The following is a 69859-nucleotide window of genomic DNA, read 5'->3' as shown; positions in this document are numbered from 1 at the left end:
CACATGCACACAAATCTATATACCCAAATTAGATAGACAACTACTATGTGCCACCTACAATGTTATTATTTGATTACCTACTATGTGCCACCAAGTATTATACCATGTGCTTCCCATATAGTCATGTCTTTTCATCCTTATAACCACACTACAAAGCAGTTACAACTATCCCACTGTCGAGTAAAGAAAACAAAGCTCAGAGCAGTTAGGGGAGTGGTCTGAGCTCGCAAAGTTGGAATGGAAGTATGGGCCTTGAAATGTCAGCCCAGGTCTGCCTGACCGTGAAGCCCAAGTTCTTTCTGCTCTGCTGGGTGACCCAGAAAGGGCCAGGTAATGGAGTCTGGACCGAGCACCAGGCCAAGACTCTTAGCCACCAGCTGTCCAACTGGATTTATTCAACAAATACATATGAAGTTCCTGCTCTGGGCCACACACTCGCCTAAATAGCTAGAAACAGAACAGAGTCCTCTGGAGGTTTTTGAGCAGATGAGAGAGAATCAAAGGAGAAATTTTAGAAAGTTAATCCAGAGCTTGTCAACCTAAAATAATCAAAAGGCTCAGGATCCAGTTAAAAGAGTTTTTTCAAGCATGGCATGTGAGAGCGGTCTGCTGCAGACACGTGAACACGGAAGAATGGCAATCAGTACTCCCAGTGCAGGGAAGCAGGGGAACGAAGATCATTTATATAGGCAAAAATAGAGGTGCTGAACAGAATTACAACGTTTTCCGTGCTGAACAGGATTACAACGTTTTCCATACAAAGGCTAATATACAGGTACAAGATTTGATTGGCTGCTATTGATTACACTCTCAGGGGGTTGCTTAACATTCTAATGTAAAGCGGGAGCCCTCACAAGGGCCTCCTTCTCCAATGTCATTTACTCTAGGTTTGAATATAGACCAGGGAGTCTGATTACTATGTAATATGTCAACACACAAGCCAGGAAGCAACAGTCCTTGCAGGAGAGAAGAAAAACAGCTATATGGCATGACCCAGTTTCCAAGGCTTAACTTTTCACTGTGGCATAATAAATTTGGAAAGCCCTGACATTTCATTTTCTTTTTTTTTTTTTTTACATGGAGTCTTGCTCTGTGACCCAGGCTAGAGTGTAGTGGAGCGATCTCGGTTCACTGCAACCTCCGCCTCCTGGTTCAAGTGATTCTCCTGCCTCAGCCTCCAGAGTAGCTGGGATTACAGGCATGTGCCACCACAGTTGGCTAATTTTGTATTTTTAGTAGAGACGGGATTTCACCACGTTGGTCAGGCTGGTCTCAAATTCCTGACCTCAGGCGATCCACCCGCCTCAGCCTCCCAAAATGCTGGGATTACAGGTGTAAGCCATGGCGCCAGCCTTGTTTTCTTTTTACATGACCAGTGTGCACCCTGGAGTCGGGACACCCAATCTCTATTTCGTATGCTCTCTAGCACATAATACAGTGTCTGGTACATAATATTTACTCAATCAATAGAACATGAAAGAGTGAAGGGCTGGTGGTGTGTGCGGAACGAACTTGGCACAGAAGAGACAGGGCAGGAGGAGGCTCTTACAAGAATCCAGGCAGCAGGTGATGGAAGCCAAAACCAGCCACCAGCAGTGCTGATGTAAAAGAAGGCAAAGAGGACAGAGATGCTGTGGAAGGACTCTACAAGACAGGGCGACTTACTGTATATGGAGTCAAAGGAGGAAGAGAAACCAGAAGTGGCCCCGAGGTCACCCCCAAGTTCCTAGGACAATCATGTGCTTCCAGGGAGCCGGGAAGTCAGAGGAAAGAGATGGCTGGAGCGGGAGAAGCTGCATTCAGGTTTGGAGAGGGCGAGTGTGAAATGTAGCTACCTGGGACTGGCCACTGGGGGGTCAGAGACAAAGGCCTGGGGCCAGGACGGAGCAGCCTGGGTCACAGAGAAACCCTCCTCCTCAGATGCTAAACCTGGCAGTCAAGTAAAGCAAGTAGTCTTAGCCCAGGGCTCATGCCTGAATAGGAATAGTGATTCTAACTGGGAGTCTGTGTATCCCCCTCAACCCCCAGCGGGGAGGTGATGTTTGGAATCTCCAAAACAGGTGGCAGCTATTTTGGTTAGAGGAACTGTTATTTGAAAACAAGCATAACCTGTATTCGAAAGGAGCTATCTTTCAGTCATGATGCTAGTTTGGTATGTACATTTTTGAAAATCGAAACAACGTTCAGTGAGAAGGCAAAGTATCTTTATATTCATTAAGTGGGAAGGTATGGTTCTGAAACACTGAATTAGGTAGAAAAAAGATAAATTAAAAATGGTTCACCGAGCTGAGCTCATGAAGACTGTAAGTGGCCATGAGAACAGATGAAATTGATTTTGTTCTTGATCAGGAAGACGAAGAGAAGATGCTGGGAGGAAGGAGAGGACGGGGAGCACACACCATCAGCCTTGCACAAATCATAGTCTACAAAACTATCCAAATAAAAAATACTCCTGGTCAGGAAAGTCCAGAAATTCACTTTGATCTTGGCTTCCCAGTGTAGACCGTGGTGGGAGCACTGAGGGCCCAGAGCACACTCAGTGACTGCCGTGTCCACCCCAGCGGCCTGCATCTGTTCACCCTTTCTCCTTTCCACTTTGCTGGGATTTGTGAGAAATGGCATTTGGCATCAACAATACATAAGTGCAGGGGCCTCATGAGGCCCAACTGGTGTTACCACACAAAGGCTGGGAAGAAATATCATACATCAGCCTGCAGGCAATGCAGAATTGGTGAACTGAAGACAGATGGGCTCAGCACTAGGTGGCTCAGAACCAGATGCGGCCCCCAGCCAAGAGAGCAAAAGCCTCGGGGGAAGGAAAATAAGAGACACCTGGTTGCAATTATTGCGGCCAAAGCAAAGCCTACTGTGCGGTATTCAGGGCCATATCGTTTCAGTCGGCGAGAGTGTGTGAGGCAGAGAGGCCAGAGAGGCACAGAATGTACAGACGGGAGAATCGCTTGCAAGAAGAGATGTCTGGGATTTGGTACCAGAGGGAGCCCGGCTCTCAGGCTGGGATAACTGAGATGAGTAAAACCCCAGGGTCCAGGGTCCTGACCGGGCGAGTTACCCACCTGCCAGCCTCCAGTCTTCATTTTCTGTGCACCTGAGTGGGACCTCCTGCCACACCTAGCCATGGGAACTCACAGGTAGAGCTTGTTAAGGGTGTGACATGGCCAAGAGAGGTGGGGACAGGCCAGATCTCCACAACCCCATCACATGGAGGGTCAGGGAGGGTCATGGCCACTTCTTAAGACATGACTCTTGTGGGTTTCCTGTTAGAAGAGCCCACAAGAGCCCACCAAACAGTCTTGTCCTCTGACGACCCAAAGAATGCTTTCTTGGGTTCAGTTAGGTTATTTGGAATGAGAAACAGGACTAATGACAGCAGAAAGTGGCTTTTATTTTTTTAATATATGTATGTAGTTTATTGCGGTTTCGGTTCTGGGGTACATGTGAAGAACATTCAGCATTGTTGCATAGGTACATACATGGCAATGTGGTTTGCTGCCTTCCTCCCCATCACCTATATCTGGCATTTCTCCCCATGTTATCCCTCTCCAACTCCCCACCTCCTGCTGTCCATCCCCTAGTTCCCCCTGCCACAGACCCCAGTGTGTGATGCTCCCCTCCCTGTGTCATGTGTTCTCATTGTTCAACACCCGCCTCAGTGAGAACATGCGGTGTTTGATTTTCTGTTCTTGTGTCAGTTGAGAATGATGGTTTCCAGATTCATCCATGTCCCTACAAAGGACCCAAACTCATTTTTTTTGGCTGCATAGTATACCATGGTATGTATGTGCCACATTTTCCCTGTCCAGTCTATCTATCATCGATGGGCATTTGGGTTGGTTCCAAGTCTTTGCTGTTGTAAACAGTGCTGCAATGAACATTCGTGTACATGTGTCCTTATAGTAGAATGATTTATACTCCTTTGGAAGGTGGCTTTTATTACTGCGTATACATGAACAAGGAGTATGGCCAAACTTCCCAGCCACCAACGTAGAAATCTAGGGTCCCGGTGCCATGTGGGTTCTTCTACTACCTCTTCAGCTCCTTTTTCTCTCTGGGAGGAAGAGGCTGTACCTGCTGGTTCCCAGGGAGCCCCAATAAACCAACATCCACTGAGTACCTTCTAGATGCCAGGAGCATCAGTGGTTGCATCTCTCAACCACAGTGAGAGGGAAATATAACTATCCTATTTCCACAAACAAGGACTAGGTCTCGAGAGAGTGCAGCGACCTGGCCAAACTCTCTCAGCGAGGTGGGTTCAAAGGCCACTTCAGAGTCGCCAGGGTGGGATTTGAACCCAAGTTTGCCTGACCCTAGAGAAGATCCACCTCCACCACACTATACTACCATGAAGAAGGACCAGTTGTGTGTTGCTCTTGGCACCAGGGCACATGGACGAGTGGAGACCCAAGGGTTTCATTCTTCTGGACACCCTTGGTGCGTGCCATAAACTGACCAGCATGGCATGGGAGGCAGAAGCCTCTCCGGGCTGCTCCTCCACCTGCTCAGAACTGCCTCTGGCTGTGAACTACCTTGGCCTGTGCCAGAGTCACATCCTAGAGGCAGGCAGGGACTTGGAGTGCTCTGATGGCCGCGGCAGCCCTCGCCGCCAGCACCTCCGAGGCAGCAGCAGAGTAGACAGCAGACACATCAGTGGCAGCGTCTCTCTAGAGAAAACTACAGCCTGGAAGTGAACCAGGACCAAGACCCCTGATCTCCAGTGCCAAATATGGGCCTCTACATTTGGGAGAGTGGGTGGGAATTCCATGCCTCCATGAAAGGAGCCAACTTGAGTGAGAGGAAAAATTTGGCAACTTGGCGCAGGCAATTCTCAACACGACCTCCCTTCGACGAGATTAGAATGCTAAGTGATGTGATTTTGCTCTTGGACAAAATACCAAGAGGCTGAAGATGCCAAAAGCATGGTAGGGGCATGTTAGCGCTGAGCTGTTCTGAAAGAATGCAAACTTGGCAACTGGCATCACTTCCTTCCACCAGTCTACAGGGATCCCTGGGCGAGGTGAGTACACATGCAATGTTAGGAAAGGGCCTTTATCCAGAGGCCCCAGAGCACCCCAGGAAGCTCCTGGAAGCGAGATGTCAGGGCCAGTGAGGACACAGGACCAGACGACCAGGACTCTCTGACACCTCACATACAGCCAACACCAGGGGGATAGCACTTGATACAGGAAGGAGGTTTATTGACCATTTAATGCAGGGAGCCCAGTTACATTTTAGGAGATTCTGAAACACTGGAATAGAGCCAAAAGAAGACACTGGGAAAAATAATCGCTTTCATGGAAGATAATTACAACATTTCAGCAACAACAAGAAATACAGCTTAGAGGCACAGACAGGGAGCCACTGCTTGGAAGTGCCTGCTACCTGTTGATGTAGGGAAAATGCCTCAGTGAGTCCAGTCTTTCTGGAAGGAAGACTGAGCAAGGTGAAGGCACTCCTGACCCCAGTGCAACCAGCCTCAACCTGCACAGGAACTCAGGCCTTCAGAGACATCTCCCCGTGCTGGCTCCATGGCCAGAGGGAGGTACACAGGTGACGGGGCCACAGCTTGGACAAGAAGTACAGGAGACAGGCGTGGAGCAGGGATTGCAGGGTAATCTGCAGGGAGAGAGAGAAGAAGAGTTACATGAAAAAGACACCTCAGTGATTGACAGAAAAGGGTAAGACCAGGGTGAAGGCCGGGCCTGCCACCAACAAGTCACACCGATCAGAGAATTTATACCAACAGATCTCTCATCTGTGTCTTTCCACATCCAGGAGACCTGGGGGAAGCCTTGGCTTAGGGACCTGGCTGTTCTTTAGGAAACATTTTCTCAAGAATTCAGTCTGCACAGACCAGGAGAGGTTAATGAGTCACTGAGCAAGAAAGCACAGGAAGGCTTGTTTGTTAAGATCGTATCTCCTGCAAGCACTTCCATTATTTCCGAGGAATCGCCTGACCGTCAGGCTTAGGAATTGCCCAGATCACACCTACTTGCAGTCCTCGCTCTCCAGAAGGTTCCGGTACGTGGCAATCTCGCTCTCCAGCCGGGCCTTCACGTCCAACAGCACCTGGTACTCCTGGTTCTGCCGCTCCAGGTCAGCCCGGATCTCGGACAGCTGCTCCTCCACGTTGCTGATCAGGCTCTGCATCTGGGCCAGCTCCGTGCCGTAGCGGTCCTCGGCTTCACACAGGGAGTTCTGCAGACAGTCCTTCTGTAGTGGGAAATTATGGGGTAAGAGATCCTGGTGCCCCAAAACTCAGCAGTGAAAAGTATGTCCAAACTCACCAGACATGGGGCAAATTCCAACATGTCACAGGACATTCTCAGAGCTCTGGAGAGATCACTGTCAATGGGACCATGACTTCTCACACACACAAATACACACACACACACGCAAATCTACCTTCAGGAACTGTCATGTTCATCCCTGTGTCCCCAGTGCTTGACAAAAAGCAGCCACCTAGTGAAATCTTGTGGCACGAGTGCCTGAACTTCTGCACTGTGTTGTAAAGCAGGTGGACTTGACTTTTTGAAAAAAACATTTCCCTGGGTCACACTGAACTTGACAGAAAGATGTCTCCATCGGGTATAGAGGAACCCAGATCTTGACTTAACGTTGAAGGAACTGATTTGTGAGACTTTAAGAGATGCTACCACCAGGACGTGGCATTTGCAGTGCAGTGAGGGTGAAGGACACATACCAAGGTGTGCTGGGCTTGGCGCTCCACCTCCAGGGCATTCACCGTGCATCTCAGCTCCAGGATCTCCGACTGGCAGCACTGCAGCTCCTCGGAGCAGGACATGGCCTGCAGGCTGATGCCTTCAGACTGAAGCACAGGGAGGCACAGTCACCTCCCTGCCCAGATGGAGGCCAGATGCCCCGCAGCTCTGTACCCCCTGCTCACCTGGGCTTGGAACCACTGCTCCGCGTCCTGGCGGTTGGTCTCCACCATGGCCTCGTACTGAGCCCGCATCTCCCCCAGCACCCTGCTCAGGTCAATGGTGGGCTCAATGTCCAGCTCGATCCGGATCTTGTCCCCCAGCTGACTCCTCAGAGTCTTTACTTCCTGCAGAAGGGAGGAAGGGACAGACAGCCTGCGTGAGGAGAGGGCCTTTCATGGAGCAGACAGCACCAGGACCCCACCCCTGGCAAGCAGTAGGAGGGGAGCCCCACACACAAGCAAATGGGAAAGTCTTGCCCAGAGTGCAGTCGGGAGAGCCCACCTGGACACCTTCCTTGTGCCCAAGGCACGTCTGCACCTTCCACAGAGGCCCTCTGGACCCTCAGACCCACCTCAGCCCTGCATGCCGATGCCAGCTGAGCCCAGGCTTTGCTCTGAGAGCCCCAGGGCCAGGAAGCTCCCCATCTGCCCAGCACTGCCCCCCACCGGGAGTCTGAGCGGCCAGGGCCACACCTGCTCATGGTTGCTCTTGAGAGAGAGCTGCTCCTCCTTCAGGGACTCTTGCTGGGCCTCCAGGTCGGCCTTGGCCAGGGTTGCATCATCCAGGAGCTTCTGCATCCCACACATATCCGCCTCCACCAGCTGACGCAGGGAGCGCTCACTCTCCAGCCTTCCATCACAGGAGGTGCAGGGTCAACAAGAATTCCCCCAAGAGCCCCTCTCGGCTGCCCCGGGTTCCCACCTCCCACACAACCTTGGATCCTCATTTGTTCACGTGGGCAACATACACTATGCTCAACCCTGTAGCTACAGAGTTTGCAGTCAGGACATTATGCACATTGAGCAGATGGAAGACTGAGGCTCAGAAACAATATGTGGATTGTTCAGAATTCTATGCCCAGTTAATACTAAATGCATGGACTCATCCTAAGTGTTCTGACTTCAAATGCAGCATTCATTCGGCCATAAAAGGAGTCACTTGGCCAGGAAAAAAAAAATGATTGAAAATAAGCCTCTGGATCTTTAGTTTACTGCTTTACCTCTTGGGTTCATTATTTCCCTTTGCATTTATTCAAGCACAACTCTTGCTACCAAGGAGCATCAGTGACAATTCTTCCAACTGACGGATTTGGCCAAGAGTCAGTGAGTCTAGCAATAACCTATGCATTGACAGTTTATTTTTGTGATGACTCCATTTGACTTCTGGTTGAAAAGCCAAATCCTCTTATCTTCTAGATATGAGGGGAAATGACATAGGTTCTAACCAGTCTAGACTATGCCCCTCTTTTCCTTTTAATGCTTGCATTCTCCTTCCTCCTACGTAATGACCATTTCTAGCAATAGGCTAATTTAAGGTTTGGAGAGAAAGGAAGTGGACATTTATTCATTCCTTTGTTCATTTAGTCAAAAACTGTTTTTGAACACCTACAATATACGCTGGGTATTGGGACAGGCCCTTGGAAATACAGCGGAAGAGAGAAGTCACTCTGGCTTCCTTGGCCTGACTTACTTGATCCTAAAGTCATCGGCAGCCAGCTTGGCATTGTCAATTTGTACAATCAGCCTGGTGTTCTCAGCCTTGCTGCACAGGATCTGAGGAAAACAGGAAGATGGTTCACACACAAAGCATCATACTCTAAGCCCCCACTCCATGTGTGGTGTCTATGCTCATGTCCAGGAGAAGCCAAGAACCCAAAGCTCCCTGAGCCTGACATGGATTCCTCCTGCCACACCGTCTGGCTTCTCAGACCCAGCACATCCAGGCAATCCCACACCTCACCTTCTGCTGGAGCTCCTCGATGGTGCGGAAGTAGGACTGGTAGTCGGGGCACACAGTGGACTCGTGGCACTTGCTCCTCTCACGGAGTTGGCTCTCCAGCTCCGCGTTCTCCCGCTCCAGCTGGCGCACCTTCTCCAGGTAGTTGGCCAGGCGGTCGTTCAGGAACTGCATGGTCTCCTTCTCATGGCCATTCAGGGTGTTTTCACCGTAGGCCCCACAGATTCCGATGTTGCCGGGAATGTGGCAGGTCCCTGGCAAGGGACAAGCAGTGTGACAGGTGGGGGGCAGACAGAGGCTAGGGCGGCCCAGGGGGGTCGACCCCACACGGACTCGGTTGGCGTGTGCCACGTTGGCCAAGAGGCACATGGAGGCAGCCTTGGCCTCTGCCCCGGGCTGGCACCCAATGTCGATGGGACAGACGGAGGCATTTCTTGCTCCAGGAGCCATGGTGCAGCCCAGAAGGCAGGAGGAGCTGCTGTAGGAGGAGGTCATGGTGTTGGGCTGAGGTTGCACAGGAGCTTCAGATCCACTGGGAAGGCCAAGCCACTGAGTCTGAAACCTCCTCTCCTCCTGGCCCTTTTATACCCCATCCCGGGTGGGTGTTGGCTCCAATGCTTTGACCTCCTGCCTTGATTATCTACCTGTTGTGGTGCCATCATCCTGTTACTCAGCTGCTGAGTTTACCATGAAAAGTTTCTCAGCTCATTAAAGGAATGTTGACGAATCTGAGATGCCTCTTGGCTCTTTGATATCAGGTTGGCTGTTGGTAGGAGGTCAGAGATTCATTGTTTCTGCTCAGCAAACACCAACAGGTGATTCAGGCCCCGAACGCTTCTCCAGACTATGGTCTCTGTGGTGGTGGCCACAGTGAAGGCTCAAATCTTTCAGTTAGTGGTGTGTGTAGCAGGAGAGACAGAGAACCAATGGGACCCAGTGGCTCTTTCGCCTGTGCAAGACTCAACCAGTCTTTCCTTTGAAGAGAAAATATCAGTTTATAAAACCAATGGATCTACTGATAATTGATGATTGAGAGGTGCCTTTTTTTCTTTCTTCTTTCACATTGCATACTCACCTGAGAAGCAATAAAGCATCCAGAAGCATTGGTGCTAATTAAGTCTTGGTTGACTAGTCAGAATCAGCTATTCATTCATTCATTCATTGGTTCAGCATATTTCCTGAATATCCCCATAACGCAGGCCGGGTAGTGGTTCCTGGACACACAGTGCTCCCTGTTCTTCAGGAGAAAACAATGTCACTGAAATCTCTGGGTGTTCTACACAAACTTGAATGAGAACCATAGATCATTGAGAGTTAGTGAAAGACAGGGGATCGATGGTTCTGGCCAAGGGAATTTTTCTTTACTAACAATTTTTTCTTTACTAACAAAGAAAAACCTTATTTGATCCAAGAAAGGGAGATTGGCATAGAGCTCAAGCAGGATTCAAACGGAAGGTCCAGAACTAACACTGATTGAGTATGTAGGTGTGCTGGGCACTCTATCGTGTTCCTTCCTATCTAACCCTTACCACCCATTAGGTGGTTACTCATTGCCTCAATGTGCAGATGAGAAAACTAGAGTGAAGTACATTTTCTGGTTGACAGAGTTAGTGAACTGGCAAAGGCTCGATTCAGCCTCACGTCTGCTGGGCCCATTCTCTCTTCACTTCACCATGGCCCGCAGTGAGAACAACTGTGTTATCACCCCGTCCATGCTGGGTCGAAGGGGAGGGCAAGAAGAGGCTTAGTTATTGGACAAGAAATTGAGGTGAAAAGAAAATTACTGAAGGTCTTTGTGTTCCAGCAAAGGAAAAGATTTACATGCTTTGGCAGTGAGGACAAGAGAATGCACGAAACACATGCATCACATAAGACGGGTGCGTTATGAGAAATGCGTCATTAGGAGATTTCTTCATTGTGGAAACATTGTTGAGTGAACTCACACAAGCCTAGATGGTAGAGTCTGCTACACACCTAGGCTGTATGGTACAGCCTATTGCTCCTGGCTACAAACTGGTACGGTACATTGCTGTACTGAGTGTCATAAGCAACAGTAACACAATAGTAAATATCTGTGTATCTAAACATGGAAAAGATAATGCATTGCACTACAACGTTGTAACCGCTTCAACATCACCAGGCAATAGGAATTTTCAGCTCCATTATAATCTCGAGGGACCACCGCCCCATATGTGGTCTGTTGTTGACCAAAATATTGTGACTGTATATCTCAAATCCCAGAGATTTTCAGTGGAGCTGGAGAACAAGTCAACCAGTAGCCGTGTGCTGAGGACTCATCCCTTCCACGTGGTAGAGGGAAACCTGAAGGACACGGGACAAGCTCTAAAAGAGTATAAATAACCTCTTTAAAAAAAAAAATCCCAATTAGTGAGAAAGTAAATGGCTAGTACTAGCAGCAAAACCTTAAGTCTTTGAGACTGACATACTGAAAATGAGCCATTATTAAGATTTTAAACAAAAATAATAGAATTTAGACACACAGTAGGAAGCAAAATGCAACAGAAATAGTGTGGCCAAATAGGCATGGAATATGCACTCCCTTCAGCTACACTTTTTTTCCCCTGAAATACAAGTTTTAAAAAGTCTTAGAAGAGGGGTGGGTATATGTCTTAATGCTGGGAAGCAGCAACTTTGGGGTTGAATTTGCTTGAATGGATTATAAATTGCATTGTTACACAGCTAAAAAAACGTTATTTATGAAAAATGATAATAGTCTTACACTGAGTGCAAATAATACTTAAAAGCATGTGAAGATGTGATCATTTGTGATGTTACTTGTAAAAAAAGTTTAGGTTTTTTCCATAAGTTATTGAGGTACAGGTGGTATGTGAGTACCTGAGTAAGTTCTTCAGTGGTGATTTGTGAGATTTCGGTGCACCCAGCACCCGAGCAGTATACACTACACTATTCGTAGCCTTTTATCCCTCGCTCCCCTCCCTTCCCCCCAAGTCCCCAAAGTCCATTGTATTATTCTTATGCCTTTGCACCCTCATCGCTTAGCTCCCATATATCGGTGAGAACATATGTTGTTTGGTTGGTTGGTTTTCCATTCCTGAGTTACTTCATTTAGAATAATAGTCTCCAGTCTCATCCAGGTCGCTGCAAATCCCGTTAATTCATCCTTTTTATGGCTGAGTAGTATTTCATTGTATACATGTACCAGTTTCTTTTTTTTTTCTCTTTTTTTTTTTTTTAGACAGAGTTTCACTCTTGTAGTCCAGGTGCAGTGGTGCCATCTCGGCTTACTGCAACCTCCACCTCCTGGGTTCAAGTGATTCTCCTGCCTCAGTCTCCCAAGTAGCAGAGATTGCAGGTGCCACCACCATGCCTGGTTAATTTTTGTATTTTCGGTAGAGACAGGGTTTCACCATATCGGCCAGGCTGGTCTTGAACTCCTGACCTCAGGTGATCCACCCATCTCAGCCTCTCAAAGTGCTGGGATTATAGGCATGAGCCACCATGCCCGGCCCACAGTTTCTTTATCCACTCATTGATTGATGGTCTTTTGGGTTGGCTCCACAATTTTGCAATTGCGAATTGTGCTGCCATAAACATGCGTGTGCAAGCATCTTTTTCGTATAATGACTTCTTTTCCTCTGTGTAGATACCCAGTAGTGGGATTGCTGGCTCAAATGGTAGTTCTACTTTTAGTTCTTTAAGGAATCTCCACACTGTTTTCCATAGCGGCTGTACTAGTCTGCATTCTCACCAGCAGCGTAGAAGTGTTCCCTGATCACCACATCCCACCAACATCTACTGTTTTTTTATTTTTTATTATAGCCATTCTTGCAGGCGCAAGGTGGTATCACATTGTGATTTTGATTTGCATTTCCCTGATCATTAGTGATGTTGAGCTTTTTTTTTTAAAGTTTATATACATATCTTTTGAAGTACTGAAAGGAAATTAGTAATTTGTGTTCTTTATCATATCATGTTTTGGAATTGTTGACTACATTCCTGTTTATTTTCCTATGTCCTATTGTGTAGCCTTAAGAAAAGTTTCAAAAAAAAAAGATCTGAATGTATAAAATAAGAGTGGATGCCCTACTAGGTGTGATGCCGAATTATATATAAAACTGTATGCATATATTTTTTTAAAGAGTATAAATACATCTTTGCTCTGAGAAAAGGTTGAACAAGCAGCCCCATGAAAACCAAATGGGAGTCAGGGGATGTGAGTGTTGATGAATCCTGGGCTTTGGAATTCTCTCCAGAAGAAATAAGGGGTCTGGAATTCTTCCCAAGAGGAAGATACACTCTGGGTCAGCTGTGGCTCCAGCAGCCCTGAGGTCAGCCATGACTCGTTCTTTACTGGGGCAATCCTTAGAGTGTGTCTCCCTGCCAGGCCATCCCTCAGAGGCCTCTGGGTGCAATCTGCATTTTCCATCTTCAAAGACCCCTTTGTTCCTATCTTCTGCCTCATCACATAGCATCACCATAATCCAGAGAATTGGACCATTAAAATTTTTCCCTTTGATTTGCTAAATAGGAGCCATCTCTTGATCCTATCCTCTGGCAGGATTTTATCCCATTGGCTAAAATCAGGGTTCCTTCTGTCTCAAAACACATGACACTTGTTACTTCTTAAGCATCACAGCTGAAGCTTTGCATCCTTTGCGTCCCTACTCCCCTCTCCAAAGCTTGATTTGTGTCTCTAGCTTGGGCTCTGCATGGTCAGTTTTGCATAATGACATAGAAACTACCTAGTCCTTTGTAAAGCAGAGGGCTCTGCTGATTTTCTTTAATCTCAAAGGAATTGGCAGTAGGTGGAAGGCATGAGGCAGGTATCTGGGATACACTCAGCTGTGTAGGTGGGAAGGAGCCTATCCTTAACATTGAAGATGATTGGATGAGCCTCCTCTTGCTCCTCTTTAAAAAGAGTCCCCAGCGGACTCCAGGTGTGATGCTCCCCTCTCTGTGTCCACATGTTCTCATTGTTCAACACCTGCCTATGAGTGAGAACATGTGGTGTTTGGTTTTCTGTTCTTGTGTCAGTTTGCTGAGAATGATGGTTTCCAGGTTCATCCATGTCCCTACAAAGAACACGAACTCATTGGTTTTTATAGCTGCATAGTATTCCATGGTATATATGTGCCACATTTTCTTTGTCCAGTCTATCATTGACGGGCATTTGGGTTGGTTCCAGGTCTTTGCTGTTGTAAACAGTGCCATGATGAACATACATGTGTGTGTGTCTTTATAACAGAAAAATTTATAAGCCACCTTGCCATGAATAGACATATGTAACAATCTTGCATGATCTGCATATGTACCCCAGAACCTAAAGTACAATTACAATTTTAAAAAATGATTTTAAAAAAAAGAGTTCCTGGCCCCTGAAAACAAACATGCACCAAGTTGCATGAAGGGAAGTATTACAGATGAAGAGAGAAGAGAGAGGTAGTCCTGCAGCCCTCCTTCCTTCACAGGGGCCACCTCTTCTCTCTTCAGGAGTAAAGTTTTTGAGCTGTAGTCTCTCTTCAGGCAGAGGGGAGACACTGGATGCAGAACAGCATGACTTTGTGCCATGGTGCAGAACTCAGAGACCGTTCTGACACATCTCTGAGTGAGAGAGAAGCAGAGCCACTGGACGGCCCACAGGGTGTGAGTCTAATCCATAGCCACCTGCTCCAGCTGCAGGAGGGAAATTCTGAAGACACCTAAGGAAACAGGGGCTGCCCACACACCACATCCTGATGTGAATTACACCAGAAAAACATCTGCAAACCACTACAAGCTGTCTGTCCTGGTGCCACTGTGCCTGCAAGGCTCTCAGACATGCTGGGTGAGGAGAACGGAGTCAGAGGAAGGATACCCCGAAACACTTTTGTGATCTCAAAAGTCCACCTCAGCAGGCTTTGGGGAAAAAAAAGTCACCATTTTCTTTTCTATTAAATAGGATTTTAAAATCTAGTTACTTGGGAAACTTTGGTTTGATTTTAAGTATTTTTTAAATTATTATTCTGCCTTTTTTTTTTTCTGACAGAATTTTGCTCTTATTGCCCAGGCTGGAAAGCAGGGGAGTGATCTTGACTCACTACAACCTCCGCCTCCTGGGTTCAAGGGATTCTCCTGTCTAGGCCCCCTGAGTAGCTGGGATTACAGGCATACGCCACCACACCTGGCTAATTTCTTGTGTTTTTAGTAGAGATGGAGTTTCACCATGTTAGCCAGGCTGGTTTCAAATTCCTGACTTCAGGTGATCCACCCACCTTGGCCTCCCAAAGTGCTGGGATTACAGGTGTGACCCACCAAGCCCAGCCTATTTTGTTTTATTCTTATCCCAGGTCTTAAGGTCATCAGAGACTAAATCATGAAAACATTGTCATCATTTCCCATCCCCTTTGTTTCTTGATCCTAGAGTTTCTTCAGCTACATGCTAGAGCAAGACATTTCCCCTTATTTACCTCATACCAAGACCCATTACAAAATGCTTTAATACAGTATAGTAGAGGGTTAAGACAATGAACTTGGGAGCCAGCCTGCCCGGGTTCCGATTTTGGTTCTATCATTTATTAGCTGTGTGAACTTGGACTGGTGACTTGACCTCTCTGTGCCTCAATTTCTGCCTATGCACAATGGAGTGGCAATAGCACCTAGCTAGTGGATTTAAGTCTTAAAGAAATTGATACCTGTAAATTGTGTAAAATTGTGTCTAGCACAGAGTACATGGTAAGCACTAAATAAGTGTTGTGTTTTTTAATGGCTTTTTCTAGTGTGTTTAGATGCGTACACCATTTATAATTCAAAAAATGCTTATTAAATCACTATTTTTTCACTTATTTAACTTAGCAAAGATCAAAAAGTTAATCTTACTAAAAAGCTGTTGCACAGCAAAAGAAACAACAGAGCAAAAATACAACCCACTGAATGGGAGAAAAAATTGTAAATCAAATATCTGATAAAGCGTTAGCCTCCAAAATATATAAGGAAGTCCTACAACTCAACTGTAAAAAATAAAAATTTAAAGAAAAAGCATTTGAAAATGGGCTAAGGACTTCTATAGACATTTCTCTAAAGCAGACATACAAATGCTCATCAGGCACATGAAAAAATGCTCAAAGTCACTAGCCATAAGGGAAATGCAAATCAAAACCACGAGATGTCACTTCACACCACTCAAGATGGCTACTATCCAAAAAAAAAAAAGACAAGTATTGGTGAGGATATGGAGGAGTTGGAACCGTTCCGTTGGGAAAATGCAAAATGGTGCAGCCACTATGGAAAACAATATGGAGAATCCTCAAAGAATTAAAAATAGAATTACCATATGATCCAACAACCTCACTTCTGGGTATTATCCAAAAGAACTAAAATCGGGATCTCCAAGAGATGTTGACACTCCCGTGGCCATTGCAGCAGTAGTCACAATAGCCAGAATGGGGAAGCAACCGAAATGTCAGTTGACAGATAAATAGAAAAAGAAATTGGTACATGCAAACACCGAAATGCTATTCAGCCTTTAAAAAAGAGGAAATTCTGCAATATGCAACATGAATAAACCTTGAAGACGTTATGTTAAATGAAATAAGCCAATCACAGAAAGACAAATACGGCATAATTCCGCTTACATGAGATATCTAAAATAGTCAAATTCAACCCTGACGACATCATGCTAAATGAAATAAGCCAGTCACAGAAAGACTGCATAATTCTGCTTATACACAATATTTAAAATAGGCAAGTTCATAGAATCAAAGAGTGGAATGGTGGTTTCCAGAGACTGGTGGAAAAGGGGAAATAGAGAGTTACTAATCAATGAACATACAGTTTCAGTCAAGCAAGATGAATAAGACCCAGAGACCTCCTGGACTGCATTGTACCTAGAGTTCATAGTAATTTATTGTACAGTTTTTTTAAGAGGGTACCTCTCACGTTAGGTATTCTTACCATGATAAAGTAAAATAAAACAAAATATATTAATGTCATGATCACAGCAAAATGTAGAAAAACAGGACTCATACACTGAGGGGGAGAATAAGTGTACAACCTCTTTACAAAACAGTTCAGCAGTATCTATTGGAATTACAAATGCACCTATTGACCAGTAATTTTCACCTCTAGGAATTTATCCTATAGACGTGCTTACATAGAGGGAAGTATAGGGGCACCCTGTAGAAACCCTTGGGGCATTAGGCCAGGAACCATCTCCACTGTTCTGTGCCCACTTCAGCCTATGGATCTACCCTCAATATGATCAGTCCATTCCTCTGTGCCTTTCAGGGGACCATTTCCTATGGGTATTAAGCTAATAAAATTCTCACTGACCTGGCTGTAGATGGTCATGGGGCAAAGGTGCAGTAAGTAGAAAGGAGAAAAGCACAATCATGGGAACCTAAAGAGTGAATAATTTAGGAATTAGAGAAAATATTAAATTCTGGATGAATCATTGTAGAACTATTTATTTGGCCCACTTCATGAATTATGCACAGTAAACTAGAGAAATACTGACAAGACTGTTTCATTTTCCTTATTGAAAATACAGCAGTATTGTGGCCGGAAACGGTGACTCACACCTGTAATCCCAGCAATTTGGGAGGCTGAGGTGGGTGGATCACCTGTCAGGAGTTCGAGACCAGCCTGGCCAGCATGTAGCAGTAGTAGTAGCAGTGAAACCCCAGCCCTGCTAAAATACAATAATTAGCCGGGGGTGGTGGCACATGCCTGTAGTCCCAGCTACTCTGGAGGTTGAGGCAGGAGAATTGCTGGAACTCGAGAGGTGGAGGTTACAGTGAGCCAAGATCGCGTTGCTGCACTCCAGCCTGGATGACAGAGAAAGACTCCATTTCAGAAAAAAAAAAAAAAAAAAATCCAATAGTATTGAATACTGTGATTTTGAAAGGTTCTGAAAGTCAAGTCTATTCCTGAGAGTTTGTACTTCTCAGCTCAAGAGATGCCTTCAAGGGGAAGCTTTCTCCAGCTCCGCAGAGCATTCAATCAGTTCCTTTTCTCCACTTACATTGACTGTTAGCTTACCTTGAATGTAACCCACTTCATTCTGTTGTTAGTATTCTTGGAAGCCCCTTAGAAGCAGAAATTTTGTCTTACTGCTTTTGTCTGGTTCATCTCTGTAATTCCCAGTACAGCACCTAACATAACAAAGCATTCAGTTGATAAAAACAGAAGTGACTAAATGAGCTCAGCTCTGGAGCAAATCATACTCAGCATTATCCTTCTGGCGCACGGTAATACCCGGTAACGATGTGCTGAAGGAATGCCTGCATGCTGCGTGCACAGACAAAGCATAAAGCCAAACCAGAGCATGCTGCACCAACGATACAAAATCCTTGACTTCTAAACTCTGTGCTGCCAAGACAAGTCAGAATTAAGGCAAGACTTGTTTTCATTTAAAAATATATTTATTTATTATTGTACTTTAGGTTCTGGGGTACATGTGCAGATCATGCAGGATTGTTGCATAGGTACCTACATGGCAAGGTGGTTTGCTGCCTCCATCTGCCCATCACCTATATCTGGTGTTTCTCCCCACTTTATCCCTCCCCACCCTCCCCACTCCCCACCTCCTGCTGTCCCTCCCCTAGCCCCCCCAACTGACCCCAGTGTGTGATGCTCCCCTCCCTGTGTCCACATGTTCTCATTGTTCAACACCCGCCTATGAGTGAGAACATGCAGTGTTTGATTTTCTGTTCTTGTGTCAGTTTGCTGAGAATGATGGTTTCCAGGTTCATCCATGTCCCTGCGAAGGACACGAACTCATCCTTTTTTATGGCTGCATAGTATTCCATGTGTACATGTGCCAAATGTTCTTTATGCAGTCTATCGTTGATGGGCATTTGGGTTGATTCCAAGTCTTTGCTATTGTAAACAGTGCCGCAATGAACATACGTGTGCATGTGTCTTTATAATAAAATGATTTATAATCCTTTGGGTATATAGCCAGTAATGAGATTGCTTGAAAAGTCCTACAGAACATTCAGAGGTAGATCACATTTAACTTTGCATTTAACCCATGTCCTTTTATGAAAAGAAGAGAATTATATAAATTGGCTGTCTGGTCGCCTTAAAGCCCACAACTGCTTCATTCCACCACTCGCACAGGCAATCTCTGGCAAGAGAAGAGCCAGCTCATTTGGTTTTACATCACTGGGAAGGGCTCTTCTCTGGTAATGACATACTCTGCCTTCAAGAATTGATATTTAACCTTTCTCAGACACTGATAGTAACGCTTTAAATGGTCAACCCAGACAAAGCACTTCGCAACAGTTTGGATAGCAATGAGCTCAGGGTAGAGTAGCTGGTTCCAGGAACTGACTTTTATAACTGTCCTTCTGTAAGGCTTGTGCTAAATAAACCCACATCTGTATCCTTTCCAAATCACACTGTGTTGGTGACCCTGCATGTGAGAGAGAGGGGCATCCAAGGCTTACATTGCAGGATCTCCCTTTAAAAGGCAGCTCAGAGCCACTCGAAGGAACACAGATGAAACACTCAGGTGATGTGACACAGTAAGAGTTGATCTGCAGCCAAAGCAATCTAGGTCCAAGTCCTGGCTCAAATACTTGCTAAATGCGTATCTTCAGTCAAGTGATTTAACCTCTGTGAGCTTCATCTTTTAGAAGCAGTTATGATGTCTGCCCTGCAAGAGCTGGAGTGCGGCTCTCTGTTCTCAGAGGGAAGAGACTGCCTTTAACACCAGGCAGGAGAAACCACTGTTGTATAAACTCCATTTGAAAACTATAAGTTACTTTCAAATGTTTATTTTAACAATCAAAGAAAAGGAAAGCAAAAGCAGGCTCCAGGTGATGTATATGCTGCTGTTGGTAGAAAGGCAGGAAATCTACCAGGTACCGTCAGGAGACCAGGCTGGCCTGAAGCAGGAGACTCTTTCCTAAAAAGCAGCATCTCCAAGGGGTTACATCAACACAACAGGTCCTGTGTTCATTTCCTTCTCTTCTCAGAAAAAGTCACCTGTGTAGAGGGAACCTTCTAGCTCAGATCATGAAGAAGAAAAAAAAAAAAGCAAGCCAGTTTCCTGAAAGATTTCTGTTCTTGCCTCATAACATAGCCTAACCTGGTCAATCAGCTTCAGAGAAAATGGCTTGGTAGCCTGAGAGGGTCTTCCAGAAGGACACGCCTTTACCACCAGGCCCACATTTAGCATTTAGCACCACAAGCTGGAGCCCCCACATGCAACCAGACAGTTCCTTCTCTAGGAAAAGGAGGCTGGCTTGAACCATGCCTTTACCCTCACATCAAGGGTCCATGTCACATCCATTTCTCCTTGTTGCATTTTCTCCAATGAAGCTACAAGACATGATGAGGAGTGAGACTAAACTCAGAGCTTTTTCCAGTGAAAAATAGCTGGTAATCGCATTCAGAAATCAGGAGCACAAACGGGCCTAGTCTGCATTTCCCCGAGTCTCCAAATTGAAGTTCTGCAGAGATCATAATGGCCCTTGGAATGACCGAGTGCCTCACAAGACTGAGGTGTGTTCTCCCATCACTTTATCCCTGGTGAAACCAAAGGGAAAAAATGGAAACAAGACCCCCCCATGAAAGTGGGCCCCCTCTTCTTGGATGGACTCAATAGAAAGAAGTTGCTTAGAAGGTTCTGCCCCTTCAAGCAAAGTTTTCTCTTTCTTTGGCCTAATGCAAACACTCAAATACAGTTTGCCCTGGAAAGTAAGTTATTACGTGCACCATTTTGTTTCTGATTGAATTTAGGTGCTAGAGGCAATTTATTTACCTGCCTATAAGAAGAAGCCTGGAGTCATGGGTGGCCCTTAAATCTGGCCATGTGGGTCAGCCCCTGCACTCCTTAAACATTATACAATCAATATTGGCTCTGGGTGAGGATTTTTGGTGTGCTCTCTCCTTTTCAGGGTATTTTTATTTCTGTTATCTTAGAATTCATCACAGACCTGGGATAGAAGTATGAACAATTACATTATCTCCATTTCATAGCAGAAAAAAAATGCTGAGGCTTAGATGTGAAGCTTAGATATTTATTAAGCATCCATTATGTACCAAGCAGTGGGCTAGGCTCTGGAGATGCAGCAGTGAACAATTGCTAATCTTGGGTAAGCATTTTGATTGGGAAAACAATAGATACAGAGGCAAGTTCAGCTGTTGGAGGTGCTAAATGAGGAGGACAGTGTCGGGGGTTGTGAGTCCTTTACACTGATAGTCAAGCAGGAGCTCTCAGAGGAAGGAAACTTGCAACTGACCTGAACATTTATAGGGAGGGGGAAGAGCACCCCAGAGAGAAGAAGAGCAGTGACAGGTCTCCAGCCATGTCCAAGGAACAGAAAGGCGAGCGCGGCTGAATCATGGTAAGGAAGGTAGAGAGTAGGAAGAGAAGAGGCAGAAGCACATCATACCTAGCGGTTCTCCACCCGTGAAATCAACAGGTTTCAGTACTTCAGGAGGAAATACTGGGGAAAAAATGAAGTCATTGCTTAGATTTTAAACTAGGAGAATTAGATAGGGACAGGGGTTATAGCCAGACAAGTCTTGAGAGTCGGAATTTATAGAGAAAAAAAGAGACATTTCTTATGAACGTTCCTTTCACATAGCAAGAAGCTACGTAAGCCATATGTAAGAGGCTGTGTTGCCACAGAAAAGGGAAGTCTGGTCCTTTGTCAAAGCTAGAAACCCTGATGTAGAGAGAACTCAGGATTTGATACCAGGAAATGTTCTACTTAATCAGCGTCCAAGGTAGGGAGGCAGGAGGATAGGCGAAGGGAATTAGAAAAGAAAGGGTCAGGTACAATTCTGGTTCTATTTCCCTCTCCCTGATGCCATAATCCAGGCTGGCAATGTTAAAAACAACCCAAGAAACATGGGGAATCTCAGACAGGGAAGCCTGTTCTTCACTTCCTTTGTCACAAACTGTAAAAATTTCAAGTTAAAGTTGGTGTCCTTGAAGTGCAAGTGCAATTTTAAATCATGCTGTACTCCCACTCCAGAACGCTTTTTCAACATTACGTCTCTCCAATCCAGATATTCTGAGCCACCATGGGTGATTGGAATCCATCCACTGAGTGCATAGAACCCATCTGGGAAAACCAGAGCTGGAAAGGAGGGATCTTGCATCAAGATTCCACTGTCCCTGGTGTCTCATAGCCTTTGGACAGGCCTATACATACAGAAAGTTAGAAGCCAGATTTTCTAAAGGTATAACAAGCATCTCTCTCTAGATATCCTTCGCCTTAGCCAGCCCCTGAGGGTCCACAGGAATTCAGAGTCGGCTTCCGATGCTGGCTCCACAGGTGGTGATGGGGCCACAGCTTGGGCGAGCAGTACAGGAAGGAGGCGTGGAGCACGGATTACAGGGGAGTCTGCAGAGAGACAAGGTGAGTGAAGTGAGAGGCAAGGCATAAATGGGGCCTCAGTGCCATGTGGGGGCATGAGGAAGGGGTCCCCGCTGCAAAACAACAGGACATGGACCCTGCTGAAGCCTGTGACCATTAGCACTGAGTGAGCACCTCCAGGGTTAGACTACATAGGTGGTTTCTAAAAGGCCTTACATGATTAAAGTGATTCTATAGAATAAAAATTCCTAGGAAGAATTTAAGAAGAGAAAAGCAAGTCCAAAAACATGCTGGATCAGTAGTCACGTCTCCTGTTTGAGCAGCGACCCCGTGTCTACTCATCAGATCATGGCTACCTCAAGCAACCCCCATGGAGACCTGGTCAGTGTCCTCTAAGCGGATGGTCACTCCCTTCACTCTGTCAACCACATGGAGGGTGCAGGACCAGGCAACGACTCATGGAAAAGGAACGCACAGAGAGCGTCGTTCTATGGAGAGACAGCCCCTCTGCTGCCCTGAGGACCTCACAAGAACTGGGTCAATGATTTGGCTAGGAATTGCCCAGATCACACGTACTTGCAGTCCTCGCTCTCCAGAAGGTTCCGGTACGTGGCAATCTCGTTCTCCAGCCGGGCCTTCACGTCCAGCAGCACCTGGTACTCCTGGTTCTGACGCTCCAGGTCAGCTCGGATCTCAGACAGCTGTTCCTCCACGTTGCTGATCAGGCTCTGCATCTGGGCCAGCTCCGTGCCGTAGCGGTCCTCGGCTTCACACAGGGAGTTCTGCAGACAGTCCTTCTGTAGTGGGAAATAAGGGGATAAAATACCCAAGGCCCCCAGAGAAACTGCTACATGCCCCAGATTTTGATGATGATAAAAGTGGCTGAAAATGCTGCAGTGCCAAAACTCACCTAGCACAGGGCGAATTCCAGGAACTCATACCCCAGAGCCCTTGATAAATCAAGCTGACAGTGAACAAGTCTTTTCCCAAACCAGCACTGCCTCCAAAATTTAACTGGCTGCGTGTTATTCATCTCTGTATTTCCAATACCCCCAAAAAAATTAGAACTCAGTAAATTTTGGTGCATTAAATGCCTATTCTTAAATATGTTTTAAAAGACAGATTGTTTTGTTAAGCTGTGTTTCTGGATTTGACCTGATCGTTACAGTAAAGGCAAAAAAGAAATTCACAATCAATGAGTTTGCAGATGGGAGAAACCTGGATAGTGAGACCTCCAAAATAAAATGCTACTAGGCTGTGGCACGTGGCATTTGCAGAGCAGTGAGGGTGAAGGACACGTACCAAGGTGTGCTGGGCTTGGCGCTCCACCTCCAGGGCATTCACCGTGCATCTCAGCTCCAGGATCTCCGACTGGCAGCACTGCAGCTCCTCGGAGCAGGACATGGCCTGCAGGCTGATGCCTTCAGACTGAAGCACAGGGAGGCACAGTCACCTCCCTGCCCAGATGGAGGCCAGATGCCCCGCAGCTCTGTACCCCCTGCTCACCTGGGCTTGGAACCACTGCTCCGCGTCCTGGCGGTTGGTCTCCACCATGGCCTCGTACTGAGCCCGCATCTCCCCCAGCACCCTGCTCAGGTCAATGGTGGGCTCAATGTCCAGCTCGATCCGGATCTTGTCCCCCAGCTGACTCCTCAGAGTCTTTACTTCCTGCAGAAGGGAGGAAGGGACAGACAGCCTGCGTGAGGAGAGGGCCTTTCATGGAGCAGACAGCACCAGGACCCCACCCCTGGCAAGCAGTAGGAGGGGAGCCCCACACACAAGCAAATGGGAAAGTCTTGCCCAGAGTGCAGTCGGGAGAGCCCACCTGGACACCTTCCTTGTGCCCAAGGCACGTCTGCACCTTCCACAGAGGCCCTCTGGACCCTCAGACCCACCTCAGCCCTGCATGCCGATGCCAGCTGAGCCCAGGCTTTGCTCTGAGAGCCCCAGGGCCAGGGAGCTCCCCTATCTGCCCAGCACTGCCCCCCACCAGGAGTCTGAGCGGCCAGGGCCACACCTGCTCATGGTTGCTCTTGAGGGAGAGCTGCTCCTCCTTCAGGGATTCCTGCTGGGCCTCCAGGTCGGCCTTGGCCAGGGTCGCATCATCCAGGAGCTTCTGTGTCCCACACATGTCCGCCTCCACCAGCTGACGCAGGGAGCGCTCACTCTCCAGCCTTCATCACAGGAGGTGCAGGGTCAACAAGAACTCCCCCAAGAGCCCCTCTCAGCTGCCCCAGGTTCCCACCTCCCACACAACCTTGGATCCTCATTTGTTCACTCTGTTTAGCTCTCTGGCCTCAAAGGTGAATTAGACACAGCCCCTCTTCTCAAAGAGCTCATGGTCTGATGAAGCAATCACAACACTACATTGCACAATATACATTTTTGCCATTGTATTCTGCGGCAACTGCGGTTCACGAAGATCAACTGACTTGCCTAAGATCGTGTGTCTTGGGACGCAGTCCAATGCTCACACCGTTGCAGCGGCCGTCAGTTACCGAAGGTAAGCAATAGCCAGGTGCCCGATTGTGATCCGCAGCTCCTTATCCCTTGCTTTCAGCTGTCTTCCCCTCTGGTTTTTGCCTAAGTACCTCATACCTGGTACTTTAGGGCTCCATAGTTAAATCTGGACAAAGACTCATCTATGACTCCTCTGACTTATGTATGAAAACGAATGGCTGTCTTGCTCAGTTTATCCTTGAAATCACCTCATTTTGCTCCTGGCTAATGAATTGAGGCTTCCTTATCCTCCATTTTAGGGAAATAAATGAAGGAGGACAAACATACATGCTTGGATTAATGAGGGGTTTTCCCTTCCACCTTCTACCAGTTTTGATCGTAATGAAAATTTTACTGGGGAGAATCTAGCAAGGAAGAAAGGACAGTGATTCACTCACTTAACGAGTATTTGGGTATTGGGATGGAGGATGGGGAAGGAGTCATCCTGGCCCTCCTCCGCCGGACTTACTTGATCCTAAAGTCATCGGCAGCCAGCTTGGCATTGTCAATTTGTACAATCAGCCTGGCATTCTCAGCCTTGCTGCACAGGATCTGAGGAAAACAGGAAGATGGTTCACACACAAAGCATCATACCTTAGGCTCCTGCTCCACGTGTGGTGTCTATGCTCATGTCCAGGAGAAGCCAAGCACCCAAAGCTCCCTGAGCCTGACATGGATTCCTCCTGCCATGCCGTCTGGCTTCTCAGACCCAGCACGCCCAGACGATCCCACACCTCACCTTCTGCTGGAGCTCCTCAATGGTGCGGAAGTAGGACTGGTAGTCGGGGCACACGGTGGACTCGTGGCACTTGCTCCTCTCACGGAGTTGGCTCTCCAGCTCCGCGTTCTCCCTCTCCAGCTGGCGCACCTTCTCCAGGTAGTTGGCCAGGCGGTCGTTCAGGAACTGCATGGTCTCCTTCTCATGGCCATTCAGGGTGTTTTCGCCGTAGGCCCCGCAGATTCCGATGCTGCCGGGAATGTGGCAGGTCCCTGGCAAGGGACAAGCAGTGTGACAGGTGGGGGGCAGACAGAGGCTGGGGCGGCCCAGGGGGGTCGACCCCACACGGACTCGGTTGGCGTGTGCCACGTTGGCCAAGAGGCACATGGAGGCAGCCTTGGCCTCTGCCCCGGGCTGGCACCCAATGTCGATGGGACAGACGGAGGCATTTCTTGCTCCAGGAGCCATGGTGCAGCCCAGAAGGCAGGAGGAGCTGCTGTAGGAGGAGGTCATAGTGTTGGGCTGAGGTTGCGCAGGAGCTTCAGATCCACTGGGAATGCCAAGCCACTGAGTCTGAAACCTCCTCTCCTCCCGGCCCTTTTATACCCCATCCCGGGTGGGTGTTGGCTCCAATGCTTTGACCTCCTGCCTTGATTATCTACCAGTTGTGGTGCCATCATCCTGTTACTCAGCTGCTGAGTTTACCATGAAAAGTTTCTCAGCTCATTAAAGGAATGTTGACGAATCTGAGATGCCTCTTGGCTCTTTGATATCAGGTTGGCTGCTGGTAGGAGGTCAGAAGCTTTTTATTATTTTTTAAAGAAGCCAAGTTATTTTAGCCATCAGATGCTTAGACTTCGACAGGGTTTGGCCTCTTTATGGATGTGTCCACTCCGGAGGCACAAACTTTCCTGTTGGTCAGTGGTGTAGCAGGACTAACCCCTGTGATGACAGTGGTGCTCACTTGGGTTAAGACTCAACCAGCCTTCCCTCACCAGGGAAGAAACTGAGTCTTGGTATTGGTGAATGTTACGGCATTGGGTTATCAAGACGTCCTATATTTCTTCTTTCTTTAGTTGGTTGCCCTTCAGACTGACTTTGAGGAGCAACAAGACTTAGACAAATCCGTTCACAACACACATCCCCGGGTTACGTCCTGAATGCCAGGCACTGGGCTGACACTTGACATATAGTTGGTTAAGCACAGAACTGTTCCTGCCATTGGGAAACAGCAGTAACTTGGGTAGACATGATGTCTCAAACAAGGCATCTGAGAAGCTCATGAGAATGAGGATGACTCCGAAAACTGTCGCTTATCTCGACCAAGCAGGGCAAGCTCAAGAAGCCAGAAACAAACAAAAAGAAATGAGCGATAATCTTACTGAACCTCAAATAAGGACTTGGCCATGAAAGTCAAAGGACGTTGCGTGATCAGGACGTTGAGTGGGCCCTCTTCATGCCTTGCCTCCTTGATTGTAAAGTTAGTTATGAACCTTCACCTTATGTGGTAGGGGATTGAGCAATGATACCTTTTCATCTTTACTTCCAACCTGGGAGGTGGGTACTCTTAATTTTACAACATAAATAAATAAGCCATTGAGGACCAGAGATATGAAGTCTTTTTCTAAGATCAACCTCACTATAAAGTATAAAGCCCTGGGGTGCATGTGCAGATCGTGCAGGTTTGTTACGTAGGTATACACGTGCCGTGGTGGTGATTTGCTGCATCTATCACCCTGTCATCTCCTAATGCTATCCCTCCTCAATCCCCCCACCCTCTGCTATTCCTCCCGCAGCCCCCACCCCTCAGACCCCAGTGTGTGATGCTCCCCTCCCCCGTGTCCATGTGTTCTCGTTGTTCAACACCCACTTGTGAGTGAGAACATGTGGTGTTTGGTTTTCTGTTCCTATGTCAGTTTGCTGAGAATGAACTTGAAGTATAATAAATAAATTTTTTAAAAAATACAAGAGATAATAAAAAAGAAAAGAGAGAATAACCAAATAGATGCAATAAAAAATGACAAAGGGGATATCACCACAGATGCCACAGAAATTCAAACCACCATCAGAGATTATTACAAACAACTCTATGCACATAAACTAGAAAACCTGGAGGAAATGGATAAATTCCTGGACAGCTGCCTCCTCCCAAGCCTAAACCAGGAAGAAGTCGAAACCCTGAATAGACCAATAACAAGGTCTGAAGTCGAGGCAGCAATTAAGAGCCTACCACCCAAAAAAAGCCCAGGTCCAGATGGGTTCACAGCAGAATTCTACCAGACATACAAAGAGGAACTGATACCATTCCTACTGAAACTATTCCAAATAATTCAAAAAGAGGGAATCCTTCCCAAATCATTTTATGAGACCAACATCATCCTAATACCAAAACCTGGCAGAGACTCAACAAGAAAAGAAAACTACAGGCCAATATCCATGATGAACATAGATGCAAAAATCTTCAATAAAATACGGGCAAGCCGATTACAACAACACATCAAAAAGCTTATCCACCATGATCAAGTAGGATTCATCCCGGGGATGCAAGGCTGGTTCAATATACGCAAGTCTATAAATGTAATTCACCACATAAACGGAACCAAAGACAAAAACCACATGATTATCTCAATCGATGCAGAGAAGGCCTTCGACAAAATTCAACAGCCCTTTATGCTAAAAATTCTCAATAAACTAGGTATCGACGGAACGTATCTCAAAATAATAAAAGCTATTTACGACAGACCGACAGCCAATATCATACTGAACGGGCAAAAACTGGAAGCATTACCTTTGAAATCTGGCACTAGACAAGGATGCCCTCTCTCACCACTCCTATTCAATATAGTACTGGAAGTTCTAGCCAGAGCAATCAGGCAAGAAAACGAAATAAAGGGTATTCAATTAGGAAAGGAGGAAGTCAAATTGTCTCTATTTGCAGACGACATGATTGTATATCTAGAAGACCCCATCATCTCAGCCCAAAATCTCCTGAAACTGATAAGCAACTTCAGCAAAGTCTCAGGATACAAAATCAACGTGCAAAAATCACAAGCATTCCTATACACCAATAACAGACTTAAAGAGAGCCAAATCAAGAACAAACTGCCATTCACAATTGCTACAAAGAGAATAAAATACCTAGGAATACAACTAACAAGGAATGTAAAGGACCTCTTCAAGGAGAACTACAAACCACTACTCAACGAAATAAGAGAGGACACAAACAGATGGAGAAACATTCCATGTTCATGGTTAGGAAGAATTAATATCGTGAAAATGGCCATACTGCCCAAAGTAATATACAGATTCAATGCTATCCCCATCAAGCTACCAATGACCTTCTTCACAGAACTGGAAAAAACCACCTTAAACTTCATATGGAACCAGAAGAGAGCCTGCATAGCCAAGTCAATTCTAAGCAAAAAGAACAAAGCGGGAGGCATCACACTACCAGACATCAAACTCTACTACAAGGCTACAGTAATCAAAACAGCATGGTACTGGTACCAAAACAGAGATATAGACCAATGGAACAGAACAGAGGCGTCGGAGGCAACACAACATATCTACAACCACCCAATCTTTGACAAACCTGATAAAAACAAGCAATGGGGAAAGGATTCCCTGTTCAATAAGTGGTGTTGGGAAAACTGGCTAGCCATATGCAGAAAGCAGAAACTCGACCCCTTCCTGACACCTTACACTAAAATTGACTCCAGATGGATTAAAGACTTAAACATAAGACCTAACACCATAAAATCACTAGAAGGAAACCTAGGCAAAACCATTCAGGACATAGGCGTAGGCAAGGACTTCATGACCAAAACACCAAAAGCATTGGCAACAAAAGCCAAAATAGACAAATGGGACCTAATCAAACTCCACAGCTTCTGCACAGCAAAAGAAACAGTCACTAGAGTGAATCGGCAACCAACAGAATGGGAAAAAATTTTTGCAGCCTACCCATCTGACAAAGGGCTGATATCCAGAATTTACAACGAGCTAAAAAAGATTTACAAGAAAAAAACAAACAAGCCCATTCAAAAGTGGGCGAAGGATATGAACAGATACTTTACAAAAGAAGACATACATGAGGCCAACAAGCATATGAAAAAATGCTCATCATCACTGGCCATTAGAGAAATGCAAATCAAAACTACATTGAGATACCATCTCACGCCAGTTAGAATGGCGATCATTAAAAAATCTGGAGACAACAGATGCTGGAGAGGATGTGGGGAAATAGGAACACTTTTACATTGTTGGTGGGAGTGTAAATTAGTTCAACCATTGTGGAAAACAGTGTGGCGATTCCTCAAGGACCTAGAAATAGAAATTCCATTTGACCCAGCAATCCCATTACTGGGCATATATCCAAAGGATTATAAATCGTTCTACTATAAGGACACATGCACACGAATGTTCATTGCAGCACAGTTTACAATAGCAAAGGCCTGGAACCAACCCAAATGCCCATCGATGATAGACTGGACAGGAAAAATGTGGCACATATACACCATGGAATATTATGCAGCCATTAAAAACGAGGAGTTCGCATCCTTTGTAGGGACATGGATGAATCTGGAAACCATCATTCTCAGCAAATTGACACAAGAACACAAAATCAAACACCACATGTTCTCACTCATAGGCGGGTGTTGAACAAGGAGAACACATGGACACAGTGAGGGGAGCACTATACACGGGGGTCTGTTGTGGGGGAGTGGGGGGACAGCGGGGGGGTGGGGAGTTGGGGAGGGATAGCATGGGGAGAAATGCCAGATATGGGTGAAGGGGAGGAAGGCAGCAAATCACACTGCCATGTATGCACCTATGCAACAACCTTGCATGTTTTTCACATGTACCCCAAAACCTAAAATGCAATAAAAAAAAAAAATACAAGAGATAGTAATACAGGAAATGAGGCACAAAAAAACTACAAGGCATATTGAAAATAAACAGCAAAATGACAGAAAAAATAATTAAACATAAAATAAAAACAAACTACATTTTAATAAAAAGGGTTCACCTAAAAAAAAAAAAAGTATAAAGCCTATTCTCCACATCAGCTTCTTTCAACTCCAGAAACTTTCTTCACCTTGACCACCACAAAGTCCTCCACCCCCAAGGAGAACTACTGTGTCATTGGCAGAACTAAGAAGGATTAAAAGGTCTAGAAACTGGGCAAGAAGATGAAATTAAGATGTAAAACAAAAATCTGACCTTGTGTATGTTTCCCTTTGTATCTCAGAAAATACAGATGTGGGGTGTTAGTACAATAAGACAGCTCCTCTGAGGGCTAAATTGGGAGATGCCAGGGACCCTGTCTCTACAATGGTCATGTTACACATTCTACATTCAGATAGTTCTTGATACTAGGGATCCAAGACACATGACTGCTGAGAACCCAAAAGTTTTCTCCCAAAATTTGTGACAATAGATACATAGACCCCTGAGACTGAGAAAAACCTAATGTGGAATGAAACTTCCAAAGTGATTATAACTAGATGTTTGGGAAAATGAGATTTTTTACCAGTCCCCTGAGCATTGAACAAAAACTGAACATATACCTCTATAGGGATTGGATATGCATATGTGAAACACAGACTATTGGAGTTCTATCAAGGAGAAATACAAAATTTGAGCATTCAGTCCAGATTGGGTTTCTTAGGAAAGTAAGTAATGGTTAGCTCTTACCTAAGGGTTAGTCAGAGCTCACCAATGAATAACCCTTTACAGACACCACTGTTAGGAGACATTGCCAGGGCAGGTTGTCCCATGCTCCAGAGGCCCCTGGGTGCAATCTGCATATCTTACATCTTCAAACACCCTTTTGTTACTCTCCTCCACCTCATCACATACCAATAAGCTTCTCTATAAATCAGAGAACCAGACTTTTAAAGTCGTTTCCTTTGATTTGCTAAGTAGCACCCATCTTTTGACTTTATCCTCTGTCCAGATTCATTCCATGGGCTAAAAGCCATGATTTCGTTCATTCACAATACATGACACTTGTTAGTTACTTTATAACATCACTGCTGAAGCCTTCTGTGTTCAGATGACACCCCTCTCTGCTAACTGGCTTGAGTCCTGGCTTGGGCTTCAATTGAGTGTGCTGCTTTGCATAATGACACTGATGTTGTATGACTCTTTGTAAAGTCGCTTGGTTCCGCCGATTTGTATTTTTCTCAAAGGAGGTGAAGGAGTGGGTGGGGATCCTAAGACTTCCTTCCCAACCCTTTAAAAAGAGTCCCTGTGGTCCCTGGCGTCCGAATATGAGGCCAGGTTCAGTAACAAGAAGTGATGAACATGGAGTGTGAGAGATGGGAGCCTGTCACCCTCCTTCATTCACCTGCGTGCACAACGTTCTCTGCGTGGATTCTGACTTTAGACATACCAATCTCTAGAGGCATGAAGTCTACTGCAAAGGGAGGTGAGGAGCTGTGGTCTTCAAATGCCATTTTCACTAATTTTGATACATATGGGGGTATCTCAACCAGTGGGAGAGAAAGGTGTGGAGCTGCAGACTAGCACCTGGAGATTGTGCCTAACTCACAGCTTATCTTTCCTGTGACACGGTTCCTACTGCTAGAAGATGCAGGGAAGCATCTAGCGAATTGTGCCCTGTGTGGGAACGTCACCCATCACACATAGCAGTGAATGCAAAGATTTTATGACAAGTGCTGTGTGTAGAGCCAGTGCTGACACATCTCCAGGGTGTTAGGTCATGGTGTCCCAAACAATCGTAGATCAGGAAACCATGAAGACTCTTGAGAGAAGAGGCTGAGCACATACATTTATTATTCTAGGGATCCAGCTCCTGGGGCTTTGATGAATGGAAAAGGCACACTTCTGTTCAAATTAAATATGATTTTATCTATACATGAATGTATGCTCATTTGTGATTAAGAAATACAAACTAAAGAGATATTGTTTTCTTATCAGGTTTTGATAAGTTGGATAATAGCACAGAGTGTTGGCATGAGCATGGGAAACAAGTCCTATCCTATCCTGTGGATGAGGATGTAAACTAGCACAATCATAAGCTTCCATCTCTGCACACAGGCACAGAAACAGGGACCCATGCATTGGGACCTGTGAGCCTCAGACTTGCCTCTGATGGTGTCTTTTGCTGGTCTGGGCTTCTCTGCAATTGACCCACTGGGAGAGTATCTCAGGAGGCTCACCCTACTCTGGCAAGCAATAGTGAGGGGAAAAGACTCCAGAAGATGAATGGGGAAAGTTGGAAAATCTTCGAGAATCAGGACTCTAAGAAGGGAAGAAAACAGACAATTCTGTTTCAGCCAGAGTAAAAACAGATCTTTGGCATAGATCAAAGATCCTCGTAATGGAAAATGTTGAAAACACTGCTTTCTGATGCTCATTACAAACCCATGACTATGAAATATCCTGAGACTGAGACAGCTCAGTGGCCATGCTCTGTCACAGACAGATTGAGCTGTGTGGGCTCAGTCATGCTCTCTTGTTAGATCAGACTTCTTGTTCCTAGGTACTGCAAGGAAAAATTAGCATTCAGACAAAAAGTTCTCTCAGCAAGACAATTTTACTTTTTGCAGAAAGGGTACTGTTCATCAGTCATCTTGCCACAAGAGTACACTGAACAAAGGAAAGGCAGGCATATTTATTCCTTATGCTGTGTCCAGTCTCTGTTGTTTGGAGCCAGACCTCACAATCTAAACTGAACCTGACTGGCTAACAACTTAAAACTTTTCTAAATAGGTGAAGGCAATGGAGAACAAAGGAAAAGGGGAAATCTAAATAATGGAGAGGAAGTTGCTTGTGAAATGACTTAGAAAAGTAATAACATAAATATCTTGGTTAAAGTACAAGGACATAGAATGTACTTATTCTCTTACATCTAACAGCTACATAGGATAGGGTTTAACAAAGAGTTACTAGCAAAAAGCAAGAAGGCTTTGAAGAAAGTTAGTCTTTAAAAGAAACTTATTTTTAACATTTATTATTATTATTCTTTAACAAGAAGGGAAACTTTGAAGAAGAACTTTTTACTTTCTTTTTTCTCTTTTTTTTTTTTTTGAGACGGAGTCTTGCTCTGTCACCAGGCTGGAGTGCAATGGCGCAATCTCGGCTCACTGCAACCTCCGCCTCCTGGGTTCAAGCGATTCTTCCACCTCAGCCTCCTGAGTAGCTGGGACCACAGGCACATGCCACCACACCCAGCTAATTTCTTTGTATTTTTAGTGGAGACAGGGTTTCACCATGTTGGCCAGGATGGTCTCGATCTCTTGACCTCGTGGTCTGCCTGCCTCAGCCTCCCAAAGTGCTGGGATTACAGGCGTGAGCCACCATGCCCGGCCAAACTTTTTACTTTCTACATCTCTGCAAAGCCTTCTCAGCTTCCCAGGTAGGCAGCTCTCCCTCTGCTGACACACTCCTCCCACCCTGGGAAACTGTGACTGTATTAGTGGTGGTGGCTCCCTACCATGAACTTGAGATCTCCTTGACGTCAGGAAGTTTGTCTTGTTGTTTTTTCCTCTTCTGTCTTCATATCCCCAGAGCCCAGCACAGAGCCTGGCTGCAGAGCAGGTTCTGAATCCAAGTGTTTAATTACATAAGCAGGTAATGAGAAACATAGTATGACCAATCAAAGATATTTGTATGCTGATCCAGTGAAGTAAAATCATAGATTCTTAAGCAATGTGGATAAATACGCAATGTGGATAAATACAGAGATACACTGGCAAATTAGCTCTCTGGGGGAAAACCCCTCCGATTTGTAGTGTGTGCCAATTTCTGTGGTGTAAATACTCCCACAATAGCCAGCTTCAAGCTACCAGTATGATGTCACTGAATGTGAATTTGGAAAGAGATGGGAAAAATCGGCTCTCGTGAGTTATTAAGAGTTAGCTCCAGCATACCACTTGATCCCACTTTCTAAAGCCAAAATCGTGACAGTACATTTCTTACACAGTAATTTATTTTATAAATCCTACAGAGAAACCAAAGGTAGATCACAGTTGATGACACAGGCAAGAGACCTACCCCTGGGAAAGAGGAGGGCAGTATGGCCATGGTGCCCCCCACAGCTGCATCATCATCTCACCAGTCACTGAGATGCTCTGGTTCCCCCCAGAGCCCCACAGTCCCAGCTGAAAACCCAGGAAGCCACTGGAAAGGGCAGAACCAACTAGTTTGATTGCACATCCCTGGGAACAACCCTTCTCTGCTGATGCAGGATGCTCCTCTCGAGTCACCCTCAACCCTTTCTCAGATAGTGACGCTGACCCAGGAAAGGTATAAGCACAAGTGAGGCACTTCGCAAGCATTAAGCAGGGATGAGCCAGCACAGAGGAGATGACGTTTGATGAAGAAAACTGTATAGGTTTATGGTGGTTTTTATGTTGTGTTGAGAAAAATCAGTCTGGACATTTTCCTAAGCTGGTCGTGTCAGCCTGTGAGGCAGTGGTTCTCAAAGTTTGGTTCCTTAGCCAACAGCATCAGCATTCCCCCCAGGAACTTGTTAGAAACACATTCTAAGATCCCCACTCCAGACCTACTGAATTCAGAAAATCTGGGTGCAGCAGAGGGTGGGGGGAGCAATCTGTGTTTTTCTTTTGTGTGTGTGTGTGTTTTGTTTTTGCTTTTTTGAAACAGAGTCTCAGTCCATCACCCAGGCTGGAGTGCAGTGGCACAATCTCAGCTCACAGGAGCCTCGACCTCCCAGGCTCAAGCAATCCTCTCACCTCAGCCTCCCCAGCAGCTGGGACTACAGGCACATGCCACCACGCCCAGCTAATTTTTGTATTTTTTGTAAAGACAGGGTTTTGCCATGTTGCCCAAGCTGGTTGTGAATGCCTGGGCTCCAGTGATCTCCCCACTTCAACCTCCCAGAATGCTGGGATTACAGGTGCTGGGATTACAGTGCTGGGATTACAATCTGTGTTTTAACAAGCCTTCCAGGTGATTCTAAGTAATGCTCAAACCTGATAACCACTGCACTAAGGAAAGGGAACGGTCCCAAACATAGTGATTAGAAACTTCTGGGACAAATATGCTTCCTCTCACCTCACATCCCCTTGGAAACCCATTAAAAAGCTTCTAACTTTGACTACACATCAGAATCCCCTGGGCGCTGTCTCATCCTTACAAGGAGCCCACCCTGAATCCTCTCTCAAGGTGCACTGTCTATTCTGTTATTAAAAAAAAAAAAAAAAGGCAAGGCATGGTGGCTCATGCCCATAATCCCAGCAGTTTGAGAGGCCGAGGCGGGTGGATCACCTGAGGTCAGGAATTCAAGACCAGCTGGTCAACATGGCAAAACTCCATCTCTACTAAAACATACAAAAAAAAATTAGCTGAGCATGGTGGCACATAACTGTAATCCTAGTTACTCCAGAGGCTGAGGCAGAAGAATCGCTTGAACTCGGGAGGTGGCGATTGCAATGAGCCAAGATTGTGCCACTGCACTCCAGCCTGGGCGACAGAGCCAGACTCCAACTCAAAAAAAAAAAAAAAAAAATCCCCTGGGGAGCTTTTAGAAATTCTGATGCCTGTGCCACACCCAGACTGATGGCCACAGAATCCCTGGAGGTGGAGCCCAACATCACTGTTTTGTAAAGCTCTCCAGATGGTTCCAAAGAGTAGCCATGGCCGAGAAGCAATAACTTAGAAGAACAAGAAAAGCAAGAATAGGAAAGTTGGTATAGTCAAAAGCCGTGCTTTGGGGTCGAGCTGTACTATGTTCTTTTAAGCCATGGAGCTTTTATTTTCCCTTGATGGAAATAAGGATTATAAACCCACCCTGGATGAACCTGGAAACCATCATTCTCAGCAAACTGACACAAGAACACAAAATCAAACACCACATGTTCTCACTCATAGGCGGGTGTTGAACAAGGAGAACACATGGACACAGGGAGGGGAGCACTATACACGGGGGTCTGTTGGGGGGGAGTGGGGGGGACAGCGGGGGGGTGGGGAGTTGGGGAGGGATAGCATGGGGAGAAATGCCAGATATAGGTGAAGGGGAGGGAGGCAGCAAATCACACTGCCACGTATGCACCTATGCAACAACCTTGCATGTTTTTCACATGTACCCCAAAACCTAAAATGCAATAAGAAAAAAAAATAAAAAATATATTAAAAAAAAAAAAACCCACCCTGGGAATTATTTGGGAGAATTTTACGTTCCAGAAAGCAGTCATCAGTTCCTAATAAAACTACTTTTAATAAAGCAATACAAGTTTCCAAGACCTTATCTATAATTTTGAAATCCAAAATATTCTGAACACCAAATGTTCTCATGATTCATTGGTCTTTGCATAGTGTTTATCTCTCTCATGCTTATCAAAACCCACTAAAATGACTTCATAGACCAGTCATAAGTCATAGCCATAGTTTTAAATACACTACACAAGTCAAAAGATACAAAGTAGCAGATATGTAGGCTGAACATGTTTAAAGATCTAATGTACAAGAGGACTGTAGTTAATAATAGAGTATTATATTCCTGATTTTTGCTAAATGAGTATATTACAACTGCTTTTGCTATGGGGGCGGAGGAAGGGCAGGAAATGGATCCAGCTATGTGAGACGATGAAAATGTTAATTTGTTTCACTATAATAACCATTTTGTTATATGTATGCATCCTGTAACATCATGCTGTATACTTTATTTTTTATTTTTATTTTTATTTTTTTTGGAGACAGAGTCTCACTCTAGACCCCAGGCTGGAGTGCAGTGGTGCAATCTTGGCTCACTACAACCTCCACCACTCGAATTCAAGTGATTCTTCTGCCTCAGCCTCCCTAGTAACTGGGATTACAGCCATGTGCCACCACGCCCAGCTAATTTTTGTATTTTTAGTAGAGACGGGGGTTTCACCATGTTGGCCAGGCTGGTCTCGAACTCCTGACCTCAGATGATCTGCCCACCTCAGCCTCCCAAAGTGCTGAGATTATAGGCACCCAGCCTCATGCTGTCTACTCCAAATATACACAATAAAATTAATTTTTTTTAAGCGTCAAACGGGATATTCACCAAAGACCACTGAAATAACAACAGTATATACATTCTCAATATGCAATTTCATTTAATTCATTGCCCAGGAACCAGAAGATGCAGTTGCCCAAGCATTAAAGAAAGAAAGTGGCCCCACTGAGCAAACTCCTCGGAAAGCAAAACATATGTCGAAGTTGTGAGAAGCTGCAGAGCCGCAAGGTGCTTGCCTCTTCTCGGAGATAAGCAATTTACAACGTGGGCCTCAGCTGCAGGTGAGTCTCTTTCCCCTGCCTCCCTCTAAGACATTGCCAGGTCCAGAGAGCAATCTAACTCCCTTTAGCTGTCTTCAGCCAGAAGAACCAACGCTGTGTTACTCCTCTTCACAGTAGACCTTTAAGATCAGAGCCTCCTCACCTGAGTTAATGTTGATTCACTCACCATCCATATCTACAAGAAAGTGCCTCCAGGTCGGGTGCGGTGGCTCACGCCTGTCATGCCAGCACTTTGGGAGGCTGAGGCGGGCAGATCACAAGGTCAAGAGATGTAGACCATCCTGACCAACATGGTGAAACCCTATCTCTACTGAAAATACAAAAATTAGCCAGGCATGGTGGCAGGCACCTGTAGTCCCAGCTACTCGGGAATTTGAGGCAGGAGAATCGCTTGAACCCAGAAGGCAGAGATTGCAGAGAGCTGAAATTTTGCCACTGCACTCCAGCCTGGGCAACAGAGTGAGATTCCGTTTCAAAAAAAGAGAAACTGCCTTCAAAGGAGATGAAACCAAGGTTTAAACTGAGTCCCCGGTTGGTATTTAAGTGAGGCCTGTACTGACCCCCAGGGAACTGCTCGTGGGCAGTGGGAGCCAAGCTGGGTCTCCCACGTGTGCAGAGGGACACACCAATGTGTGCTGAGCCTGATGCTCCACCTCCAGGGCATTCACGGAATGTCTCAGCTCCAGGATCTCCAACTAACAGCACTGCAGCTCCTGGCACAGGACATGGCCTGCAGGCTAATGCCTTCAGACTGGACTACAGAGAGACACAATCGCCTTCCTGCCCAGATGGAAGCCAGGTCCTCCCTACTTTGCAGCCTCCCTTCATCTGGGCTTGGAACCACTGCTCCACATCCTGGCAGTTAGTCTCTGGCATGGCCTCATACTGGCCCCTTATCTCCCCTGACATGCTCAGTTCCACTGTGGGCACAGTGCCCAGCTCAGACCAGAGCTTGCACCCTGAACTCCTCAGAGTGCAGGCTTCCTATGGACACAGAAAGAGTGGACTCTGCATTCATTCGGCCCTCCACCAAATTTCCTGCCCACCTGGAGCACAAGCATGGTGAGTGCTCAGGCACTGCATCCCAGGGGAGCAGCGGAACCACCCCAGGGGAGCAGCGGAACCACCCCAGCGGCCCCCTTGTCAGCTTCTCTCTCCATGTCTGAAATGATCTAATAATTATCTCTATTTTTACTTTATCACAAACAGTGATACTCATACAGAGTTACCTCTGTTCTAATCATTATCTGAAAAAAAAAAAAAAAAAAAAAAAACTTTTTTGAGATACCGCAGCATGAAAGAAAGAAAAGAGCATTGGCCAGGCACGGTGGCTGACTCCTGTAATCCCAGCACTTTGGGAGGCTGAGACGGGTGGATCACCTGAGATCAGGAGTTCAAGACCAGCCTGGCCAACATGGTGAAATCCCATCTGTACTAAAAGTACAAAAATATTAGCCGGGCGTGGTGGTGGGTGCCTGTAATCCCAGCTACTTCAGGAGGCTGAGGCAGGAGAATCGCTTGAACCTGGGAGGTGGAGGTTGCAGTGAGCCAAGATGGCCCCATTGCACTCAAACCTGGGTGACAATAGTGAAACTCTGTCTCAAAAAAGAAAGAGCATCAAAGAGACACGAGTTCTAATCCTGGCTCTGCCAATTAGTGGTGTGGCTTGTGGCAGTCACTTCCTTTCTCTGAACTTCCACGTCCTCATCTGTAAAATGCCCCCTTCGTGAGTCTAAAAGTCCCTGATGTCTAATCGCTCTCTGAGTCCTCAATCTGTCATCTGAATCATTTCCCACAGGTAGCAAGAGACAGGGCTCTAGAATAGTTTCTCCACATCTTTTTTGTATCTATTGCAGTTTCTTCTCTCAGGGCTCAGTTTCCTCGTCCCTAAAATGAGAGAGTTGGACTGCAGATCCCTGTGTGGTCTTCACCAGTCCTGCTTTTCCAAGATTCTGGGACCATGGATCTTTCATTCAGGGAAGGGGCAAGGTCAGCCAAAGGGAGAAGACTGTGCCTGGTGGGGACAGTGCCCAAGTGCAAACCCAGGGAATGGATCTGTAGCTTTTCCTGGTCACCCCCTGAAACTGACCTCGGCCATTTCTTAGTTGCTTATACCTGCTCACAGTTCTTTTTCAAACACAGAAACTCCCTGCTGAGGGACTCGTGCTGCACCTCCAGCTCACCCTGGCACAGACCCACGTCACCCAGGAGCCTGTGCAGGTTGTGTATGTTGGTCCCCACTCATCGACCAAGCCCAGCCCACTCTGACACCTGTCTAAACAGTGGCAGATGAGCATCCAAGCCAGTGGCCTGCCTCCCAGCGTGCTTCTCCATTTGTTCTTCTCTGGCCAGAGGCACTTGTACATCAGCTTTGATTGGGGGGATCTTTCTATACTAAATAAAATAAGAAAATACTTACTGATCTTTCACTATCCACCAGATACTTTAGTGCACAATGAAAGACAGCAATTTGACAGAGCAGGAGCATCACCATCTTGGACAAACATCAGCCTTTTAAGTTTCCATTGATTGGAAAAAAAAAAGCCTAAATCCAGCCGCTAACATCAGCATAACCAGAAGCGTTCCAACCCTAAGATGAACACCCCTCCGACCAGAAACATTCCAACCCCAAGATAGCCTCCCCTCTAACCAAAGACATTCCAACCCTGCAATAAATTTTCCCTCATATAGAAATATTCCAAACCTATGATAAGCTCCCTACTCCCTAAACCCTTAAATATCCTTGGTCTGTAAGAGAGAACGCTCCAGACTAAAATCAGCCAGAAGGCCCTCTGAGGTTTATTCTCCAAAAAAACCTCTTTGACTATTGAGCCACTTTTCATGTTTCTTTCCTTATTCTTTAACCCTCACACAGTACCACATGCTTAGGTAGAATGTGGTTTGGGTCTCAATGCCATCATATGCCAGGTGTACCTTTGAGCAAGTTTCTTTCTCTGAGCCTCAACATCCTCATCTCTAAAATAAGGGTAACAATTCTTAGCTCATGAGGTTGTTGTGAGGATAGAATCAACTACATTCAGCACTTCGGTGGAATCTGAAACATTGTGAACACTCACAAATGCCACTGTGATTGTTGAGACCCAACCTTAATTAAGAGCTGACTTAATTCTTGATTAGAACTTGATCTTAACCCAACACATTTTTTTTTTAGAGAGAGAGAGATGAGGTTTCACCATGTTGGCCAGGCTGCTCTCTAACTCCTGACCTCAGGTGATCCTCCCACCTCAGCCTCCCAAAGTGCTGGGATTACAGGTGTGAGCCACCATGCCCAGCCAACCCAACACATCTTAAATTACCCCTAAAACTCTGGGACTGAATCTTTTTATTAATATTTCTTCAGTCTGTGGAAACATTTCCTTGGAGGTATTCTTTCCAAAGGCTGCCCCTCCTTTGCTTCCTCCACAGAGACTGTAAGGCCAGTTGCCTCGCAGGGAGCTCGGATGCACACCGCCCCCCAACCCTTTGTCCGAAAGCTCGGACATGCTCGGGCATGTTCCCTTCTCCCTTTCTCACACAGCCTGGCCTTCCCTTAAAGAACCCAGTATGCAAGTGGAATCTTGTGATTCTAGCCAATAGCAGCCAAGTCTTTCTAGCCAATAGTAGCCAAGTAATTATAACCAATAGTAGCCAAGTCCTGTATGCAAATAAAGGCTTGTAACCTTACCCAATAGTAGTCCTGCTCTCCCACAACCAATCGAGCTCCTTCACTCCCTATAAAACCCCACGTCTGAAAGGAGTCCGTGCAACTTCTCCGGCCCCTCCTGTTGCACCGCAGAACCTCGCCTGGCAGCCTGAATAAATTCCTTCATATTGGATCTTCTTGTGTTGGCCTCAGTTTCTTCTTTTTAAACTCAGCAAGAACCTAAGAACAAACCTCACAGAGACCTGTACCTGACACCAAAGAGATGGACAAAGAGAGTGCCAAGGAGCAATAATTCCCAGCTCCTGTCGGACTCTCTCAGTCCTAAAGTTGTCACAGCTATTTTCACGTTGTCCACCTGGACAGTCAACCAAGCATCCTCTCCCCTCCTGGGTAAGATCTGGGAATGAAAGACAATATGCTTCACAAGGATGCTCTCCGTGGAATTCTCCCCAAGCCCTAGAATAAATGAAAAAAAAAAAAGTGATCTGAGCCACATGAGAACGTTTCCATCCTTCCTTATGGTGGATTTTTAAGCATGAAGTATCCAAGGGTTTGCTCCTATCTGTAATAAAACATGCTGAGCTCTGGGACACAGATGGGGTTTCACTTCTTGCTCCACTGTAGACCCCTTGGAGAGAGGAGTTATGGGACTCCATTGGTCAGATCTGGGCAGCAGTGAGGGGGTTGAGGGGACAGCCCCTTGGACTGGAACCCAGATCTGCATAGCCAAGACCTGCCTCTGGTTCACTCACCCTCCCTTTTCCTCCTCATCCACCTCGGCAAAGGCACTGACATAGTGGTTAAGGGGACCTGTGTCACAGCTTGAGAGTTCACCAACTCTGAGACTTTAGGTACAGCTTCTAACCCCTTGAAGCTTAAAATCTTCCCATCTGTAAAATGGAAAACGTGATTCTATCTGCTTCATCACATCCTTATAAGGATTAAATGCAACCAGCATGTGTGCTTGTCAAAGCTTCCGACATCTAGTGAACCCTTAAAATAGAAGTAATAATATCCACCTTAGAGGATTGTTGAAATGGTTCAAAATTTTAAAAATGTAGGTGAAAATTCCCAGTTCAGGTTTGACATCTAGTAGAATCCAGGGTGATTTCAGGAATATTATAACCACTGTTGGCAGCAATTCAAAAGGAGTTGTGAAAACAGCCACAGAGACAGACTGACGCATCCCAGCTGAATATCAGCACTTAATGGAAAACACTAAATAAATGTGATTATTATTTCTTTAAATGAAGTTAGTATTTCATCCTCTCCATCACCTTGTGTGGAATAAAAACTCTAAAACAAATAGAAAGATGAGAATGCCATAAGAGATGTTCAAACATGGGGCTGTGGGTTATTCAATGAAAGCCAAAACTCTTCGCAGGGGGATTAGCCTCTAAAAACGGTTTCCAGGAGGTGGGGAATATCACCTGGGTTTTGAAGCCCAGCTAGAATTTGGCCATGCAAAGATGAGAAAGAGAGCATTACACACGTGAACAAACATTTTGTGAGTGACAGAGCAGTTTGACAGGAGCACGGGATGTTTGCAGAAGATTAGAGGGAGGCAAGCTACAAAAAGAAGTGAGACTGAGAACATTCCAGCCTTGAATGCCAGGCTAAAGAACTGAGGCTTCATCCTGTAGGCAGTGTCTGCTCCATAGCACCCAGCAGAGCCATCGCTCATCACTGGTGCTCAGTAACTAGGGAGTGAATGGTGGCATGTGCTTAAATAAGACAGGATCTGGATTGTGAAGAGATAAATCGATAACCCAATCACAGACCTCTCATCGCAGTCATCAGCAGTGATGCTTGTTGAATGGAATTGGATGTAGACCAAGTGGTTGGGCCCTTGACACCACAGTTCATTTCTGGCACCTTCAATCCATCATCATGAACATTCATGGAATGGCATCCCCCCGGGAAACTCCTCCAATTCTCCCATCACCGGTACTCAGCCTTCTATTTCCATGCCACTGATGCCAGAGCTCAAGGTCTCATCTTACTTTTCATTGAAACTCCTTGATGGTCTCGAAATGTGAGCAGTAATTAGAGCATATGTTGGGGCACTGCGGTTTGCTCCACTGCTGGCTCTCAACACTCCCCACTTCTCATTGTCCTGCTCCAGCTGCTGCACCTTCTGAAGGCAGTTGGCCAGGTGCTCACTTGGGAACTGCATGATCCCCTTCTCACTGCTGCTGAGGATGTCTTCATTGAACCAGCCACAGGTGCCCATGCTGGCAGGGATGTTCCTGGTCCCTGGCAGAGAACACGCAGAGTGACAGCTGGCAGGACCAGGCTGGACTGACCATGAGCCACAGTTCTAAGGACATGGCTACTAGGTTGGTGACTGTCTTACAGGTGGGCCCCAGTCCTAGTGCTGGGATCTGCACAGATCTTGGGTACAGAGTTTCCAGAGTGGCTGCTTGCCACAGCCTGCCCGGAGCAAGGAGCCTTCCAATGGCTCTTCCCAAAGCTTGAGGAGCAGGGATTTCTGCATTTGGGGGGGGGGGGCTGTTAATTAGCTGTGATGGTTAATTGAGTTGCAGATTGCTGATAAGGACCAAGTGCTCAGGTGTGAGTGTTTCCTTGCCTGGAGCTTTTAATCACCTGCCATAGGAACAGATGTGATATACAAGCTTTCCTCCATGAATCCTCATTTTTTCTGCCATCAGAACAACACATCAGCAGTTATTCAGTTCCTCAGAAGTGGCTCCCCACTTTATGAAAACAGAGGGCTGACTTTGGACTTCTTGTTACTGCGTTCTTTTGTGAAAAGAAACGTTCCATGTTATCTCTTTAAAGATGTCCCATTGAAAAGGTAGGCTTTGTTCCCTGAATGACTATCCGGCATTTCTCTAGGAGTGGCATTGGCTCTAAGATGAAGCATCCTCTCCACTGAACCTCAGTACACAAAAAGGTACAATTCTCTGATGAGAGCCTCAGGAATCCCTGAAGAGCAACAGAGCGAAGACTGCTAAGATATTAGAACTAAAGAAAACTTCAAGTACTAATTCAACCTTTCATGCTTCAGGGACCAGAGAAGGACTGTGAGCTCCCCAGGGATGCCACGCAAGTCAGAGACGGAGCCAGGACTGGTCCCGGGGCTCCCAGCGCATTCCAAGATGGACAAGCTTTTTCTGTTTAAAAGACAGATGGTAAATATTTTAGGCTTTGCAGGTCGTATACTCTCTTCGCACTACAGCTACTTAGCTCTGCTGTTGTAGCACAAAGCAGTCATAGACAACGGGAAAATGAATGGGTGTGGCTATGCTCCAATAAAACTTGATTTACCGCGGTGGGGAATGGCTCACACCTGTAATCCCAGCACTTTGGGAGGCCAAGGTGGGCGGATCATCTGAGGTCAGGAGTTCGAGACCAGCCTGACCAACATGGTGAAACCCCATCTCTACTAAAAATACAAAATTAGCCAGGCGTGGTGGCACATGCCTGTAATCTCAACTACTCAGGAAGCTGAGGCAGAAGAATCACTTGAAGCCGGGAGGCAGAGGTTTCAGTGAGCTGAGATGGTGCCATTGCACTCCAGTCTGGGCAACAAGAGCGAAACTCCAACTCAAAAAAAACCTTGATTTACCAAAACAGGTAGCAGCTGGGTTTGACCTGTGAGCTGTAGTTGCCATCCCTGCTCCACCCAGCACAATGAATGAGGTTTAAAATTTGGATCTCTTGAGCCCATGGGAGACCTTCAGCCTGCTCTGGAGCCAGAGGGCTGGGCAGAGGGAGGGCACCTGGGAATGGATAACGGACTCCAGAACTGGACACTGAAGCTCAGACACCAGGGCCTCCACGCTACCAGGGCATTTACACCAAGACTGGAAATTCATCCAGTGCTCTTAGAGCAGAGCAAAGCTACCGTGTGCTGCTGCTGCTGCTGAAACTTGGGCTTCAGAATGGCTCCAAAATATGACTCAGCTGTCATTGCAACTGGGAAAAATTGGAAGAGAAGGGAAATTCGTTGCCAAAGCGTATTTTCTTTACCCGACCTTCATCATATGCCAGGCATCATGACAGGCATTTTTATATGCGTTATATTCTAACAACTCTTCCCAACTTTTCCGCAAAAAAGGTAGAATTACTCCCATTTCTAAAGGGGAGAAGACTGAGATGCATAGAGATTAAGAGTTCTGCCAAAACCACACAGCATGTTAGGAGCATAACTGGGAGTCTAGCCCAGTTTTTCTGAAGCCAAAGGCACTGATCTCCATTATGCCTAGATGCTCATTTGTGACTTTGTTTACATATTAGGATGAAGGGACACTGCTATTTATAAATTTGTCTTGACCAATTGGGAAAAGCAATAGACATCAAATGATCTTAGGAACTTTCCCATTAGCTGAATTGATATCTTTGCATTTAAGTGTTAAATTTTATGAAATACAGGCTGGGTGTGGTGGCTCACACCTGTAATCCCAGCACTTTAGGGGGCCAAGGCAGGTGGATCACCTGAGGTTAGGAGTTAGAGACTTGCCTGGCCAACATGGTGAAACCCCATTTCTACTAAAAATACAAAAATTAGCCAGGGGAGGTGGCATGTGCCTGTGGTCCTAACTACTCAGGAGGAGTAGGCACGAGAATCGCTTGAACCCGGGAGGCAGAGGTTGCAGTGAGTTGAGATCATGCCACTGCACTCCAGCTGGAGCTACAGGGCAAGAGTCCGTCTCCGAAAAAAAAATATGAAATAAAAAAAGAGTATTGTTTTATTATTAATGATTTTCCTGGTTATAGCCTGGAAGAGGCATATTCTTTTTCTGATCACACTCTAAAAGCCTTCCTAATATAATGGGGAGGGAAAAATTCATTTAGTGCAATTCAGAGTCCACACACGGCCCCATCTCCCAGATGCCAAATCCGACTCCTGAATATTTCAAGAAGCTGTTGCCCTCTGGACAGTCTTCCCTGAATGGCAGTTCTGCCCCATTGGCCCTCAGAGCCACCCCCAGAAGAGGATGCTTTGCACTAGGGTGGTGAGCAGCAGGGGTAAGTCCCAGACTCTTTAATAACCTCGGAGAAAGTGTGTCTTTAAAAAGCACACCCTGGCCAGGCGCAGTGGCTCACGCCTGTAATCCTAGCACTCTGGGAGGCCGAGGTGGGCGGATCACAAGGTCAGGAGATCAAGACCATCCTGGCAAACATAGTGAAACCCCCCTCCACTAAAATACAAAAAAAAATTAGCTGGACGTGGTGGCACGCACCTATAGTCCCAGCTACTCAGGAGGCTGAGGCAGGGGAATTGCTTGAATTTGGGAGATGGAGGTTAGAGTGAGCCAAGATCATGCACCTCACTCCAGCCTGGCAACAGAGCAAGACTCCATCTCAAAAAAAAAAAATAAATAAGTAAATAAAAAGCACACCTTTTTTTTTCAGGTCCCACTCAGAGAGGCTCCACCTACGAGGCTTGGCGTCAAAACCCTTGGCTTCAATTCCTGCCTGTTGGTTGTGTCTGTAAGTACATCCTTCCACCTCCCTGGGTCTGAGATGCCTCTTCTGTAAAATTGGGAAAGCTGAGCCAGATCATCTGGAAGGTTCCTTCTAGTTCTGACAGTCTAAGACAGCTCTGTCCAATTGAACTTTCTGTAGTGTTGGAAACACTCCATTTCTGTATTGTCCTATTTACTACCACTTAGCCACGTGTGACGAGTGCAACTCAGGGAACGTCTCAGTATACAGCCATAAGTCATTACGGGCTACCACATTGGACAGAACAGGTCTAGTATTACAGAACCAAAGATTTGGTCTGTTCAGTGTGTTGCTTATCAGGCTGAGCACATTCCAGAAAAGTTGTGCACTGGGGTTGAAATTAAGGATTGCTGCTTTGCACACAGTTATGAGAAAATCCAATTAGCCAGAAGCCCCTCTCCCTTGGCATTTCAGCTCCTTGAAACTTTACCCACCCATCGACCAGGAACCACAGCTCGCTGAGTAGTATGTTCATGTTTCCGCTGTCAGGCTAATGACCTTGTCTGCCAGAAATGCCTGCAGGATCATGTCTGGAGACCCTGCAGGCAGCTTCAGGATCCAATTCATTTTTCATCATTTCTTGGCAAGGCCAGAGGGAGGATACTAAATAGAAACATCATCTCAGCTCATTAAAAAAGAACTCTGTGTTTGGAGGGTGAGGTTCAGAAAGGTGTTCAAGATTCCTGTCCCCAGCTCTCTCCTCTTTACCTGCCATGGCCAGTCCATTGCCAAGTCAGATCCATCACAGTGTCTGTTACATTGATTCTTCATTTTTCCATGACTCCTGGCATTAGCTGAGACCCTGTTAGCTTCTTCCACAGCCTAGCCCCTCCTCTCAGCCATCCTGTCTGTGTTCCTTGGTGAAACTTTCTAAGATTCCACTCCAGTCATGTTATTTTGGGCTGAAATCCTGCAGCAGCCCTCCCTCTGCCTTCAGGATAGAGTCCAGAGTCCAGGCTCTTTGTGGGGTACCCAAGATCCCCCCTCCCACTATCTGATGCCTTTCTACCATTTGAACTTCATCCCCATCAGCCTCTCACAGGAACCCACTGCTCCATCCAGCAAGGCTCCCCAAGGCCTCCCAAGCATGACCCCTGCTCTCCTGAAGACCCCCACAACACACTTACTTACCTATCTGGTGCCCCACAGACCCCCTATTCAACCTCCAATACCCATTTCAAATGCCACCAGCTACAAGACTCATTTCAGATCCTCTTGGGCTAAGACTCTCTCCCAATTTTGACTAGTCTTTACTCTTTCCAGGTAGGAACTTGGCAGTTAGAATGGTTAAAATCACACTGCTGTGCTGCTAGACTTGGGCTCAAGTCTTCGTCCTTGCATGTAACCTTGAACGACTGCCTTGACCACACTCTGCCTCCATGTCCACGTCTAAAATGGACACTATGCATACCTTACAAGGTGGTCATGAAACTGCATAAGTTAATTTATGTAATATGCTCCACACAGTACTTGGTGCATTATGAGTGCTCGAGAAGTAGTAACCATTGTCATCATTATTATTGTTACTGTTACTATTACATCGCCCTTACGGAGAAAGAAGTGCAGTCTTACGTACACTGGTCTTAGCTCCTCCTGTAATTGTAAGTGTCTGAATGGTAGTGATCACTTGCATTTTTTATACCCCCGCACCAAGCTGTAGTTTGCAAATAGTGAGGACTGTGAATGTGAATTGTCTGAGCATCTCTAGAGCCTGAAGGCCTCGATTTCAGTCCTGGGTCTGCCACTTACCAGCTGTGTGACTTCGGGCAAATTTCTTAACTTCTCTGGGCCTCAGTTTCCTGATTTACAAAATGGATGAAATAATGGTATCTTTTTCATAGATTGCTGCAAGGAATGCCTCATTTAATCCAATGAGGCATTACTAACAATGTGTCTGGGAACTCTCCCCTGGATTAGCCAGCCTCTAATGCAGAACCTGCACCCAGTAGCTACTCAGTGAAGATATTTTGAAAGAATGAATGATCCCATTGTCCCAGCTGTAATGAGATTTAGAGGTGGGTTTATTATTCTCAATTACAGTAATTTGGCCTAAGTTTCTGGCATAATTATCTCCCTCCTCTCTTTATTCTTTTATTACTTGGCCCCAGAGCAATTGATTAGTTTTAACTGGTTTATGGCATGCGGGCCTTTTTAGTGAACACCTCTCAAGCCTCTATGGAAGCAGAAGAGGAATAAAAACAAAGAAAGAATTTGCCCACGTTCCTCTTGAGCCCAGTTGAGTAGGATTGGCTTGTGGACGCAGCAGCATAAGTGACAAGCAGAGACAGACATGTTTGCAGGGCCATTGAGTGCAATTTTATTCGCCAGTTAACGAAGAACACTCGCTCTTTGAGGCAGCACAGACAACCAGAAACATCACCAAAGAGAACAGTTCACCCACGGGAAAAAGAGGCAGTTTCAAAGTGGTGAGGGCTGGAGCGCCCCCTGGAGTATCAGAGCTTGTTGCAGGTGATCCACGGCCCTGCTCAGGATCTTCCTTACTGGCCGGGGTTGTCCCTGCTCTTTTGGTGGACACAGAATACCAGGCCCTCCAGGATCGGCTGATGCAGAGGGACTTCAGTAGCGGACCTGGGGGCAGGGCGAGCAAGGCACGCAGACGGTGCGTGGCACACAGACGGTGCGGGACACACACGGGGAGGGTGCACAGGGGTTACAGGAGGGAGTGGAGCACGGGTTACAGGGAAGCCTGCCGGAGAAAGTCACAGAGGGACAGGATTAGTAGAGAAGGCCCACTCGGGCATAGGTCCTGCTGATTCTACCCCTCCGATGCCTCTCAACCCCATCTACTGTGCTTTCTCTGCCCAGCCTCCCTGGTCCCAGCCTCTGCCATCTTTGCCCTAGTCACCTCATGTCCTCCTAACTGATCTCCCCAACCCTGATCGAGCCCCTTCTAACCACTGTCCACTTAGTGGCCAGAGCAATCTTCTACAGTCACAAATCCAATCATGTTTCTCCCCTGCCTAAAACCTTCAGAGGCTTCCATTTGAGCTTAGGATGAAAAGCAGCTTCCTCTGGAAGCCATCATTCTCGCAAACTAACACAGGAACAAAAAACCAAACACCTCATGTTCTCACTCATAAGCGGGAGTTGAACAATGAGAACGCAGGGACACAGGGAGGGGAACATCACACACCAGGTACTGTCAGGGAGTCGGGGGAAAGGAGAGGGAGAACATTAGGACAAATACCTACTGCATGCAGGGCTTAAAACCTAGATGAATGGTTGAGAGGGGCAACCAACCACCATGGCACATGTATACCTGTGTAACAAACCCGCACGTTCTGCACATGTATTCCAAACTTAAAGTAAAATAAAAAAATAAAGAAAAGCAGCTTCCTTAATAGGACCTGCATGATCCTGCTCCCACCTCTTGCCCCAGCCTCACTCAGCTCCGTTGCTCTTGGAGCTGCAGGTACTCTGACCTTCTTCCAGCTACTGCAGGGACTATACTGCTCTGGCCACAGGACTTGTGACCTGCATCCTACATCTCTGGAACCCTCTTCCCTCTCCACTCACCTACATTTCTTCTTTAAGAGTTTAACTCAGCTGTCACATCCTCCTTGAAGCCTCCCCATCTCTCTGAGACAAAGCCCCTATGGTACATGTATCTCCTTTCATCGTGATTAGTAATCATTCTATTATGGTCTGTCTCCCCTGCCAGGCAGTGAGGCCAGCAGCCACATACACATACCCACCCTGCATACCTGGCATATAATAGACACCAAATAAGAATATTTCAATAAGACAAAATAATAAATTGTAGAGAGTAGAGAGTTCCTCTTCAAAGTCTTGCTTATTGTTTAATAATAATATATGTTAGAAATAATAGTTTCTTTTAAAGACTAACTTTCTTCAAAGCCTTCTTGCTTTATGCTAGTAACTCTTCATTAAGCCTTATCTTATGTCGCTGTTAGATATAAGAGAATAAGTACATTCTACGTCCTTATACTTCAACCAAGATATTTGTGCTAGACATGCTCACAGGCATAGTACATTCTTTGTCCTTGCACTTTAACCAAGATACTTATGTTATTACTTTTCTAAGTCCTTTTGCAAGCAGCTTCCTGTCCCTTCCTTATTTAGACTCCCTCTTTTCCTTTGTTCTCCATTGCCTTCACCTGTTAAGAAAGGTTTTAAGTTGTTAGCCAATCGGGTTTAGTTTAGATTGTGAGGTCTGGCTCTAACCAACTGAGATCGGACACAGCAGTAAGGACCCAATGCATAAGGAGTAAATATGCCTGCCTTTCCTTTGTTCATTACACTCTCGTGACAAGACTGCTGGCAAGTAGCACCCTTTCTGCAGAAAGTAAGATTGCCTTGCTGAGAGATCCTTTGTCTCAGTGCTGATATCTCTTTGCAGCACCAAGCATCTGTTTCCAACATAAATGAATGAAGAATTAATACATGGTAAAAGGATTAAGGATGATCTCAGAGACTGACAGGCATGCACTTAAAATCAGAAACAACACACTGAACATTGGATGGAAACCCAATAGCTCAGAGAACCAATGGGAGGCCTGAGGATCACGTGCAACCTGAAATGTGTTCCATTTGCTTGGCACTGTATTTTCTTTAACTTGTTGAAAATATTTAAGCATCAGGAGAATTTAACATTTTTAAAAATCCAGATTCTCAGCTTCCCTGGAACTATTGGAAGATCCAGCAATACTGGACCTGCTTCTCACAGAATAGAAATGGCCCTGAGGACATGGCACTGCCTGGATTGGACAAGGCAAGTCTGCTTTTCCACAGTCTCCATATGACCCATGTCATTCATGCATGTTAATGACCTGGCCCTTGCAAATATTTGACTTTGCAACACTTGCCCTAAAGTTATAGGTTCTGAATGGTAAAGAAGCAGGGCTAAATGCAGAATAAGAAATGGCTACATCGGTCACTAGTCCACCAGGTGTCCATGACCCAGAGGTACCCTGCATTCAGACAGCCACCAAGTCCTGCTGATTCTTGCACAGTGTCTAGAGCTGATGCCTCTGCTGCCCTAACTCAGGCCCTCCCCACTGCTTACCTAGGCTGTGGCCAGGGCCTCCTGAACAGTTTCTCTGCCTGGTTCCCCTCCCTCTACTCAGTTTTTCCTGCTTCTATCAGGGCCATCTTCTTGAAGAACAGCTTTGAGCTTGAGAGACATTTACTGAGGATCTACTGTGTGCCATGTACAGGGAATAAAAATGTATTATAATGTCTCTGAAGTCTAGATGTTTATGATCTAGTGGAGAAGACACACAGTAAATTCTCTCATTTCCTCCTCAAAAAAATAGTAAGTCCTTCCACTTGCCTATAAAATAAAGCCCTCCCTTCCCCGCACAACCTGCGTGGTTCTCCATAAATGGTCCACAGCTGATCCTCCCTGTCCTGCTCCCCACCAGGGCTCAATTACACGAGGCTACTGATTGTCCTCCCAATATGCTAAAATCTCCATCTGAGAGCAATGGAGCTATGAGGTGAGGCTGGGGTAAGAGGTGGGAGCAGGATCATGCAGGTCCTATTAACAAAGCTGCCTTTCATCCTAAGCTCCCTGCATGCCACGACCTCCAGTCACCTGTCTGCCTATCTCCCTGAACACATGGAAACAATAGGAGGGCAGATGCCCTGCCTTCCTCTGTCTTGGTATCCTCCATAGAGCCTGCCCCATGGTGGGCAGTTAGAAGGAGTTTGCCAGCTTGGAATGAGATAGAATTGTCTCCAAGGGGCCTGGTACAGGATGGCAGCATGAACACCACTGCCTGACTTCTTTCAGAACATACCAGCTCCTTAATGGCTCCATGGTCAGGACGGGGTTCTAAGCTGATGGTACCTCAAGGGTAGATCCAGTTGCTTCCTATAACCTCCCAGAATCCCTGCCCGCATCTCTCTGAGCCTCAGCTGTGCCTACGTACTTGCAGTCCTCGCTCTCCAGCAGGCTCCGGTACGTGTTGATCTCGCTCTCCAGCCGGGCCCGGACGTCCAGCAGCACCTGGTACTCCTGGTTCTGTCGCTCCAGGTCAGCCCGGATCTCGGCCAGCTGGGCCTCCACGTTGGTGATCATGCACTGCATCTGGGCCAGCTGGGAGCTGTAGCGGGCCTCGCTCTCCGTCAGCGTGTTTTCCAGGGAGTCCCTCTAAGGCAAAGGAAGACATAACCATGAGGAGGGGAGCTGTTTGCCATGGCCTGCTTCAGAAAGAAACGAGAAGAGCCAGACCTCCCTTTGGTGCTGGGAATGAGCCCTCTCTTCCTGAGTCACTGTGGAAACGGAAGCCCAGAAAGGTCAAATGACTTGTTCAAGTGTAAACAGCTGGTACGTGATGGAACCAGTTTCAATTTGTAAGTCTGATCCTAAATTTCTCCTTCCTTCTGCAACCTTTGTCTGGCTTCAGGCTTTGGATCTGAGATTTCCCAAGTACCTCCCTGATGGCAGCATTTAGTACAGTGGTTTTCAACCCTGGCTGCACATTAGAGCCACATGGGAGCCGTCAAAAAATACCCATGACCTGACGCCACCTCCAGAGACTCTGGTTGAGTTGGTCCAGAGAAGAACCTGGGCATCAGGATGGGTGATACTGAGATTCATAGGTTTGGAAAAGCAGGCTAAGCATAGAACAAGTCTTCTTGTGGAGTCGAGTTTGACAGTGTCCATCTAACCCATGTCTGATTTGAAACATGCCTCTTTTATCTCTGAGCTGGATCTCAGAAAAAACCTCCCTCCAGGAAAGGTCAACAGGATGAGCATCCATAGTGGCTGAAATCTGGGCCTCCTCTTCCTCCTTCCTGGAGGCCCGAACCTATGCTCAGTATGCCTAGGATCCAGAGGGAGGTTGCCCACCCAGCAGCTCTCACCAAGCTGTGCTGGGCCTGCAGCTCGATCTCCAGCGTGTTGACCGTGCGTCTCAGGTCAATGATGTCTGACTGGTAGTTCTGAAGCTGCTCAGAGCTTGTGGCCACCTGCTGGTTAAGCTCCTCCATCTGCAGTAGGGAGAAGGAAAAGGTTGGAGTCCCTTCCTAGGGACATGGAGGAGGCTGCCCCCACTGTGAGAGGCCCACCTGCATATTGAACCATTCCTCCACGTCCCTGCGATTGGCCTCCACCATGGTCTCATACTGACACCGCATCTCCTCCAGCACCCTGGTCAGGTCCACCGGGGGCGCAGCATCCACCTCGATGTTAAGGCGGTCCCCAAGCTGGCATCGAAGGGAACCGACTTCCTGAAAAGGCACAAGAGCTCCAGGCAAGTGTGACAATCATACGATCCTGCCTCACCTCCCCAGGGAGACATGAAAAGATGCAACAGAAGATGCTGAGGATGGGAGCATTAGATGGCCCCCAAGGACTGCAGTCCACCCGGCAGCATCCCAGTGCTCTTCAGACTCCAGCCGGATACCCCTGTGACAGGAGCCTCACTGCAGCACATTTCCTATCACTTTGGCAGTCGCCAAGAGCAGCGTCCGGGTTTGCTGGATGCATTTGGGCTAAAATGGGAAACCGGTCCCCCTAGTATTCCCAGCCACCCTCCCAGCCTGTGTTCATCCTGAGAAGAGGGTAGCAGGAGCCCAGCTTGACTAGTTCAAGGCCCGGGTAAGGGCAGCTGCCTCCCAGGCTTGGCTGCCAAAGAGGGAAAGTTATCACTGAGGCTGCCAGGGTGTGTGATAACTTCTCATTAGTGGCTTCTTGGTGTCGTTCCCAGTTCTCTGATTTGAGCGAGATGAGTCAGGCACCCGGGGGTGCTCAGTGAGTACGTGGTTACTGGCTGTTACTTTACACTTAAGCCTGAGGAAACCCAGCCAAGATTCGGAGGCACTTGTTCATTCAAATCCCAAGTCAAGAGGTTGAGAGTCAACCAGGGAGGAGGGAAAAAAACGCCATGGCTCAGGTGGGCTTGGCAGCACACAGGTGCCCAAAGCAGTGGGCTTTCCCTCCTAGAAACTTCAGGAGATAAGAATAAAACAGAAAGTGAAGGGCTTGCCTGTGGCTTCAGCTTGAGTATTTTATGTGCAAACAGAAGAGAGGACAAAATAAGGATGGGGGCCAAGGAGGAGACCACTGCAGCTGTACTCCCTCTCGGAAGAGATGGGACTGCTTCTGAGAGTTTGGCCGGGCAGAGATGGACAGGCCGTTCAACATGAGATCCGGAACACAACTCACCCCTGGCACCACTGCACCACTCTACCTCTGGTGTGTGGCTCTCGAGAAAACACATGCAGTCACCAGGAATGAGCACTTGGCAGCTAGCCCAGGAAATGCAGAAGGGAAGGGGACTACACTTCTGAGCACTGACCAAGTGGCAGGTGTTTCATATCCATGCCTTGGGGATTTCCACGATCCATATCCTATCCATTAAATCCTCACAGTAACCCTGCATGACAATGTCGTCCCCATTTTACAGATGAGGAGGCTCAGGAAGATTCCCTAAATTGGGCATATTCACTGAAACAACATGCGGCAGGCTTGGGAATTCAACCCATGTTTATCCAGCCCCGTACCCACGTTCTTTCCCCTCTGCTTCCCGGGGCCACTTCAGCATGACTTCCAGCCTCACCTCCTCGTGGTTCTTTTTGAGGCACATCAGTTCCTCCTTTAGGGACTCCACCTGGGCCTCCAGGTCAGCCTTGCACAGAGTGAGATCATCCAGGATCCTGCGCAGGCCGTTGATGTCGGCCTCCACCAGCTGCCGCATGGCCAGCTCCGCCTCGTACCTGCACAGGGACAGGGTCAGCAACCGAGGGTCAAACTGAATGCAGAACTCAGGGAAGGCCTTAGACTGCCGGCACTTCCCAACCCTCCATGAAACTAATGGAAAGCTGCCTAAGAGCCTATGAGGACAGGACCTCCCCCAACCCCTGTCTCCTGGCCAAACTCACTTGGCCCTGAAGTCATCAGCAGCTAGCTTGGCGTTATCAATGTTCACGACCATCCTGGAGTTCTCTGCCTTGGTACACAGAATCTGTGGGTCAAGGCACATGAAGAGGGTTGTTCAGGGTGAGAAGAAAGAAGAAGAATCCAAATGAAGAGAAGACAGCAGCAAAGGTAGGATCCAGCACCCCTGCAGCCAGCCCTGCAGAAGGCCCTCTTCCCCGGAACTCTGGGAGATATTTAGTGAATTGCTACTCCTTGAAGAACTTGAGATGTATTCTTTAGAAACCTGGAGCTTTGTTAATTCAAATTCCCCATTTTGAATGTGCTGAGCAATGTGGAAGGAAAGAATCTCATGTCTGAAGTCATTCATGTGACAGTTAGAAGGGTCCTTGACATTTACTGAAAACTCACCGTGGACCAAGGACTGTTCCAAGCACTTGACCTGCACCATCTCATCGAATCCTTTGAAAACCCCATTAGATAATGCCCATTACTATCCCTGTTTTACAGATGGGAAAACTGAGACCTGAGGAAGGGAAGGGACCTCCCAAAGTCATGCAATGAGGCAACGGTAGAATCGAGACAAGATCTCTCCACCTGAAAGCCTCAGGCTAAGTGCTCACATTATAAAATAACCCTGTGCCCTAGGGAGTTCTCTTTGTCCTGAACATAGCTTAATAAGCTAACGAGATTCAAATCTGGAATGCGAACTAGTCCAGATCCCTTCCCAAAGAGCCTGTTCACCTCGCCACTGACCTCACCTTCTGCTGGAGCTCCTCAATGGTCCTGAAATGAGACTGGTAGTCAGGAGTCATGGTGAGCACCTGGGAATGAGAGGCCTCTTGGATCCTGCTCTCCAGCTCCGCGTTCTCCCGCTCCAGCTCTCGAACCCTCGCCAGGTAGCTGGCCAGGCGGTCATTCAGGAACTGCATGGTTTCCTTCTCATTACCATTGAAGGCCCCTTCGCTGTACCAGCTGCCGGCGCCCATGGCGCTGGAGATGCCACTGGTTGGCCAGCGAGAACTGGATAGATAGGTTTTGGAGACACAGCTGGCTGGCCGGAAGGTGGTGGGCATGCAGACAGAAGGCAGGCATGCCATGGGCTGGTAGACATAGCCCAGGCACAGCTCAGGCCGGCAGTTCACACTGCCGGAACAGACCGAGGCAGGCCGGGGGCAGCTCTTGAGAGAGGCTTGCAAGTTGCTGGTGACACAGCAGGTGGATGCCATGTTGGGGAGGCCCTTTCTCCTCCGCCGCAGCTGCCTGGATGTCTACAGACCCCATGCCGCCCGGGCCATTTATGCCCTTGCGGTGAGGGGGCTCATGATAGAAATTCCTCATTGGGTGGTATTGATGTTTACACTCAGCCCCAGAGGAAGCTGCTAATTAATTTGTAATTTGATTTCCAATGATGAGTTCCTTTCCTCATAAAAGAGCCCAACCTTATCATTTGGCTAAAGCAGGAGTCTGGGCTCCTGTCACTGATCACCATGAGAGAGCTTCAGAGCACATCTTCAAAGGGTCAGCTGCACGCCTGGGCCCTCATTACTAGGGCGGGGCCTCCAGGAAACCACTGCGACCCGGCCTGTGCCTCCATTAGCTTTGCCCACTGCACCCACCTGCTCTAGCCCTGAGAAAGCCTGCAGGTCTGTGTGGCAGCAGCTGCCTCTTTTAATGAAGGTATTCCCTGTGGGAGGAGGCCTGACCATTTAACAAGGAAATGTGTGGGTGGTAGAAACTGCTCCGATACTGGCAGCCGCGTAAATCCAGGCAGAAAGGAAAAGGAGCCTCAGAGGCTTTCTAACAGGCATCATCTTCCTGCCAAGGGGAAGAAAACACCAGTGGGGAGAGAATGAACTCAAGACACAGGCAGCCTCACTTCTCAGCCTTTTTAGGTAAGATCAAGTGTGGTATCAGTTTAATATCTGATAGGTCCTCTATCCAAGGACATTATAGTAAATGGATTTTTGGAGCAGGGAGATGGAATCGGAGCTTGCTCCGTCCACTGTATGCATTGAACTGGTATTGCAGTACTTCCAGGAATGGTGCACCCCTTCAAATGGCAAAAAAACATAAAGACCCAAACAGAAGCCTAAGAATCAGGTACATCTTTCCAGTTGGATCCTTCCTCTTGGAAAAGCCCATATCATGAACATCTCCAGGTGGCAGCTGCTCTATCTTGACCTTCTCTGGACCATCCATTCAATTATCACCGCACCACATACACAATTGTCAAGTGCTCAATAACTGTTTGTTGAACAGACTGAGATAGAACAGTTGGAACAAGTTCTACTTTTACTCTGTTGTGGCAGATGGGGAAGGCTCACTGCAGGATCTCAGAGCATGGAAGCAGTGTGAATCCACTCCCTTGAGAAAGGACATTCTATAGCCCTGGAATGAGCTAAGCCAGGGGACGGGGAGCAGATGCGCCCAACTATGGAAGCCCTGGGCATTCACTTAAGAAGTCAACATGCTGGAGTGTGGTTTTCGGTCCTGGCTGCAAAAGCTGTGAGCTTCACATTTAGTATGTGTGTGTTGTAGCCACTTTTTTATTCAGTAATCTTCTTAATATAATGTTGGGGCATAAGTACTTGCCTTATGTTTCATGTATTCCTAGAAGTGTCAGTACAAGAACAGGAAAGGGAAAATGCCACCTAGCCCCTTCACTGCGTTAAAAAAAGTAGAGCATAGAGATGCTGCCTCTGACTTGCAATATGGCCTTGGGAAAGTCATTTTTCTCTCCAGACCTCAGTTTCCTCATGCCAATTGAAAGGGTCAGATCAATTACTCTCACAATTTGATTCTCTGCAACAGCCATAAATTTCAGTACCTTGTCTGGATTACCTGTTTAGAGGAGATGACAGCATCGGATGGAATGAGGTGTGATGGCAATACCAACTACATGGGATGAGACGCATCAGGCCACCCTTCAGAATCATAGCCGGAACTTGCGGAACGTACACGACTGCCAGGCATGGTGTTGAGTGCTTGGCATTAATTTGCCTGTTTAATCCTCTCACCCAAAAACTATCATTATTATTTTAATAAGGTGTTATCAGTGGTTCTCAAAGTGTAGTTCCTAGACCAGCAGCATCAACCTGACTCAGGAACGTGTTAGAAATGCAATTTTTCACCCTAGAAGAAAACCTAGGCAACATCATTCATGACATAGGCATAGGCAAAGACTTCATGACTAAAACACCAAAGGCAATTTCAGCAACAGCCAAAGTTGACAAAAACTAAAGAGCTTCTGAACAGCAAAGAAAACTAGCATCACAGTCAACAGGCAACCTACAGAATGGGAGAAAAATTCTGCAGTCTACCCATCTGACAAAGGTCTAATATCCAGAATCTACAAGGAGCTTAAATAAATCAACAAGCACCCAGAGCTCATACATCCTCCTGGGGAGACACAATGCTATTAGTGCTCAAAGCATCTCTGAAACACTCCTTTGTGAAATACTGAATAACTCAAAGGTAAAAAGCACCATCTTGCCATCTTCCATATTTGAGCAATACCCAACCTATTTTTAAAGTGTTTCTTTTCTCACTTGAATTGTTTAACCAGAGGAACTACATATGTATTTTGGGACCCTCACCCACAAAGTTATTTAGACTCAGATTAGGATATTACAAGTCAGGTGCCTGCAAATGCTAACAGTGACCATGGTGCTGGTGCCCGGCTCCTACTTATGACCTCTGATGTCTAACCAAGGTTAATGGCTCCCATCACAGTGTGTGCTGTGGTTTGTGCCAAGGCCACTCCCCGAGTCCGTAGATTGTCCCTAATAACCAATCTGCTAATTATGTCTTCTTCCCTTGAGATGATGCCGATACTGTCTCCCCTGCTGTGGGTTGATGCCGTCTATTGTAACATCTCAGTCTTAAATTCTTAAAAAAATTTTATTTTTTTTTGAAGATGGAGTCTCACTCTGTCACCCCACCTGGAATGCAGTGGCACGATCATGGCTCACTGAAGCCTTGAACTCTCCAGGCTCAGGCTATCCTCCCACCTCAGCCTCTTGAGTAGATGGGACTACAGGCGCACACCACCACGCATGGTTAATTTTTGTATTATTTGTAGAGACAGGGTTTTGCCGGGTTATCCATGCTGGTTTTGAACTCCTGAGTTAAAGTGATCCGCCCACCTCAGCCTCTTGAGTAGATGGGACTACAGACGCACACCACCACGCATGGCTAATTTTTGTATTATTTGTAGAGACAGGGTTTTGCCGGGTTATCCATGCTGGTTTTGAACTCCTGGGTTAAAGTGATCCGCCCACCTCAGCCTCCACATTGCTGGGATTATGGGTGTGAGCCGCTGTGCCTGGCCAGGCTTAAATTCTTGTGGTCTCATATTCTAGTTCATTTAGTGTTTCCTCCTTTGTTGTTGATGTTGCTGCAGCTTAGGCAGGAGACCTTGAAAGATCATCTGAGTGGCACTGCATGCTGTGCTCAGAACATCTTAGACCCAGTGTGTGGACTCTAGCCTCTCTTTCTCAGGGTGAGTTCATTCCCAGGAGCCACCTCCATGCTTCATGCAAATCACCCTTGTTCAATTTATCTTGGCAGTTCTCCACACATGCTAGGATCACTGTCCACTGATAGTTACCTCTCAGCTGCCTTCACCAGGAACAGTACCTCCCAAATACCCTGTTGCATGCTTTGTGAGTGAGAGCTCAAAGTTCCCAACACAGTAAATACACTTTGTTCTTAGTGTTCAATGTATAAAATATTAAGCAAAACTTGTATCTATGTTTGATGGCGTTGTGTCAGTGGGAAACATGGGTCTAGGGAAAGCGGTCCTTAGTTCTTGTCTCTGCCATGGTGCTTTCCTTGGAGGATAAGAGAAAGGAGTGTCGGGGAGATCACTTTTTCTCAGGACAAAGGCAAATTGGGAAGGGTCAGTGTCACCACTGAGAAATAAAACTAAAATCCTAAGTCCCCAGTTGACTGAACAGACCCTGTCTTGACCAAAGGGACCAAAGGGAAACCTTAAAAACAGAATCACATGTATGTTTACTGCAGCACTGTTCACAATAGCAAAGACTTGGCACCAAGCCAAATGCCCATCAATGGTAGACTGGAAAAAGAAAATGTGGCACATATACACCATGGAATACTATGAAGCCACAAAAAAGGAAAAAAATAACTAATTTAAAATTTATTTCAAATATTTGAAATCAAAAGAGAGAGAAAAGGCAGAAATGAGAAAGTCAATAGCATAATGGGGGGCCGGGCACGGTGGCTCACACCTGTAATCCCAGCACTTTGGGAGCTGAGGCAGGCGGATCATGAGGTCAACAGATCAAGACCATCCTGGCCCACATGGTGAAACCCGTCTCTACTAAAAATACAAAAATTAGCCAGACGTGGTGTCATGTACCTGTAGTCCCAGCTAGTCAGGAGGCTGAGGCAGGAGAATCGCTTGAACCCAGGAGGCAGAGGTTGCAGTGAGCCGAGATCATGCCACTGTACTCCAGCCTGGGTGACAGAGCAAGACTCCATCTCAAGCATAATAGGGACCAGACCTAGTAGTGCTAGAGTCTATGTCAGAGTTCCCCTGAGCCCCCTGCAGTGCGTCGGAGTCAGGTGGAGGACCTTTAAGCAACCCAATTGCAACTCCCAATTGGAATGCCAAAAGATCCTCCACCTGACAAATGAGCTCTCAACCCTGGCTGCGTGTTCATATCATCCAGGGAGCTTTCAAAAAATCCCAATACCAGATCATATCCCAGACCAACTAAAGCAGAATCTCTGGGGCTCAGAGCAGGCATCGGTATTTTTTAAAGCCCTCCAGGTCGTTCAATGTACAGGCAAGGTTGAGAACTTGGGTGGAAACAGCGTTATAATTAAAAAGCACAAGCAAATGAGGTAAATAATAATTAGAGGTGGGATTACACATGATTTAGTTAGCTACATCTTGGACCCAGGTCCATCCGACGCCACATTCAGAGCCCACGTTCGTTGCACTAATGTCAAGGCCCCCTTCAACCAGTCTCCTGCCACCGCTGAGGGAGAAAAGAAAAAATGTGGCAAGTAAGCGTCCTTCCTGTTTCTTCCCAAAGGCTCCCTCCTACACAGACCAGTCCTTCCCAGGTACCTAACACGCCTCCTGGCATAGGGGGATGCTCGTTAAGGGTTTGTTGAGTAAAGTGAATGATCCTGAGGCAACCACCCCTTTCAGAGCCTAAGCCTCAGCAAAATTAGCGAAGGGGTTCCAAAAAGACCAACACAGAGGTGGTGCCAGATGCCAGGAGCAAGGGGGACTGGGAGCAACCAAAGGGGGACTAGAGAGGGGAGGATTCTGTGTTCAAATCACAATGAACTATACCAGATGTCCTCAAGGGACGAGGGTCTCCAGCTTGCCTTGGTCAGCGTCTTCCAGCCGTCTTCTCTCCCCCTTGGACATAGCTACAGCTCTCTTAACATGACTGAAGATCCTTAGCAGGTACTCTCAGCATCTTATGAGGAGCACATGCCAGCTGGGAATGCACGTCTTCCTTTTTAGCTCAGAAACTTTGGTCTTGGCCCTTCTCCCTTTCCCACTGGGATTAATGGAACTTGCTATTTGCCTGGCCTGTCTAGGGACGACATTCTGGACACAGATGAGAGCCTTTGGGTCAAGATGCTGGGAGCTCTCACGCCCATCTGAGAAGGGCTCGTTGTACCCCTCACCAGATGGCAAGAGCACGCAAGCAGGTGCGTGAACCTCCCAAGGACAAGAGCCTTAGCATTAGGGATAGAAGTCGTGAAGGCAAGCACACTCTCCATCTCCTGCTTATGATGGGCGGTGGGTTGTTAAGGGGGTTGCTAAGCTTGGAGGGCTGCATGAAAGGGCTGCAATGGAAGAGGGGGGTGATGTAAATGCACCCCTAAAAGTATCCTGGGTGGGAGACACCCTATTACTGGTCTTACAAGGACCACAGACATGAGGCTGATAGAGTGGCCTAAACCTCTTCCCATGATGCTGATCTCAGCTTCAATACCAGTTTTATCCATCCCACTCTGGTATCCCAGGTGACCACATATACTAAGAGGGATTCAGGATAGGTCTGGAAACACCTGGCCCCACACTGGAATCTTGGAGAAAGGTCTTCATTGGGGAAGCCAAGCCAAAGGTCTCAATGTAGGCCTCTACCCACCCCAAACAGGGCACAGTAACCCTGTCATCCAAAGGGTCATACTTGGTCACACATCTCCCATTCATCTGCCCAACAGTCACCCCTGAACAGAACAGAGACACAAGCCAACAACACCAGAATGGGGCAAGTTGAGCATCAAGGGACTGAACAAATGCACTTTATTGTTCTGCCAACAAAAGCCCTCGACTGCATTTCAGAATCCCCCGGAACAGCACCCAGAGGGAAAACCTGACCCAGGAGGCAGCCCAAGAACAGAGACCCCGGCACCCATTGAAATGATGAGGAGTTGAGACCTTTGTAGGCAGCCAGCCGTCTTGACAGGCTCTGAGAAACTTTAAGGCATGTATTTGCAGTGATCATTCTCAGGACCAGACCCTGGGTCTGAGCTCTGCATGAAGAAAGGGGACTGGGCTACAAGGGTTAGAGTTGGGTAGAGGCCAAGTTCAAGCCCTGGAGACAATGGCCATGGCCTTCTGGGTCAGCCACTCTCAGAACCGGCCCCCTGGGCAGGGCACACAAATGGGGCGGGGGCTACAGGTTGTGCGGGCTGCACTAGGACCGCAGGAGGCCGCAGGAAGACAGGGAAGGCATGACTTGGAGGGCGAATAGTCAGGTGCACATGGGTTACAGGGGAGCCTAGAAAAAAGAAAACAGTCGGATTACTATGATTTTCCAGTTGCTGTTTGCTATAACTCAAAGCAGATCCTAGACTATGCAAACTGGAAAGCACCTTAAAAATCACCTGATCCTAACCCCCTTGTTTTACCAAAAGGGAAACAGGGGCCCTGAGAGGAAAGGGGGCTTGCTGGAGTTACATGATGATTTGCAAGAAGACCAGAACTAAAACCCAGGACTCCAGACTCCGAGTGCCAGACTCTTTCCAGGCACCATGCTGTCTCCCCAGAACTTTGTAGATTGCAGTCAGAAGACAGACTAGAGCACGTGCAGTGATACTCACTTGCTATCCTCACTCTCCAGCAGGCCCCGGTACGTGCTGATCTCGCTCTCCAGCCGGGCCCGGACGTCCAGCAGCACCTGGTACTCCTGGTTCTGCCGCTCCAGGTCAGCCCGGATCTCGGCCAGCTGGGCCTCCACGTTGGTGATCATGCACTGCATCTGGGCCAGCTGGGTGCTGTAGCGGGCCTCCGTCTCCGCCAGGGTGGATTCCAAAGCATCTCTCTGTGAGGGCAAGAGTTATGTAAGGATGAAAAAGGCTAGAGGTCAGAGAAGGAGCAAGGAAGCTTCATCTGGGTCTCAGTGAGGCCTCAGAATCCAAGAACGGAAGCTCAGAGAATCAGAATTTGAGCCATCTAGGACAAACCACAATCAGACATCTTATTTGAGATGAGCTAATTAGGCCCTGTGGCTTCTTTGATCAAGAGAGTATCCCCTGTTAATACCATCTTTGAGTAACTGATAATTACTCAGAAGATGTATCTGCTTACAAAAATATAGGAGCTACTGCTTGGACATGTCAGTTGCTACAGGTCTCTTGTCTTTTACCACTGAGGGATTCGTGATTGGGGCTGGTCCCTCATTCCCTCTTTTCCACATAGAGAAGCCCTGATGCTCAAGAACATAGACCCCTGGAGCCTGCCTGTGTGGTCGGAGCATGGAAGCTGGGGAGGCTGTGTGCTCCTCGGCTTGGTGCAATAGCAGCTCCACCCTGCCTTGGGGCTCACCATGCTGTGCTGGGCCTGCAGCTCAATCTCCAGGGCGTTGACGGTGCGTCTCAGCTCGATGATCTCTGCCTGGCAGGACTGCAGCTGCTCTGCACTGGACACCACCTGCTGGTTCAGCTCCTCAGTCTGAAACATACATACACAGGACCTGGTCAGCAACACCAGGGACTTGGCTTCAGAGAGCTACAGAGGCCAGTTACAATCGTGAGCCAAGAAGGACCTTCCCAGTCACCCGGTCCCACTCATTTGTTTTATACTTGAGGACATTGTTGCTCAGAGGACAGCAACCTGCCCGAGACGCACAGCAAGGTCAAAACAGAGATGGGACTCAAAGTTAGGTTTCTTGATTCAGAGCCCCAGGGTCACTTCCATGTGAGCCACCATGTACCCCTATTGCACTGACTGTTCCCAAGTACCTACCTGGGTGTCAAACCAGTCTTCAGCATCCCGGCGGTTATTCTCTACCAGGGTTTCGTACTGGCACCTCATCTCATCCAGAACGCGGTTCAGGTCAACAGGTGGGGCAGCATCCACCTCAACATTCAGCCGGTCACCAAGCTGGCAGCGCAGCGAGTTCACTTCCTATAGCACAGACCAGAGTCAGTACTAACTCCCAGAGGGTTGCCTCCCAGGCTCACCTCCTCCCCATGCTCACCTCCTCCCCATACTCACCTGTTCTCCCAGGCTCACCTGTCCCCCGATGCTCATCTCCTCCCCATGCTCACCTCCTCCCCATGCTCACCTCCTCCCCATGCTCACCTGTTCCCCATGCTCACCTCCTCCCCATGCTCACCTGTCCCCCAATGCTCACCTGCTCCCCATGCTCACCTCCTCCCCATGATCACCTGTTCCCCCATGCTCACCTCCTCCCCATGCTCACCTGTCCCCCAATGCTCACCTCCTTCCCATGCTCACCTCCTCCCCATGCTCACCTGTTCCCCCATGCTCACCTACTCCCCATGCTCACGTCCTCCCCATGCTCACCTGTTCTCCCAGGCTCACCTGTCCCCCAATGCTCACCTGTTCCCCATGCTCACCTCCTCTGCATGCTCACCTGTTCCCAATGCTCACCTGTTCCCCGTGCTCACCTCCTCCCCATGCTCACCTGTTCCCCATGCTCACCTACTCCACCATGTTCACCTCTTCCCCATGTTCACCTCCTCCCCCAAGCTCACCTGCTCTGCCACGCTCATCTCCTCCCCCGTGCTCACCTCCTCATGGTTCTTCTTCAGGCAGAGCAGCTCCTCCTTCAGGGACTCCACCTGGGCCTCCAGGTCAGACTTGCACAGGGTCAGGTCATCCAGGATCCTGCGCAGGCCGTTGATGTCCGACTCCACCAGCTGCCGCAGGGACACCTCCATCTCATACCTGCAGGCATAGAACAGGGCACCTACATCTCCATTTCTTTTTTGCATCTAAGTCAGGTCTGCCCTCAGGCTAGCCAGGTGCTGTGAGTCCTGCTTTCATGCCTCAGTGACAGAGCCAAACCCCTGAGCCCAGACATCACCTGTGTCCAGTTCTAGCAACCCCCAAGCATAGGACAAGCAGGACAACTCACTTGGTCCTGAAGTCATCTGCGGCCAGTTTGGCATTGTCAATCTCCACCACCAGCCTGGCATTCTCTGCCTTGCTGCACAGGGTCTGGAGGTATAAAAACATTATTTCATTGCAAGAAAGGACATTCTGCTTCTTGGAGCTCCCTAAAGCTGACAAGGGCTGCCTCTGGAGGGAGGAAGTCAGCCATCCTGGATTCCTGCTACTCCATGGGCACTGGGGGGTTAAAGGCAGGCTCTGGGGATCAACTATGTAAACTCCAGGGTCCCTTCCAATGCAGTGCGTCTATGACCTGTGACCCAGGTTAGATAGCTGCATGAAAATGAAACGGAAGGGCCTAGTATGATGAAACGAAGCTTCTTCCTATCTCCCTGTCTCCCAGCCCTACTAGGGGCCCAGGGCAGCTCATTGTCATCAACATCTTCCCATCTCCCTGTCTCCCAGTCCTGATAGGGGCCCAGGGCAGCTCATTGTCATCAACATCTTCCCATCTCCCTGTCTCCCAGCCCTGATAGGGGCCCAGGGCAGCTCATTGTCATCAACATCTTCCCATCTCCCTGTCTCCCAGCCCTGCTAGGGGCCCAGGGCAGCTCATTGTCATCAACATCTTCCCATCTCCCTGTCTCCCAGCCCTGCTAGGGGCCCAGGGCAGCTCATTGTCATCAACATCTTCCCATCTCCCTGTCTCCCAGCCCTGCTAGGGGCCCAGGGCAGCTCATTGTCATCAACATCTTCCCATCTCCCTGTCTCCCAGCCCTGCTAGGGGCCCAGGGCAGCTCATTGTTGTCAACATCCCCCAGAATTCTCTGGTCATAAATGGCCCCTCACAGGACTCAGTTGTACGTTTGGGACAAGTGAGAAGCAGATATGAAGCCTGGCAAGAAGGAAACTCCTCTGGAAGGCATTTTCTTCCCTGAGTTACTTATGGGAAGCTGAACTGCACTAAATACATCGAACCCAATCCCCTGACTTTAAATAAAAGAGGAAATGAAAACTCAGAGGGGTGGACAATAGTACCAAAGGTCACAGAGTTAATTCATAGAGCTTATGTTCAAGTTCTGGCTCCAGTAACTGCCATCTGGGTCACTTACCCATTCTGAACCTCAGTGTTCTCATCTGTATAATGAGCTAATGATACCTCCCTCATAAGGTTATTGGGAGGAGCAAATGAGGCCACAGAGGCGAACATGCTTAGTGATTTCCAACATGCCCTATGGGAACAGAACTACCAATGAATGCTGGTGACACCAAGTTCCTGGGAATCCAAAGCCACTCTGAAGCTCTTACCTTCTTCTGGAGCTCCTCGATGGTCTGGAAGTAGGACTGGTAGTCGGGGCACATGTAGGGCACCTGCTTCTCACACCACTCCCGGATGCGGCTCTCCAGGCTGGCGTTCTCCTTCTCCAGCTGGCGCACCTTCTCCAGGTAGCTGGCCAGGCGGTCGTTCAGGGACTGCATGGTCTCCTTCTCGTTGCCAGTGAGGATGCCCTCCCCAAACCAGCCCCCACCCACGCTGTAGCTGGTGGCAAAGCCTCCGGCAGGAAAGCAGAGAGTAGGGAGGCAGCTGGCGGCCCCGTAGCTGCTTCTACCCAGCCCTGCTGAGCAGGCAGAGAAATTTCGGGCCCCACGGGAGAGACTTGGGAGCTTGCAAGAGCTGCTGGAGTACATTGCGGACACAGGAGCAGAGCCCCCACTGGCCCCTCCTGGGCTCTTGAGAGACACAGAAGAGAAGCTAGCCTTGAGGCTTTTGGAAGCCATGGCCCCAGCAACTCAGACGCAATTGATAGATCTCTAAGACCAGATACCCCAAAGCAGAAAAGCAGCTCCTTACTCCAGATTTATATCTCTGCCCCAGTGGGCGTTGGTTGGCCTTTACAAAGTGTTTTCTCCTCGTTAAAGTTAACACCACTTTCTATTAAAACCCCTCATTAACCTCTTATTTAGTTTTCTGTGAAAATTTACCAGCCTCATAAAATGGGAGCCCCGCTGCTATGTCAAGACTCACGTCTACCACCCCGCATCACTGGGAAGACTAAGTCCCCGTCAGTTCTTCAAAGGCACCTGTCATCTGAGCCCAGACCTCAGCCTCCGCATTAAGCAGGCGTGGGAGTTCAGCCACCGTCTTGACTTTCTCCAACTTTGACTTCTTCTATGGGCCCGAGGGAGTAGAGGAGGTCTCCGGGGAGCTCCCAGGAGATGGAAGAGCAAACTTGGTTGTTGCAGGAAGGCAGGGGTCTTGCGGCCAGGGAGACACAGAAGGTTCTTGAATTGGCCCAGAAAATATGACTAGGGTGACCAATTTTCTTTGTTTCCCCAGGAATTTTCTGGTTTTAGTTCTGAAAGTTTCATATGCCAGGGAACCCTCAGTCCTGGGCAAAATGGAGAAGCTCGTCACCCTAGATACTCCAGAGCCCTGATGGACACTTCCCAACTCCTTCCCTTGCCAGGAAGTCTGTCCAGGCTGTAGAGTCTAAGTTCTAGCCACAATGCCTAGAGGTCAGTTAATTGGACACCTGCCCATGATGACATCTAGGAGGGCGTGTCTTCCCCAGCCCTGGTTGAGAAATGGATAAGCCCTTCCTTCTGCTTGCCTGAATCGGAGCTCTTTTCACACAGCCCTATCAATAACCAGGCTGATGGTAGCAACTATCATTCAATGAGCATTTAGTACCCACCAGCCCCCACACTGATCTGTCTCTATGCATTCTTTTATTCAGTCCTCACACAACCTCATGCGATTGGTATCACCAGTAGCCCATTAAATAGATGAGTCTTGGGCTGTTTCAGGAGCCTGTCATAGATCACAGCTAAGCAAGCGTCTGAACAGCTGCTCAAGGCATGCTATCTTCTTTAAGACCTCCACACACCCTGCAACACAGATGTGGACCAAAGGTGCTGACTCCTACAGAAGGATCCAACAGTCAGAGTGGAAAATGGCTTAACCAAGGTCCACACAGGCTTCCCAGGGAGGCTAAAACCCAGGCCTTCCAGCTCCAAACCACAGGCCCACCCCACAGCCTCTAAGGGCCCAGTCCCAGCCAGGCCTTTCCCCTGGAGTCTGGCCCCTGCTTCAGCCCTACTGTGCGCTCCCAGCTCTGAATGCCCACAACAGTGACTGTTGGTGGATTTCTTGGCCTCCTATTAACTGATGCCTTCTGATTGTCTACGTTTCAGCCCTATTTTCCCAGGGAGACTGTCAGCATAGGGGCAGGGATTGATCTTACAGTTTGTTTTGAAATCTCTGTAGCGTCAAGCACAGTGCTGGGCTTCTACATGTCTCTGAATGAATGAATTAATAAATGAATGAATGAGTGATTGTCCCATGGTGAATTGTGTTAAGAAAGGAAAGAAAGAATGGAAGGGGAAAAAAAAGAGAATAGGGAGCGGGGAAAGACAAACAGTCAGTCTTACTATTCCTACTTTTATAAATGAGGAAACAGAGACTCAGAGGTGGAAGGGGACCAGGCCTCTCTGTGTAGGTGAGCAACGCCTGCTCAGAGTAACCAGCCCCTTTGGCCAAGAACAAAGTGTTCTCTGGGCCAAAAGCCATTCTGCCCAAGGGAAACGGATCCTGTAAGCCAATTTAGTGCTAAAGGTGTGGCTAAAAAATTCTTGATAAGATTTGGTAAAACATGTATGTATTTTTAAAGCTGTTTTGAGGTATTTTATAAAGTGATCTTGTCTATTTCTATGCCTTTTTAGCATTCTTTTCTTAAACGAAATAACTATCTAGAAACCCTTATCAGCAAGAACTGACATTGTTTAGCAAATTCCTAGTAACTTTCCTTACAGGATCATTGCACTCTGCTCAGATGAAGTCCAGGCTATCCTGGATCATGCCATGGATACACTAAATATGGGCTTAGAATACCCTTTTCCCTCCTTCCTCCTTTTTCTGCCCATCAAATCCAAATCTGCCCTAAAGCCTTTCCTGGTCACCCCAGTTCTCAGTGATCTCTCCTCTTCCTCAAATCCTGAAACCCTGCCCACGCCCGCTCCACCAGGCGTGG

The 69859-nt window shown here is 47.3% G+C and overlaps 4 protein-coding genes and 1 non-coding gene across 5 annotated transcripts; 1 reads left to right on the top strand and 4 right to left on the bottom strand.

Moving 5' to 3' along the window:
* Positions 1–5192: 5192 nt before the first annotated feature.
* On the bottom strand, positions 5193–9253 carry LOC105711159 (keratin, type I cuticular Ha7). Its single transcript, XM_012443781.2, has 7 exons — positions 8700–9253; positions 8430–8512; positions 7433–7589; positions 6923–7084; positions 6719–6844; positions 6008–6228; positions 5193–5631 (listed from the first exon to the last, which is right to left on the bottom strand). Exons 1-7 carry the CDS (start codon positions 9189–9191, stop codon positions 5517–5519), a joined length of 1356 nt encoding a protein of 451 aa, XP_012299204.1. The 5' UTR covers positions 9192–9253; the 3' UTR covers positions 5193–5516.
* An 11424-nt stretch (positions 9254–20677) lies between these two features.
* KRT38 (keratin 38) lies at positions 20678–25783 on the bottom strand. Its single transcript, XM_012444136.2, has 7 exons — positions 25230–25783; positions 24960–25042; positions 24009–24165; positions 23498–23659; positions 23294–23419; positions 22568–22788; positions 20678–22018 (listed from the first exon to the last, which is right to left on the bottom strand). Exons 1-7 carry the CDS (start codon positions 25719–25721, stop codon positions 21919–21921), a joined length of 1341 nt encoding a protein of 446 aa, XP_012299559.1. The 5' UTR covers positions 25722–25783; the 3' UTR covers positions 20678–21918.
* A 22822-nt stretch (positions 25784–48605) lies between these two features.
* On the bottom strand, positions 48606–56758 carry KRT32 (keratin 32). Its single transcript, XM_012444135.2, has 7 exons — positions 56230–56758; positions 55474–55556; positions 55152–55308; positions 53659–53820; positions 53455–53580; positions 52518–52738; positions 48606–49309 (listed from the first exon to the last, which is right to left on the bottom strand). The coding sequence occupies exons 1-7, from the start codon at positions 56695–56697 to the stop codon at positions 49180–49182; spliced, it is 1347 nt and encodes a 448-aa protein (XP_012299558.2). The 5' UTR covers positions 56698–56758; the 3' UTR covers positions 48606–49179.
* A 584-nt stretch (positions 56759–57342) lies between these two features.
* LOC135271756 (U2 spliceosomal RNA) lies at positions 57343–57524 on the top strand. Its single transcript, XR_010339889.1, has one exon. It is a non-coding gene; the product is annotated as a U2 spliceosomal RNA (small nuclear RNA).
* Positions 57525–62753: 5229 nt separating this feature from the next.
* KRT35 (keratin 35) lies at positions 62754–67661 on the bottom strand. The gene is made up of 7 exons (XM_064369715.1): positions 67137–67661; positions 65854–65936; positions 65507–65663; positions 64716–64877; positions 64296–64421; positions 63572–63792; positions 62754–63249 (listed from the first exon to the last, which is right to left on the bottom strand). Exons 1-7 carry the CDS (start codon positions 67605–67607, stop codon positions 63102–63104), a joined length of 1368 nt encoding a protein of 455 aa, XP_064225785.1. The 5' UTR covers positions 67608–67661; the 3' UTR covers positions 62754–63101.
* Between the last annotated feature and the right edge of the window lie 2198 nt (positions 67662–69859).

This window comes from Aotus nancymaae, unplaced genomic scaffold (assembly GCF_030222135.1).
Source record: "Aotus nancymaae isolate 86718 unplaced genomic scaffold, 86718_ANA_hifiasm-v0.15.2.pri h1tg000089l, whole genome shotgun sequence".
NCBI lineage: Eukaryota > Metazoa > Chordata > Mammalia > Primates > Aotidae > Aotus > Aotus nancymaae.
This window is presented reverse-complemented; position numbering and strand designations above follow the sequence as displayed.

Excerpts from the sequence above, each read along its gene's own strand:
- LOC105711159 (XM_012443781.2), bottom strand. The coding sequence starts at position 9,191 with ATGACCTCCTCCTACAGCAGCTCCTCCTGCCTTCTGGGCTGCACCATG. Across the intron at positions 7,590-8,429 it reads GCCGATGACTTTAGGATCAA|GCTGGAGAGTGAGCGCTCCC; the intron begins GTAAGTCAGGCC and ends CTGTGATGGAAG. Across the intron at positions 6,229-6,718 it reads GCCAAGCCCAGCACACCTTG|AAGGACTGTCTGCAGAACTC; the intron begins GTATGTGTCCTT and ends TTCCCACTACAG.
- KRT38 (XM_012444136.2), bottom strand. The coding sequence starts at position 25,721 with ATGACCTCCTCCTACAGCAGCTCCTCCTGCCTTCTGGGCTGCACCATG. Across the intron at positions 23,420-23,497 it reads AGCAGTGGTTCCAAGCCCAG|TCTGAAGGCATCAGCCTGCA; the intron begins GTGAGCAGGGGG and ends CCTGTGCTTCAG. Across the intron at positions 22,019-22,567 it reads CTGGAGAGCGAGGACTGCAA|ACTCCCCTGTAATCCGTGCT; the intron begins GTACGTGTGATC and ends GTCTCTCTGCAG.
- KRT32 (XM_012444135.2), bottom strand. The coding sequence starts at position 56,697 with ATGGCATCCACCTGCTGTGTCACCAGCAACTTGCAAGCCTCTCTCAAG. Across the intron at positions 55,309-55,473 it reads GCTGATGACTTCAGGGCCAA|GTACGAGGCGGAGCTGGCCA; the intron begins GTGAGTTTGGCC and ends GTCCCTGTGCAG. Across the intron at positions 52,739-53,454 it reads TGCAGGCCCAGCACAGCTTG|AGGGACTCCCTGGAAAACAC; the intron begins GTGAGAGCTGCT and ends CCTTTGCCTTAG.
- KRT35 (XM_064369715.1), bottom strand. The coding sequence starts at position 67,607 with ATGGCTTCCAAAAGCCTCAAGGCTAGCTTCTCTTCTGTGTCTCTCAAG. Across the intron at positions 64,422-64,715 it reads AAGACTGGTTTGACACCCAG|ACTGAGGAGCTGAACCAGCA; the intron begins GTAGGTACTTGG and ends TGTATGTTTCAG. Across the intron at positions 63,793-64,295 it reads TGCAGGCCCAGCACAGCATG|AGAGATGCTTTGGAATCCAC; the intron begins GTGAGCCCCAAG and ends TTGCCCTCACAG.